This window comes from Chelonoidis abingdonii, chromosome 2 (genome assembly GCF_003597395.2).
Source record: "Chelonoidis abingdonii isolate Lonesome George chromosome 2, CheloAbing_2.0, whole genome shotgun sequence".
Taxonomy (NCBI): domain Eukaryota; kingdom Metazoa; phylum Chordata; order Testudines; family Testudinidae; genus Chelonoidis; species Chelonoidis abingdonii.
Window position 1 is genome coordinate 153,553,673 of NC_133770.1, and position 58,906 is coordinate 153,612,578.

A 58,906-nucleotide genomic window follows, 5' to 3' on the forward strand; every position below is an offset into this window, starting at 1 on the left:
TTTTAAGGTCAGGCTTGACAAAGCCCTGGCTGGGATGATTTAGTTGGGGATTGGTCCTGCTTTGAGCAGGGGGTTGGACTAGATGACCTCCTGAGGTCCCTTCCAACTCTGATATTCTATGATTCTATAATTCTATTATTTGTTTTAGTAGAAAACAGTAACTTCTGTTTTGCCTGTACTACCTGAAATTTCAGCCTCAGTACTCTTCCTTGGTATTCTGCTTGTAACTGACATGGTCCGAGTGGTATTCTGATTGTGCCCACTATCCAATTTTAATTTAGCTTTGCTCGGTGGCGGTTTCACTATCTTCTCTCACATAATGTTGAGGAAGCCCTTGTAACCTGGCACGTTCCCTGATAACCCATCGCCTATTTGGCATTCAATTTCCTGTTTGTTTGTGTGCTGCCTCCTTGTCTTTGCTAGTCAGAGCATTTAAGCCTTGGGTTTTTGCTATTTTGCTCCTGCATCTTTCATCCCGACTCCTAATCTGCCATGAGTTAGGTTCATCTTTTAATAATCACTTGAGTCAGCCATTTTGCATAGTGTAAATTGTTTTTCCAAATTCTGAATGACACTAGTTGAAAAGATCTTGTTCATATCAGACATGTTTTGTGGGCTGAAAACGTGTTGGGCGCACATCTAGGATTTTACATGGGTTGTCCAGCTCTGCTGCTGCCATGCCCAGATGCTGTTGGTGCAGGTTGCTGCCTTTGTCCATTACAGCTAATAGCCTGGCTGCTCTTATGTTGTTTTCTTTTTTAGCCAGACCTGTTGCAATTTCACAGCTTTCCCGCTGTGATCTAAGAAATGCCCAATTGCTAAACACATCCCGTTCATGTCCATCTGCTTGGGAACAGAAATCTGCTATAGCGCTAGGATGATGCTTTTCTCTTCGATTTCACGATATTCTTGGTGTCTGATTTCACGTCCCCACAGAGCAGACTCACTTCTGACACCATGTGTCAGCATCCAGAGGCAGAGTCAAGAGAATGCAACATTCAGGCTGTATTCATCCCTCCATGTGTACTGTCATCTCTCAACTAACAGGTCATGAAAGTACAGTTCTCTACACTCTTAGACATGCTCAGGCTACAAACTCGTGCTTTGGGCTATGAAGGCCCCGGATCCCTCCCCGGTGGGGGTGTCACACACAGGCACGGGGTTCTGAGTAGGACCTAGGGGCAGAGCCTGGTGCAGTGGGTGTGTCCAGAGCAGCTTCACTGAAGGATTTGGATCCCAGGGGCTGGTGGAATCTGGGCAGGGGGTTCCCCTGGGGATGCTCTGGAATATTGGGGCCACTGGGAAGCATTTCCAGCCCAGCCAACTCAAGCTCCCTCTCTCTCCTGGGGAGACTTGAGATTTTGCCGGCCACTCATTGGGAACCTCCATCTCCCAGGGAAACTGAGTCAAACAGGAAGTGGGGTTGAGACACTCTGTTCACAATCATGTCTCATCTCTATGGTCATAGCAGGGCAAAGTTCAATATATGGCCAAGCTTGTCCACTTGAGAAATCTCACTGACAATCTACAGAATAATTCCGCCAGATGTTGCCTCCAGAAGATGCTTTCACATCTGTTCAACACTCGCTTAAGGGTTTCATTTTAACAGCTACAAGTGAAGACAGGAGCTTTTTAGCTGTACTGTCATGTCCATGGGGACACCTTACAAATTATCCTCTTTCAAAATCATTTGCTCTGCAGGTCAGATCCTCACCTAGTATAAATCCCATTAGGGCTGTTGACTTCAGGGGAGTGGTGCTGATTTACACCTGCTGAGGATTTGGCCCGATAGAGTCAAAATGGTGTTAAACTGGAGTAAAGCAGTGGTGAATCAAGCCAAATAACTCCAATTTTGGAGTAACTCCACTGAATGACCAATCTTGGTTGGGGCCTCTAGGAGCTACAGTAATACAGTTAGGAAATTATCATCATAATTAATCGGCCAAGCAAAGCGAGGGCTTATGCTCAGTTGAGTGACATTTCAGTTTGTCCATCTGTCTGCAACCCAAAAACTTGAAAACTGCATCTCAGCAATTCCAAAATTTTAAGGCCTGCGCTTGGTCTCAATGGGCCAAACCCTGTTGATTTTGGTGAAAATCAAAGATGCAGGAAGGCCTGATTTCCACTAATCTAAGTGTTATGATTATAAGTCTCTGGATGCAGGGATCAGGCAATGATCTCAGTCTTAGGTCTAGGTTAGGGTTAGGGGTTGGGGATTTGAGTTTGGGTGGCAAGAGCTTCCTCTGCCCACAGCACCAAATGGGCATGATATGGGCCTGATTTTAATGGAAATGAGGCTGCTGGAAGCATCTCACATCTTTTCTGGCCAGCCCCCCAGACAGGACCCATGTCCTCACTCTACCTACCCCCCAACCTCATCCCTGGGGGAGGGTGTTGGCCACAGTGGGTGTAATGGGTCTGGCTGAGTGTACAGCTCAGTCTATGTAAGCAACAAAGTATGCAACTCCCTATTAATATTAAAAATAATTAATGATAGGAAAGTCTTTTATTCTGTCAGTGTCCAATGAGTCACTACTGTGACAAATGTGGTGCTACTTGTAATAATTTATTAATACTAATGTTCTCTATATTTATCTGACTGTCGTAAGGGGAGGTTTACTGTATCTTGCCCAGGATTAGTGGGATGTCTAGTATATTCATATATGGAGGGAATTCAATAGCAGGATGGTCAGGCAATGCACCCAGGAAGGGTGGGAGGTGGAATGAGACAGACACTAAAGACCAGCCCTCGAGGACAGGGGCAGAGAGAGCTAAGGGGAACAGACTGAGATCCTGGGGTAAGTTAGGCCTGTCTGGAACCCTAGATAGACATGCGTGTAAACTTGATGTTGTTTTAAAAATTCTTTTCCCTTATGCTATGCTTTCTTCCTGCTGTTAAGATTAAACAATCCTTTATTTTAAGAAGGCAGCCCGGTCACTATATTCACTGCTGGCCAGAAGCTCGTAAAAGTAAGAACTGCAGTTATCCAAATCCTGCAGGGTAAGCCTGGTTGATAAACAGGGTCCTGTACTGTAGGACCTAAGAGAGGGAAAATCGTGGGATTCCACCTGTAGAGGGGTGAAGGCCCAGGGGGCAACACCTGCAGGGGCGGCTCTAGGAATTTTGCCACACCAAACACAGCAGGCAGGGAGGTCCTCCAAAGATGCGGGACCAGCGGACCCTCCACAGGCAAGCCGTGGAGGGCAGCCTGCCTGCCGCCCTCGTGGCGCCGGGAGAGCGCCCCCTGCGGCTTGCCGCCCAAGCACGCACTTGGCGTGCTGGGGCCTGGAGCTGACCCTGGACACCTGAGGAGGACACGCTCTGGATACATTTACACTGCAGCTGGGGTGCATTTGCTTTAATCTCGTGAGCTCGCTAAAAATAGCAGGGAGGACGCAGCAGAGCAGGCTGCAGACCGCCTGATCCCCCTGGGCGGGCAATCGCTTGCACAGCCCTGACCGCTGCAGCCTCATGTCTGTTTTTAGGGTACAGCTGACGTGTGTACATCTACACAAGCTGCCATTCGCACTGCCCAGCTGCAGTGTAGGTGGATGGACCCACAGAGAGACCAAGAAAGGGGACAATGGTCCAGCTGGCTCTATAACCATGACAGCTACATTTTAAATGTCCGGCAGTTAAACTGAGTGGCTGTATAACAACTGTTAGAAGCCAAATGATCATGCAACTTTGTAGTTGGAGAAGCAGAAAAAATACAGCAGCATTATGGAATCAATCCCATGCTCTTTACTTAGCAGAAATCCCACTGGACGGGATTCTGATCTCGCTCAGCTTTTATATCAGTGCAGCCGCACTGAGTTCTTCCAGTGGGCTTATTTCTCTCTCATTTACACTGGTGCAAATCACGAGAAACTGAAAAATAAAGGCAATGTCAGGGAGATCAGAATCAGGCCCTTGGTCAGTTTTAATTTGGTGCAAGGCAAGGTGGTGTCTGGAAACTGATGAGCTTTGCAAATGAGCTTTGCATCTCTGTGTCAGGGTGAATTCCTGCACCATCTGAGTCAATTGGGGTCTTGGTATTGATTTCGGGGGGTGGGGGGGGAGGGTCACTCTCTTAACACTTGGTGGTCTTATTCTTCTCTCCCCAACATAGGTGTAAATCAAGAGTATCCCCACTTAAGTCAATAGTTACATTGGTGTAAAACTTAGTGGAAATGAGAAGAGAATCAGGGGCTTGAATGTTTAAACAGTGGCCTAGGCACCGCTTTATTTCTATCAGGAGAGCTTCCATAGAACTAAAGTGGAGCCTGGGCCTTGGGCTGACTCTTTGCACAGAGGTGGATTCACCCATAAGGTGCCCATGAATTATGTGGGGCAGACCCGTGTTTAAAATGTGTCTGAAAATGTGAAATTTCCGTCTGACTGAACTGTAGACAGAGAAATAAGAATGACCTAGAATTTTAATACAGGACTATGAATAAATAGAAATATACACTGCAAAGAAATGGCTTCCAGCTCACGGAATAGATCAGGACGCTACAGACACCCAAACTCCATGGCTATGGCCGTATCTTCTGCTCTCCCTATAGAGAATTCAAGGCCAAGATGAGAGTAGGCAACAACTGAGGAGGGGTCTGGTCAGTATGGCTAGCAGAAGAGGAAATTGCAGCATTATATACAGAGGTCAAATGTAGCCAAATTCCTCTGCTATTGTCAGGTCTCTCTCTCTTTCCACAAAAAATTGTCTCTTCCCCAGGGCCGTGTACTGGGCAGCGAGCTCCCTCTCCTTCTGTGCTCTCCTCTTCATCGCATCCCGCTCTCCTCTCTGCTCCGGGGGGATGGGCAGCGACACTTCCAGCTCCTGGAGGGGCCGGCTCTTCAGAGTGGCAGGAGTGGGCTGGGATCCCCCTCCAGGACGCCAAGTGGGCGTGGAGGTGAGAGAAGGAAGCGGAGTGCGCTCGTGGGGCGGAGGCAGGTCCTTCCCAAAGGAGGGCTTGGTGGGAGGGGCTCGGCTGCTGCCCTGCTTCAGAGTGACAAGTCTAGGTGATGCTAAAGCAATTGGCCTTGTATTTCCTGGGACACGACAGAGTTTGCCAGTGACTTCCCATTGTCCATCCCTCCTACCACCACAGGTTGATTTTGGGTCCTCAGGAGGCCCCGGGGCTCTCTTGAGACCCAGCAGTGGCTTTGGCCAGGCACTGGAAGAGCTTCCTTCAGCCTTGTTGGACTGCAGAGCTGGAGCTCCTCGAGCAGGGCCCAGTGGAATCAGTTTCTTTCCCAACGGGTGGAAAACCTGGATAGACTCCAGCATGTGTAGCCCCAGGTGGCTCCGGAGCATTTTAAAAGGCTCTCGTTCTGGCTGGAAGATTTTCCCACCCTCTTGACTTCCAGGTTGTTTATCCTCCGGTTTTAATTTTCCCCTTCCTTGATTTGTACTTTTCCCCTTATCATTCCCTGAGCTGCTTAGTCTTTTGTGCTGCCGCTCTTCAGTCTTAGAAACATCTGCCTGGTCCACCGGTTTCCTCGGAGGCTGCCTATTGAGGTCAGTTGTCCTCTGTTTTGAGTCAGCGCATGGACTCTCTCGCCCGTCCCCTAAGGCGGTTACACTTATGGTGTCAATGGTGTTCTCAGCAGGGTGACGGTTCTCCAGATTCCCTTCCCACGGATCTTCAGAGAGATGATCCCCTGACGCTGTCTCCTTCTCATCTCCGAGCCTCTTTGTGCCCGTTGTTTGGTCCTCTTCAGAGGGCTGGGCTGATTCAGTAGCTGTTGGCATCTCAGAACGATTTGCTCCTAATTTCTGGGGATCAGCGAGTCTGAGTCCACGCTCAGCAGAAGGCTTGTCAGACCCCACTGGGGGTGCAGTGGCAGGAAGTTCTACCTGCTTTGAAGCTTTCCTGGGAGATTTGCCCTTCCCAGGTGCGGGACACGAAGCTCCATCCTGGGATTCAGTGGCGAGTGGAGGTTTGATGATATTCTTTTCCCCAACACTCTCCTGAGAAATGTGTTTCCCTAGAGGCATCTGTTGGAGGGAATCACCTCCTGTCATCTGCCTGGGACCAATGAGCCTGTCGCTGTGTGACAAGGAGTTGGTTGCCTGAACAGATTCAATGCAGGCCATTAGTTGGTTAATATCAGGGATTTCTAAGGGGAACAGTGGTGGCCCTTGTGATCCCTGAGGCATTTGAGACCCATCCAGGGCCTCAGGAAGCATTTCTGGGCTGATTGTTTTCACTCCGCCTCCTTGAGGAGCTGAGCCTGATTGTAGGCAGAAGGTCCTGGGCTCATGCAGCATTCCAGGCAAGGGATCTGCCCCTGAAAGGAAAGAATCAGGAAAAGTCAGTGACACATGAAGCAGAAGCTGTTGTGTCTGGGCCCGGCAGGGTGACAACAGCGTCCAACACACTGTACTAAGGGTGAAATTCCACCCTGTGCAGAGGGGCAGCATAAGGTTTGTGGGCCACTAAAGTCTCACTATGGGGCTTCAGTTAGATTCAAGCGCTGGATCAACCTATAGGTTCATTGTTGTGTTATTGTATTTGGTTTCAGAGTCATACTTTGTTATAATATCAATAGTCTGGGGGAGTCAAGCTCAGTAAAGAGTGGCTCTACAATAGTGAACTCTGTGGCAGAATTAGCATATCCATAATAACAAGATCCAGCTATCTGTTGCCCATTACTGAATACGTATTAGCAAACTGGAATGTTGCTACACCTCCGTTACTACAGTTTAGTGCTTGATGATGAAAGCTGTCCGAATTCGCAATTTTTTTTCCAGTTCATTGGCCGAACCAAAAACCATGGAAAAAACATTTTTTTCATTTCTGATTTTTTTTTCAACCCATTTTTTTCATCCAAAAATGAAGGCGATTTTGAGATGAAATGTCATTTGGAAGAGAAAAACTGAAATGTTTCCAAAACTTCAAAATTGTTCATTTTGAAACAATTCAGCAAATTGGACATGAATTCATTAGTTATTTTGGTTGCCCTAAATTTGCATTTTTGTCCAAAAATTTTCAACCAAAAAAATTTCACCTGGCTTGATTTATGACAGTATTACAATGAGCTGGCTAGTGCCCTCTGGTGGATATACTCAGAACGGCTGAAATGTGTGTCATAGGCCCCCATACCGCTCACGGCTAGTAGAAATTTGCTCTAGCAGTGGAGCTCCATAAGAGCAGGAGGATCTGAGTTCTGTCTCCAATGTTGTCAGCAACTATGTACTTGGTCAGGAAGCAGAAGGGTTTCTCTTCCTGCCATTATAAACTCCCTTTACGCACTGTCAGCTCAGGGCATTTGAGCCTGATTCATTTCAAACAAAGCGTGAGTGAAGCCAAACTATATGTAGAAACCATTTTCAAGTCCAATTGCCTGAGACATCCTCAGCTTCGGAAGAGTCTGGCCCCATATCCCTTGTCCAGCTAAGCTATCTTTCCAGCCTGAATTATCCTTAATCATTTTAAAACCAGGCTTAAAAATTATTCAGGGAAAACAGTTCCCTGCCCCATGTGAATGGATCCTTCGTCTTCACCTCTAATCACTCAGGACCTGATCCAAAGCCCAAGGAAGTCAATGGAAAATCTCCCAGTAAATTCAACAATCTTTAGTTCAGGTCTCAAGACAATCGAGCAATTGAGGCATGAAAGATTCACCACCCAGCAACAGGGGCTGGGGGCATCATCCCAGAATGAGGAAGTATGTTATATTAGCAGAAAGGGTCCCCCATTACAAGTACTCCCAAAGAACCTCTTAGCTTGACTATTAATACTCTGCCCATGGATTCATTAATGGCCTAATCCAAAGCCTTTCTGAGCCCATGGAAAGATTCTCCTTGACTTCAGTATGCTTTAGATTAGACCCTCCCTTAATTACTTCATCATGAGTCCTACTAGCAAATGGTCCATTCTCCCTACACCTTAGATGAAGGTTTTAACCCCACTCACCTGCTGTGCTTAGATACTTTGATAAGTAATGTGCATTGTGCATATACCAAAGACAGGGACATAGACAGAATGGGCAACTGAATATTCCTTTACTCAGCTCACTGCTTACCTTTGAACCCTGGATCGATGGCCTGGGAATCCTTGGGCTGGGATGAAACTGGATAGTACAAACTGGCCGAAGAGGAAGGGCGGGTGCCCATTGGCTGGATGGCTTTCAAGACAAGAACCATTTCACTCTGGGTGTTGGCTGGCACTTTAATGACCCTGCCTCTTTGCACGATGGAGCCCATCTCTCCTGACTCCTGATCCCTCATGTCACGGTTGTAAAGGTAGGTTCCTCTCCAGTCCTGCAAAGGAGCTTGCTGGCCATGGCTTTGGCTTTGATGAGCCTGCACTGGCGTGGTCGGGGGCTGAATCTGCATGAGGCGGGCATTTGCAGAAGGCTGAATACGCCCGTACAGGTGGCCCATGGGGTTGACTCTGCTGGCGTTGTTAAACGGAGGTGGTGCAGAGGGAGCAGGGCTGGGCACTTCCTGGGCTAAGAGCGTTACAGGGAAGTGTGCAGAGATTGCTGCAGCTCCATAGGAATGACTCTTCACTCCCCATTCATAGAAGGTGGGGTACGGAGCAGCTGAACTGGAGATCTGTATCTGTGCCCCAGTGCCACATACCTCTGGCCATAGGCCTGTTTCTGAAGGCTGATATGTAAAAGCATTGGTGTTTCCTGGATTAGCTTGAATGGGCTGGCTTGAGCCAGAAGGTGCAAGCCAAGCTGAGCCAGCAGCTGGTACAGATGGCCTGGAGAAATTATGAAGTCCTCCTCCCATTGAAAGACTGTCAGTCACTTCAGGGAAGCTCAGATGATCAGGGTCTGGGTCTTCTGAGGATAGAGAGTTGTAGTTGTCTGCACAGAAAAACAAACAGATGAGCCTAACATCTCCCAGGCTCCCATAGCAACCACCAGCCTTAGATAAAGGACTGGAAAACGACCCCAAACTCTGCCTTGAGAACTGGAGACTCAGCAGTAGCTACCGCAAACCTACAGCCCAACCTGCTATTAAATCCCGGGGATGGGAAGCTTTTTCGGCCCATCCATCCACTCACCAGACTAGCCTGGGGCTTCTCTCTCTCACCAAAGTCAGTGAAGTCACCGCGGATTTACACGGGTGTAACTGAGAGCTGAATTGGGCTCCCACTGCTGTCATAAAAGGGTTTGTCAAGATTTTTATAACTCAGGAGAGAATTTTGTGTCCATGTTGCAGTTTCCCTGCACAGTCAGTTAAGGGTCCCCTAGTGTTGTCTGTATGGGTCTCTTGTGCCGCAATAGAGGAGAGAAAAACAATTATAAACAGGAAACTGAGATTGCCTCTGCTTTCACAATGCCAGAGTGACTCTGGAGCAGGGACATAAGAACATAAGAACGGCCACACTGGGTCAGACCAAAGGTCCGTCTAGCCCAGTATCCTGTCTTCTAACAGTGGCCAATGCCAGGTGCCCCAGAGGGAATGAACAGAACAGGGAATCATCAAGTGATCCATCCCCTGTTGCCCATTCCAAGCTTCTGGTAAACAGAGGCTGGGGACACCATCCCTGCCCCTCCTGGCTAATAGCCATTGATGGACCTATCCTCCATAAATTTATCCAGTTCTTTTTTGAACCCTGTTATAGTCTTGGCCTTCACAACATCCTCTGGCAGGAAGTTCCACAGGTTGACTGTGCATTGTGTGAAGAAGAACTTCCTTTTGTTTGCTGGAACTATGGTTAGTGCCTTCGTTTTTAAATGAAGACCTTTCAAGTTTTCTGTGTCTCTTACGCTTGAGACCGACAACCCATTCCTGGTAAGTGGCTGCCCCCCACCAGCCCCACTCCCCACACCCATCTCTTTTGTAAGCCGATGACACGAAAACTCTAAGTAACCATATCCTGTATCTTTGGTACCCCAGGTGCTCCCTTCTCCTCATCCCCACCATCTATTGCTATCACTTGTCCAGAACCCCCAGCGTGTCACAAGTTCCCCAACATGGTCTTCCTACCTCCATGCATAGCTTGACCTGTCCAGCTTGGAGAAGGGAGAGTGGTACTGCTGTGGAAGCAACTTGGCCTTTCCACATGGGCATGAGGAAACTGTGCTTACAAATACTTCCCTCTACCTATGAATCATGGGGACCCAATCTGGCCCTCTGGACAATAGCTATCCCCTACCTGCCATGACTGAGGGGAAATGATTAGCTCTGTATCTATTTCAATGTTCCTTGGAGGGACCAACCCTCCCCCGCCAGTCAACCAGAGCACCCTTCCAGTACAGAATGCTCTGTTACATTGTGAGGATACAAATTTGTTTAGTGGTAAGCCCCACGGTAACCCTGAAGATTCTAACATGTCATTGAAGATTGTGAGGGGAGGGGAAGGGCAGAGAATCTTATGATGAAAGATGAGGTCATAACATGGGGGAGGTTTATTGGGGAAAGGGTGTCGGCGTTATCACCAAGAAGGCAAGAGTGAATTAGCAAAGAAGGAAAATGATCCAGCCATGGGGTAAAGCATCAGTGAGACCACAGGTGGGATAACTCAACCTCATCACACTATACAAACATCAATGAATGACTCCTCACAGCTGTCCTTGGCATTGGGTGACACTATCCCCCATGTACAGTTGGGAAAACTGAGGTAGAGAGGATGAGGCCCAAATTTTCAAAAGTCAGCCCTGATTTTGAGGATACCTCTACACTGAAATCAGGAGGCATAGTTGCAGCGTGTGTAGCTAGATTTGATCAAGGTCTGCTTATCCGGGATCCTGAGTCCACATTTGAGTGGCCACCCTCCATGCTGCCATGGCTTCACTGCTCTTGTTATCCAAGATAGCTTTGCTCTAGCTCAATCAAAACTGGCTCGGGTATGTCTACACAGGACGCAATCACGCCTCCCAACTGCAGTGTAGACGTACCCATAGTATCAATTTCAAGCAGTATTGCCAACCTGAAGCATCCAAAAATCATGAATCAGCCCCCCCCCACCAAAAATCACTGGACTGGCTTAAAAATCAGGAGATTTAGCAAATAATACAGTTGGAATTAAATCCTGGTCCCATTCCCATTGTCTTCAATTGAGAGTCTTTTTCATTTACCATCCGGCTTTTGAACCATTTGGTTTCATGGTTTTAAGCTTTCCCCTGTAACCACGAGGACTAGAATCTTACTTTTCTTATCAAACCAAAGCTGAGATTCTGTTTTATTCACACCAGATTCTATTGCTTTAAAAAATACACCACAATATTGCAAGACTCATAATCAAACTGAAAGACTCCGGGCCACCCTGACTGAATGCCCAGTGATTTCAATGGTTGCTGGGAATTCTCAGCTAATGAGAACATTGGACAGGCTCTCTTCAGGTGCCTAACTTGAGGCTTCTGAATTTGAACCCGTTGGCCAATACCTCATCTGCCTTCTCCCATTCAAATTTTTCATCAATGATCTGGAAGTGAATATAAAATCCCGACTGAAAAAATGAGCAGATGATTGGCTGAGTGGTGAACAATGATGAAAACAAGGCAGGGCAGTCAGACAGAGTGATTGTACCGCTTGGTAAGCTGATCCCATTCACCAAAATGTGTTTTAATGCATGCAGGCGGCAGCCAAATGCAAAGTTATCATCTAAGCACAAGGAAGGCAGGCTGTACCTACAGAATTGGGGGAGGACAGGGGATGGGACACTGTGTCCTGGAAAGCAGTGACTCTGACAAGGATTTAAGAGTAACAGTGGACCAGCAACTTCACATGAGCTTTCAGTGCGATGCTTTGGCAAAAAGGGCTAATGCGATCCTTGAATGTATAAACAGGGGAATAGGCAGAAGGAGTAGGAAGGTGGTTTTACCTCTGTATATGGCATTGGGGATACTGATACTGGAAAGCTGCTACAGTTCTGGTGTCCACATATTTTAAAAGGATGTGGAAAAGCTAGAGAGGGTGCAGAAGTGATCTGAAAGATGGAGAAAATACCTGAGAGTGAGAGACTTAAAATGTTTATCAAGATGAAGAGTGAGAGGTGACTTGCTTACAGTATATAAACACCTTCATGGGAAGAAAAGAGCAGGTAATAAAGAGCTCTTTAATTTAGCAGAGAAAGGCAGAACAAGACCCAATGCTGGAATTTGAAGTCAGACAAATTCAAAGGTGAAATAAAGCACAATTTTTTAACAGTGAGGATGGTTAATCACTGGAATAAACTACACAGGGAAGTGGTGGATTCTCCACCTCCTGATGTCTTCAGATGGATGCCCTTCTGTATTAGCCAAACAGAAGTTATTAGGCTCAGTACAGGGGTAACTGGGTGAAACCGAATGGGCTGTGTGGTACAGTAGGTCAGACCCAATGATCTAAGGACCCTTCTGGCTTTTAACTCCATGAATGTATGAATATACCAGGGACATTTCCTGAGCCAAGCCTAACATCTACATGGAGGTACTGTCCTCCTGTGCAATTTGACTGACAAAGGCTGCAATGTTATCTAGCTCATTTGACCTGTGGAAGGGATTTGCAATGAGGCTCTAAAGCCTTTCTTTGTTTCCCTTTAACACTGAAGCAGAGGACCTTATTGTGATACCCCAGGGCAAATCTAGAGCAGCAACATTTGTGTTAGTCATGCTTACAGGACCCAACCGAGATCAGAGCTCCATTGTGCTAGGTGCTGTACATATATTACTCATGGTGGACACCAGGGTGAGAGCAGAATCGGGCCTGTACAGCTCACCTCTATACCCCAATCTTCCCAAAATTCAGGGCTGCTCCAATCCGGGATTTTGGTTTGGCTCAGATGGGACAGATGTGAGGATTGGACCTAGAATTGAATTCTCCTGTAGATAAGAGGTGTTTTGGACCAGCCCCCATCTCTTATGTGTACCCTTGTTTCTTACCGTGACTGGGGTGAGCTGAGCTTCCCCATACCTCCTGCCACCCCTTGTCGCCTTTTCTGGAAGGTAAATCCCTTCTCTCTGTCTGCCAAGAGGCGTGGTGCCTGGAGGACTGGACTCTTTGTCTCCTTCTCTGCCTCTCCTGCACTCTCTCCTTCCTCTTGTCTTCTCCTCTCTCCTGGTGATCTCCAAACCCATATGGTCGCTTCCCTCCTCTCCTCATCCTGGCTATCTCCCCTCTCTCTACCCCATTGTCCCATTGGCTCTCTCCCTTCCATTTCTCTGGCACCCAGTACATCACACTACTTTTACCTCCCTATCCCCTCCGTTAATGCTCTGTCTAATCCACCCATTTCCCCTGGACAGTCCCTTGCTACAGGGCAGGAATCAGTGGCCCAGATTAAATGCACTAGCAGCACCAGGTTGGGAGCTAGGTCATAGAGGAGTTCTTGAATTTTCATCCGTTGCCAAACTCTTGCCCTCTCTGCATGTAGCAGAGCAAGAAGCATCTCCTTCCTTTGTATTACACACCCTGGTATGGAATGTAGCTTTAAAGCTGCAATCCACTAGCTCTGTCTATACCTGATTGTCACAACATGCCCAGACACCAGGTTTATTAGGTTTCTTTTCCAAAACCAATCCTGCTTTCCCTCTGCACTAATCCCTCAGTCCCTATTCTGTCCAGTAAGCCATTACTGCTGGGTATATCCCTTTTCTCTAGCTGTCTCTATGGGGGAGCAGGTGAAGTCCCCGTCTCTTTCACCCACTCATCCCCATTTCCTTTAGGCCAGGCACTCACCAGGGCATTTAGGCCCCCGCAATCACTGCTATAATGTCAGCTCTCGTTTCTTTCTCACACTTGGCAAACAATATGGGAATCCTTTCTCCTGCCCCCCAGATTCTGCCTGAGGCACCCCACCCCACCCCCCCCCATCCGCTGTTCCTCTCTATCCCTTTGAATGCAACTGCTGTTTCCCAACTGCCATGGAACAGTCCATTGTCCCTTCAACAGGACATTATTCGGCTACTGTTGTCACCCGGTCTGGCTCCAGTAAAGGACATCGCTCCTTGCAGAGGGACACATCATTCCTCTTTGTTGCACTGGAATGTGTGCACACATTTGGGAGTAGGAGGGGTTTATGCTGCTTGACACTTGGGATGAGTGGGAACACTGTGCAGGAATCATCCTGCTGGATCAGGCGGACATAGCTCATTAGATGATCAATTTCCTGCGAGAGACAAGGTAAGTGAGGTAATATATTTTATTGGACCAACTTCTGTTGGTGAGAGAGACAAGCTTGGAAGTGTGTCTCTCTCAACAATAGAAGTCGGCCTGTTGTGGGCAGATAGACTGCTGAGGCAAACAACAGTGGTAGCAGTCCGTTGTCCGGAGTGCTTCAGCTCCAATAAACACACCGAGTGGGAGAAAACAAGTAAGGTTTATTTGAGATCTCAAAGTGGTGCTGGGAGACTTGTCCTGCCTCAAATCCAGCACACCTAAAACAAGCAGTCTTGTTTATATCCATGAGAACTTTTCTTGCTGACTAGCAAGCCCCCGTTTCCCCTCCCTCTTCTGTCCGGCTGCAGTATCTTTTCTCACACACTTCTTTGTCTTTCTTCCCCCTCCCTCTCCCCCTTGTAGAGTTACATTGAACAGTTGATTAAAGCTGGCGTGAATTACGACCTTGTCTTTGTAAACCATTATCTCCTATCCCTTGACCAAAAGTAAGCAGGCTTCATTATTTTTGCTCAATACCAGTTTGAGCAGCCTTACAACTGATAAGGCTCCGGACACCTGGCCTTTTGTTTATTTATTGGCCTGCTAGGTCAATTAGAGTTTAACATGGATGGACTTTTGCTCATGAGAAGGCCTAAGGGAAAACTCCATATTCTTATAGCCTTTACCTTTTAAAATTACTTAGAATAATGCTTAGTGACACTTAGTGGCCTCAACAGGCCCAATAAAAGATATTACCTCCCCTACCTTGTCTACCTAATATCCTGGGACCAACATGGCTACAACACACCTCAGAAAGACAGACAAAACTGGCCCTCAGAGACTCTCAAAGGACTTAACAGATACCCTACGGGGTCGAGAGTCTGAGACATGCTGAGTCCCCTCCACTCCGATTGACTTGACAACACCCCTAGTGCCTTTTCTAAAGATGAGTACAACATTTAGTACCCTCCAGTCATCCAGTATAGCAGCTTTTTAAAAAATGCTGCAGCCCAACCTCTGGGATCCTCCCACTTTGCAGGGTCTACAGCCAAGGATCCAGCCCAAGCCCCAAAAGTCTACACCGCATTTAAACAGCCTCTTAAACCCAACCCAAACAGCCTGAATCAGCAGCAGGAATCTAACTGCAGTGTAGAGGAGACCTACCCTTAGAAGGTACTGCTAGAGTTAGGTAGGAATCTGGGAATCAGTGTAAGAGAGATTGGGGTGCTGGGGTTGGGCAGGGCCCGAGGGGATTGTGGGTAACAGAGAACAGGACATTGGCGCTCAGCCTGGAGGATTCTGGGTAACAGACAAGAGGGGGGTAGGCTGGGTCAAGGGGATTGTGGGTAACAGAGAAGGGGGTGCCAGGGCTGGGCCCCATGGGGATTGTGGGTAAAGGCTGGGCCAGCCACTGATGTGCAGGGTTGAGGCAGCACTGGCACTAGGGGTTTTAGCACCGTAGGTGCACGGCAATTTCACTGGCCCACGTGCGGCTCCGGTGGAGCTGCTGCAGCGGTGCCTGAGGGCGTCCACCGGAGCAGCGCGAGCAGCCGACCATCCACAGGCACGACTGCAGCAGCTCCACCGGAGCCGCCCCCTGCGGCAAAACGGCGCCCACCAATAATCCTGGCGCCCTAGGCGATTGCCTAGGCCGCCTAAATGAAAGCGCCAGCGACGACTAGCGGCTCCGGGTGCCGCAATCCGCTGCTTTCCTAAGGGGCAGGGCTAGCTGAATGGGCGGGGCCAAGGGGTCAAAAGGCGGGAGGGGGCGGCGGGGCCGGCCGTGATGTCAGAATGGGCGGGGCACGCTGGTGGCGGCGGCCGTGCGCGTGGCGGGGCCACGTCCCCTGCGTGAGGTCGTGGGAACCGGAAGCGCCGAGCGCCGGCTGGGTTCCGCGGGGCCCAGAGCTGGGAGCGTCTCTGGCGGCGCGCCGCGGCCTGGGTATCGGGTGGCCTCGCTGGGGGAGCCAGAGCGGAGCCGGAGCCATGCCGGGGAACGGCAGGACCCGCCTGCCGGACAGGTGAGACCAACTCCCCCAGCCGGGGCCCTTCTCCTCTGCGCCGGCGTGAGACTCCTGCGGGCCCCGGGGCCTGGCGCGCGGGGGGTCAGTGTTACCTGGAGCCCCTCCCCCGCCTCTTTCCAAATGCTGCTAAGTTGAAAGCAACCGCTCCGCTGACCAGGGAGCTCTTGGTGCGCCCTTCCCCCTCAGCTACTGGCCAGCTGGCGCCTCGCTTTCCGGGGGAGATCAGGGACTTGAAATCCCCCGTTCCCGAATTCACTGAGCCGAGAGCTTCTGGGATCCTGCCCTATCCGAGGTGGGGCGGCGGCTGAGACCTTCAGGTTCATCCCCCGTGCTATCCAGAGTGTCTGGGGCTGCGTGTAGCGGGCTGGACACAATAGTAGCGGAGCCTTTGGCCGTATGTTTCCTTTAGGAGGGTCCCTATGAATTGTATGAAATCATTGGCAGACTGCTATGAAATCAGGACACCAATAAGTTTTACTCTGACGTTTATCACATGTAACCCTGTGTTGAGTGCAAAACGCTGCCTGAACTGTGGCTAGTGATTTGCGTTTCTGATGACTATTTTACTACTGGTACATGTGCCCAATAGAATGTGGGGAAGTGGGGTTGAAATAAGTGTGACTTGACCTGTTCTAGCTTTTTCCCTTGACAATAAACTGATTTTGCAATATACAGCAAGGGGTTGTAGCACTAATTTCAATAGCTGGGCCTTAATTATTTTTTAAAGGGCTCCATCAGTGATGCTAACTGATCTGGATTAGTTGACACAGAGAAATTGGGATTTGGTAATACATCTGTATTAGTTTGTAAGAATCTTTGCCTGCAGGAAGGAAATAAAGCCTAGTAAGAGGGAGGTATGAAATGAAGACAATGTAAAAGGCAAGATTTTGTCTACACCACATAGCTTTTAGAATAGTCAACGTGCGTAAACACTCTTTGTCAGTACTTTGTCGGCATGACAAATACTTCCAGCCCTGCGAGCGGCGTTAGCTTTGTCAGCAGGAGAGCACTCCTGCCGACAAAACTGCGTTCACACTGCCATTTTCATAAGCAAAACTTTTGTTTTTTGTGGAGGGGCTTTTTAAGTACCTGAGAGATACAAGTTTTGTCAACAACTTCGCAGTGTAGACATTCCCCAAGATTCCAGCTATGGGAAGTTGTGGCATTAATCATCACATCTCTCTTCTAGATGGACAGACTATCTCCCACTTGGACAAAGAATGCCGGGTACTAGGTTCATCGCTTTCAAAGTTCCTTTAAAAAAGGTAAGTGAAAGATGATTGAGCTTGGGCTCTTTTGGGGTTGTTTCGGATCTGCGGTTTTTAACTGTAACAGAAAACATGGACTTAGTGATCTCAAAGCAGGGATTTTTCAAAGATATTCGGGTTGGATGTGTTGAGGGGAGAATTTTATTCCAGTGTTTGCACTGCTTGAGAGGAATTTATCTGAACATCCAGGTAATTCACACCAGGTCTATGCCACAGTATTCTTTCAGGGAATCACATCTCTTCACACCCCATCACCAAGAACTGGCCAACAGAAGTCTTTAGTGTAGACGCAATTATACCAACTGCACTTCTATTGGTATAGCTTGTTTCACTTGTGTGATGCAGTTTTATGATATCATTATAAAGCACAGCTTTTCCAGTATAACTGCATCCGCACAAGGAGTGGTTTGCCCATATGGTGTACTGTTATTCCCATACTGGTAAAGTACTCCTGGTGTAGACGTGGCCTAAATTTGATTTATGCTAAATGAAAACATAAAGGAAAATTTGGAGATTATAACTTTTTGGGATAGAAAATAAAAGCCTGATGGGACCATCACCCTTTAAAGCTTTAGAAGAAGTAAACTGAGTTAAAGCTACTACAGTGTCCTTTATATTGCTACCATTGTGCCTTAAGTAACAGCTCAAGGAGATTTCTCACCAAGCTTGTTGAACATGAGTGGCCAAATGTTTAGAGATGGTAGTCACCCATGGCTCTGAAAACTTGAGCCATAGGTGATTTTATGTGGCATCTCTAGGCACAGTGGGGCTGGGTTTTTTTGGAATCCTTCTGCTATTAAGTATTGTGGGATAGTGAGTTCCACATATGGAGCATCATAGCATGGGAACTCTCATTCAAATGAATTTCGTGCATCATTTTGATAGGCATCAGAGAGCTTCTTATAAAAAAAAAAAAAATCTGACAAAAATGTGGTGATCTGCATGCAAGCAAATTGTGCCATCATCACTTCAGCTGGAGCTTGGAAATTAAAAATAGATCATGACGTATTTGCTTTGTGTTAAATTTAGCCGTTTGTGACAGTAATGTTGTTGAAAGATCTTTTTCCACTATAACGATACCTGTCTAATCACTCCTTTAAATATGCAGAACTGACTTGGTCTGTAATCTAGTACATTTGATTCAGCAGTCTGTCTCCCTTGATCTTTCTATACTAGTCCCAATACGTTCAAATTAATAGCCAGTGAATTATGTGAAGGCTACTGCTGCTGGCCCACCTCATTCACCTGGAATACCCAGCTACTAAGGTGTTTATCCTTTTTATCAATATAAGTAGTAGCTGTTATTCCTTTATCAGAAATATCTAGATGATTCTTCTTTTAAGCCCCTTGTTGCCTCCTTGTGTTAATATTTCAGTTGCTATGCTGAGATTTTCATCTGTTTATTTCTTTACCATGCTTGCGTATTTAAAAATGCATAGGATGGTAAGCTTGTGAATACTAACAGATGGCCATATGATTGGCACCAGCAGCAATGTTCGAAGGTGAACCTCCACCTCTTTAGATGCATTTCTCTGCCATTTGTGTACGCTCTTGGATTACTGTCAGATGTCTACATGTAGAGAGCTCCAGTCACTATAGTATGTGGGATTCTTGGAACACAGCTGAGCAATCTGATGCACTAACATCAGGGAGAAGATGCTCTCAAGAGATCAATATCAAGGCACTTCAGTATTTAATGTATCTGCTTATGCCCGAGACCTCTTCCTGTTTGGTACCTAGATTCTGACAAACCTACCTTATTGGGCTGTGGGTTGGTGGGTGATTTAAATCTTAACTATTGTGGTCCCTAGGGTGCATGGGAACTCTCCCTCCCAAAGCTATTGTGAGGTGTTATATTTGTAAAGTGCCTTGAGATTCTTGGATAGGGTGCTGCAATTGTGCACAAGATACTATTAAATATTAATATTTCTCGCCAGAGTTTTGAATGGAGACTTGCCCCAAAAGACAGATTTTCTCCTTTTGACCTCATTAAGAAAATTAGAGAACAGAAAGAAGAACTTGGCATGATCATTGATCTAACATACACAGCGCGCTATTATGGACCGGAGGTAAGTTAGGGTGCAACAACTATCCTAGGCCCCAATACTTCTGCTCCCTGACAGATTTTTTTGTGGGACACTGAGCATGTCAGTTAGCCTCTCTGTGCCTCAGTTTCCCATCTCAGAGGCATTGGGAGGATTAATCCATTGAAAATTGTGAGACTCACATACTATAGTAACGGGGGTTAGGGGAAGATTGTTCCTATGTGGATCCGAAAGCAGGATCAGGACTAAAAATCCCCTCATTTTGCCCAAGTGAATGAAGTGGACTTCAATTTTTCTATGAATGTGGTGGACTCTGTAAGTGACTACATGTTACCATGTTCTGTTGTTTCACTCTCACAGCAGCGCTAAATGAAGGCTTCCGAATTCCAGTTCAAACTGTTATTTATTGGTGGCATTAATTACACAGAAACAATTGTTTAAAATACTCCCCTAGCCCTTCTGCTACATGCACTTTGTGTTTGTAAAAGACAGATGGGAAGGAAACCCGGGACAAATAAACAATAGCAAAGAAACATATTGGTCAAAAATATTTTTGTTGGTACCTCAGTTGTCACTAGGAGGACCAAGTATCAGAGGGGTAGCCGTGTTAGTCTGGATCTGTAAAAAGCGGCAAAGTCCTGTGGCACCTTATAGACTAGCAAACTCTTTGTTGCTAGGAGGACTAAGTGGGCTATCAGATCTTGCATCATGGTAGTCACTTGTGAATCATTGTTACTAAATATGGGCTGCAAAGTCTCCATAATAGTCTAGTGTAAAACTACTCTAGTTCAGAACTCTTTATGGTGTGTGTTTTATTAGAGCCTTCACATCAGTTCTGGTTCACTGTAAGAATTGTTTCAGGCAAATTTCACTCCACATGTTTATACATAATTGTATTTAAGCGCTTCTGGGAGATGCATGGTATATCTGACAATATGGTGCTGTTGTAACTTACCTGAGTTATTGCGGAGGATGTCACTTACCAGACTAAAATCTCACAGGTGCCCTTTCAGGTTTAGTTTTTAAACTATAGAAGGATTTGCTTTCTATAAAGCATGTGGACCCTTTCAGTGATAGAAATGTTTGGTTTTATGGTCCATACAAAAATGTGTTGGATTCCTCTTTTTTTTGTAGGAGCTACCAGAGACACTGTGCTACTCCAAGATCTTGACAGTTGGACATGAAATACCAGATAACGAAACAATTTTTAAATTTAAATGTGCTGTGAGAGAGTTTTTACGGCAGAACAGAGATAACGGTGAGCATAGATTGCCTCTAATTCTTATCTGCTTCCCTTGATTAAAAACTCACTGTAATTAAAATGTCTTGAGCTATAATGAACACAATCTCTTGTAGATTTCAGTGTGCTAGGGAAATTCTCGTATAATCTTATGTACAATTAGTTCCCTGCTTTTGGTAACCCATGTTGGTTTTGTCTCATCTTGGCACGTGAAGATCCAAGAGGATGTCAAGGCAACGAGGCCAGTTGCCTTTGGCAGCAGCAGTAACATTGGATTCATGGTTAAGTGAACACTGAGTTCAGAAAAGAACTACATAAGTTTATGGAGGATAGGTCCATCAATGGCTATTAGCCAGGAATGGCAGGCATGATGTCCTTAGCCTCTGTTTGCCAGAAGCTGGGAATGGGCGAGGGGATGGATCACTTGATGCTTCCCTGTTCTGTTCATTCCCTCTGGGACACCTGGCATTGGCCACTGTTGGAAGACAGGATGCTGGGCTAGATGGACCTTTGGTCTAACCCAGTATGGCCATTCTTATGTTCTTATTAGTATAGTCAAGCACTGTGAGGTTTCGTCTAGCACTAAATGAATTTTTGAACAAATTTATTTGACAAAAAGTGCAGTTTCGGTCAACTTATAACTGTTTGTGAATAAGGCTAAGATTTAGTCTTGGGTATTTTTGGTAAGTCATGGACAGGTCATGGACAATAAATAAAAATTCATGGCCTGTGACCTGTCCGTGACTTTAACCAAAAATATTTGTGGCTAAATCTTTACTTCTGGGGCTCTGCTGCTCCAGGACTGGAGATTGACTGCGCCCGAGCCACTGCTCCCAGGGCCTGCTCTCTGGACAGACTCTAAGTGCCCCTGGGACTGCTGTTCCAGCACCCCTTCTTTCCCCCTAGACTGCTGGTGCTTAGGCAGTCCCCATGTACTCCCAGGACCGCTGTTTGGGTGCTCTCTGGAGCCAGCTGCCCAGGGCTGTCCAAGCAGCAGCTGGTGCAGCTGGCTCCAGAGCACTCCCCAGGACCACTGCACAGGTGGTTTGTGAGACCAGTCTCACCAGCTGCTGCACAGGTGGTCCCCAGAGCCAGCTGCCTCCCAAGCAGCGGCTGGTACAGCTGGTCTTGTGGACCCTTGGGCTAGCTGCCTGAGCAGCCCTGAAGTCAGCTGTACCAGCCTCCGCAGAGGCTGCAGAAAGTCCTGGAATCTGTGATTTCTGTGACCTCCATTAAAGAATCACAGACTTATTTGTGAATTTCACACCAGTAGTTTTGTCCATTTGTAAAATGGTTGGAGGGAGGAGGTGGTGGAGCTGCTGCTGCTTCTAGCCCCTTAAACCTTTAACTACTGTGCTAGGGCACTTACCTGGGTTGTGGGTGACCCTGGTTTGAATCCTGGCTGTTAAACAGTCCGTTGCAGGTCTGAGGTTCACCAAAAAAAATCTGGTAGAGATGTTAATTTGTTTACACTGACGTAATCAGTGAATGACTAACAAATGTAATCAGATTTGCTTCCTTCTCCTTTCTGATGCTCACTGCCTGCCTGAAAATGAGCACTCTATTAAAAAGCATAACTTGAATTTCCTCTCTCATAGATAAACTCATTGGAGTTCACTGCACTCATGGCTTAAATAGAACTGGTTACCTTGTTTGTAGGTGAGATATCTTAAACTCTTGTAACTGAGCTGTGCTAGATGGGTATTTCTCTAGCAGCACAAGGGATGGGAAAATTACTTATCCAATGTCTGCCCCGCTATAGCTAATCTTGGACTCTAATGTAAAGTGCACTGGTCAAGGGCCCAGTGATCATATAAAATCTTGGCTTTCATGAACAGACCGGGATTAGAAGTTCTCTGAGCAGATAAGTACAGATGCTCCCAGGGCATGTAAGTTTTTTGTGAATGAGCCTTGGTATAGCAATCAGAAATTTACCTCTGCTGTAAAAGCTGTAAGTACTTCGATAGCCCATCATGGCCTGTAAATACATAATCTAAAAAAAGCATCCAGAGAGATAAAGGTTTGTCTTTCATTCTTCAGCATTATTCCCGTAATTAGAGCTCATGTATTATGTTGCTCTGTTCAGGTACCTAATTGACGTTGAAGGCATGGAACCGAATGTTGCTATAGAGTGTAAGTATAAGGAGATCACTGTTTTTCCTATTTCTTTTATGGGGCAAAACACTGGCTTAATAGCTTGCATTCAAAAGGTTCTAGGCTCTAGGATAGCTAGGAGGTTGGCTGTAGGAGAAGAGCACAGAGGGAGAACTTGTAAGATCAGTTTTGCACTGTAGGAGAATGTAAGATCGGAAGAGTGGATGGATAATAGAAAATGGGAGGGCAAAGAGGAAGAGGTTTATTGTGACGATGGATTGATTTTTTGCAAGAGTGCCCTTGGAATCCATCTTAAGCCAGACTGATGTCAATGAATCCCTGGATTTGAAACCCAGGTGACGTATGAGTAGGAGTGTAAATTATTGAGCAACGTGCCACTCCGTTGCCAGACCATCTCATTGCGTCTCTTATGGCAGAACCTCAGAGTTACGAACCCCTCGGGAATGGAGGTTGTTCATAACTCTCAACAAAACGTTTTGGTGGTTCTTTCAAAAGTTTACAGCTGAACATTGACTTGATACAGCTTTGAAACTCTACTATGCAGAAGAAAAATGCTGCTTTTAACCATGTTAATTTAAATGAAACAAGCACAGTTTCCTTGCCTTGTCAAATCTTTCTTAAACTTTCCCTTTATTATTTTAGTAGCTTATGGTTAACACTGTACTGTATTTGCGATCTTGGGGGGTGGGAGGGTCTTTGCTGCTGCCTGATTGCGTACTTCTGGTTCCAAGTGAGGTATGTGGTTGACTGATCAGTTCATAACTCTGGTGTTCGTAACTCTGTGGTTCTTCCTTATAAACAAGAGAAGACCTGCTCCGCCCAATGGGTCATTCATGCAACCATGAGGTGTCATCAAAGGGGCATTATGTAGAAATGGAGTTGCACCTTGATGTTTTAAATGGCATCCCTTCATTCCAGCCTGCATTTCTCTTCTGTACCTTAAAGGACATCTACCTAATATCCAACCTTCCAATACCTATATGCTTAACCTGTGCTCATGTGACCCTAAATGAATTACTAGTAATAAGTTGGGTTGTGCTCAGTGTCAAAACCAAGGGGTTAAAATCACTGAGTTCTTTATTACTGCTAATACGGGGTTGTCATAAATAGATTTATGGGTTAATTAACATTAAAAGGGTTAATGTTTCTTTTACCTGTAAAGGGTTAACAAAGGGAACCAAACACCTGACCAGAGGACTAATCAGGAAACTGGATTTTTCAAAGCTCAGGGGAGGGAATTTTTTTGGTCTTTGTCTTTGTCTGGCTCTCAGCTATGAGAGGGGATCTTTTTCTATCTGTAAGCTTCTCATCTTCAGTTTCCCAGTTGTAAGTACAAAGGTAGCAAAACAATAGGCTTTTATATGTTTTGGTATTTACAAATGTGTGTGGTGCTGGAAATAAAGTTTAAATTTGTTCTCTTTTGAATAAAGGCTGTTATTCAATTTTTTCCTTTAGTCATTGACTCTGTAAATTGTCACTGGATACGAGAAGGGATATTTTTATTCTTTTTTCTTTCTTTTAATAAAGCTTTTCTTTATTAAACTGCTTGTAGTTTTCTTCTGGTTAAGGCCTAAGGAACGAGGGAGGGGGGAATTCTCTTGCAGTTAAGCTTGACTAGGTTTGACATGCATAGAGCCTCAGGGAAAGGTAAATTGCCACTCTCTGTTTGCATACAAGGAGTTGAAGTACAGTACGCCCGAGATTACCCAGGGAGGCGGAGCTGGGGAAAGCTAAAGAGGAGACAAGCAGGGAGAGAGCTTGTTTCCCTTTAGGCGTGATGAGACTTCAAGGCAGGGTTCTGGATCTTGGTCCCTAGAGAGGTTTGGGAGACAAGAAGGGATCAGCGCCTGGAAATTCCTGGCAGGTGGCAGCGAGATCAGAATTCCAAGCTGGTAATAAGCTGGGGGAGGTTTCATACAGCCCCGCAGAGGACGGCTAAGGTCCAGATTTGGGAAAGATGCTTATGATAGGGGTGTGGCTTCAGTGCTTTGCCAACACATGATCTACCCCCTGTCCTGAGTAGCCTAGTGCAAAATAGCTATGTATAATGGTGTTTTGTAACTTAACTCTTCCCTCCTCGTAGTGTTCAACAGGTCGCGAGGGCATTCTATAGAGAGGAAGAACTATATTGAGGACCTTCAGAAGGGCCCCATGAGAATGTAAGTCCCTGTTTCGATATCTGTTTCTGTCTGGGTGCTAGAATGAAGAATAGTTAGCTCGTGTCAGCTATTTAATGGATCTGAGTTTAGGTTTTTCGCTTCTGTTAGCTGATGAAGAAGCAGGGATCAGTGGATAGGGAAAAGAACTGGAAGCCAGGAGAATATGGGCTTTGTTCCACGTTCTGCTGGTGACCTTGGACAAGTCACTCTTTCTTCCAGTACCTCAGTTTCCCCATCTTTAAAATGGGAATCATGCCCATCTCTTAAAGTAGTTTGAGGTGCAATTATCACTGAGACTGTAAAGAGAATAAAAACTTCCCTGCAACTTCATTGAGTGATTCTGTAGATTTGGGCTGAGCTAATAGAACATTTTTGTCTCAGGAACCATGCTGCAGATGGACTAGGATTTGATTTAATCAAAGGACAAAGCAGCATGGCACCAAATTTGGATTTCCAATTAGCTGGATCTCATCCGTATTCACAGCAGCTCCCGCTGGCAGACAGCAGGTTGGTATTTAGTTTTCATCTCTAACGTTCGGTCTGGTAGAGTGGATTGGATCAAGGGAAAAGGTATATTTGTGAAAGTGACAAAGGTAAACAGGAGCGCAAGATTGCAAGCCAGACACTCAAGTTTGAATCTTGGTCCCAAAACTCACTTTGTCTAGGAACTGAGTTTAAATTCAGTTGCTAAGACTGTTTCAACCATAGTCTGGACGAGATCTATTGATTTGGTTGCTTCTGTGGCAATTATTTACGTTTTGCACTGTGCCTAGGTACATTGTGGGAGGTGCATAATAAATTAATGTAGAGATAATGAAATAGTTTTATTACTCTAGGATACTTTAGCACAAAGAAGGGCCCTACCCTATGATTCAGACTTCAGTGACTCTTGTGCAGAATTGGCTTTGTCATAATAAGGCTGTAACTCTTCTTCTCCTGCTCTTAGGCTCTCCCCTTCTTGGCGAGGAAAGAGAGGAAAAAGAGAACAAAGGTAAATGGCTTTCTCTTTACTCCTGGGATGTAGGCATTTGCACTTCCTTCTGTCAAGTGTCATGATATGATACCATATCTGCAGTTCCCACCTCTTAAGTAACCCTCTCTGGTCCTTGCTTCATGGATGTGTGGGTGAACTTCCTCTTCCCAAATCTTAGTAGATTATTGGGCTGAATTTAATTCTTCCATAGTTCACGATGGGGGTTACAGACATATCCGGTTGGCTTTTGTAAGTTGAAAGAGATAAAAGTACAAGAACGCTCTTTCAGAGTTAATCTGTTACATAATACAGAACTGAACCTTCCAATGTATGATTGACAATCAAACAAAAGTGGCCAGGGGAATGTTTCATAACCTTTTATTACTACTTCTGGGCCAAAATATGGGGGGCAGGAGGGGTTATTCCTCCTGTTAGGACAAACTGGATGGGGTGGGAGGCAAGAGAATACTTCTGTGAAGACTTCTTGTGCTGCAGTTGACTTGCATACAAGAGGTAGACAGTAGCACGACTTGACCACCACTTTAGGGTACTGTAAAGCTTCATGTTTGTAAAAGATCTTAGCATTTTTCCCTCTGAGGATCTATGTAAATGCAAAGTATTAAGAGACTGAGAGTCTTAACATGATTATAAGGCCTGTCACAGTATAACTGATGCCTCGCTAGTGCAGTTGATCTCTGGTGTAGCTTAGGAGTTTCAAGAGTTGAGCTCTCATGAACAGCTCGGCCATCCAGGTAAATGACCTTGATCTTTCTCTTTCAGAGCCCTGTACCCTGTCAGGAATTTCCACGGGGTTTACGACAATGGGAGATCTGCTTATTACAAGGAATGTGTCCCTACAGCCAACCTGGCCCAGCAGACACCCCCTTACAACTTGGGACCTGTCAACTACCCTGTTCCCCTACCTTATAACAAACAGCATAGTGGTTACAATGGACCGTACTTTCCAGTGCAAAATCCTCATTATATACAACGGGAAACATATAAAACGAAAATGTTCAGCAGACCCAAAAGGAATCACTATACATATTAATGTGAGGAGCTCATCTGGTGGAAGAACTTGATAGTGTGGTATATGGAGTCCCCTCTGTGCAGTTTTTTTAATCTAGACACTTTATTCGAGAATGAGTCTTCTATTCATTCTAATACCTTTGCTGTGGTGCCCATTGCTGGCCAATTGCCAGTCAGGAAACACAAAGGAAGGAATCATTAATTTTAACATTGAGACTGTTTTTAAGTTTTATTTTTCTTAACCATCTCCACAACAAACCCTTACCTTTTTACTGTATTGAAATATTGTGACATCCATGTTAAAATGACTTATCAAGCTCTAAATGGACACCCAAGATAAATATGGACCCAAATTGACTAGGTGGTTTCCATGAGAAGTGTCATGTGCATTGTTTAAACTCTAAGGAAATTGTGTTTTGAACGAATGCCTTCCCCTGTAGTTGTTTATAACCAAAGCATAGCATGGCAATACCTGGAAAGGTAACCAAAGTGAAATTGAATAGTAGAGCAAGCCAGAGATCAGCCTTTCCATCCTGTGAAAAAATCTCAAATTTTTGAGAACTTTCACCCAAATGATCAAATTAAAAAAGCTTCATGGGAAGGATAGACTGAAAAAATCCCACTTGATTGATTTTTCCCACAGAATTCTTTGGCTTGCTGCCCAGCTCCCTATGAAGTCTGATTTCTGGTTGCCTGTTTTCCATCAAAGATCTGTCTAAATTGATAGGTTTCTACAGAATGTTTCAATTTTGATGATTGGCATTTTGCTGAAGAAAAACCTTCAGCTGGAAAACTTTGGACCAGTTCTATTTAATAGCCTAACTTTTCCATTCTTCAAGAGGAGCAAAATCTAGTGTCATCATTTTCATTTTATGTTGTTTTAAACATGTTTTTAACCTTAATATTCTCCTAAATGTAACAGGTGAGGGACTGGGTGGCTCTAGGAAGCCTAAAGGTTGGTTATTCAGATTGAAATTGAATGTCAGCAAGGTCATTGCTCCTTATCCACTACTTGTGAGAGAGGTGATTGATAACCATGGTGGTCTGCAACAGTCTATGTGGCAGTCTCACAGAGGCTGAGGATGGAAGCAGAGACTACCTCCTTACTGCAGAGCTCAGCATGGAGACATGTTGTCATTTATGTCCAGGAGACTTGTATTAACTGTTCCTGCTCTGTGGGGAAACGGAAACTGATCTCCAGGGCTTTCAGCCTGGCACTTCATTTTACCAGCAGTACATTGACAAGGATGTTCAAAGCAAGTTGCTTGTGCCCATTTAGTGAGGCTAACATCGTGGTCCTAGTTCTGTGAGAACATGGAAAGGATAGTGTCACTCAAGCTTTGTCTTCACTGCTTAAAAAGGGGATTTCTTTGCAGCAAGATGAAAAATGCAGGGAAGTTCTTACTGTAATATCCTAAGTGGAGAAAAGGCACTTGTGTTTTCTGTAAGGTAGCCTGGCAAGGTCTGCACCGTACTTCTACCTGGAATTGACCACATCGAGTTTCTCACAGTAAAACTGAAGCGCCTTGTTTTTTGCAGCAGAATATGTAATCCATGTTATCCTATGAGAGAAGCAACTGTGTGTCAGTGAAGACAAACCCTGAGCATGGGTTTGCTCTGTGAATTAATAGCCAACGTGTCCTCTACCAGGAACAGGATTCTGAACCTGACATGATTGGTTCTTGATTAGGATAACTTTGCTGATGCACACTGAAAACTACTCTAAATTAAAGTGTGTTCATTACAGGGCCATAGTCCTTGAATAAGAGAAATCAAGTCTTCTCCCTAACCTGAGAGCTTCAGGTGGACAGGATTGCATGTGCCTTGGCATCATGATTTCATTCCTTGTTCAGTTGCTGGTTGGCTTATGCAGTAAAGCTCCTCACACTTAGGCAATCTGAGAGCAAGAACTGACCAGTGGTTTGGAAGGTAAGTCAACAGTCTGCAGCTTCCTCAGGAATATCAATTCTTGTATTTAAGTTATTCACATCTCTGTGGAGGTATTGTTTGCTGCAGTCAGTGAAAGTTTATTTTAAATTGGAAGTAAAGTTTAAGCTTAAACTGTATTAATGAGCTTTTGCTCCTGAAGTGCTTCATAAACTTCTTGTGCATTTTATAAATGACTCTAGCTAGCTATCCTTTGCTTGCCTTTTAGGTGCAGCAGGTTGTAATAATAAAACGTGGTTTGATTTAGGAGGTCGATATCTTTCCTCACTGATGTGGTTTCTATTCCTGGCTCTTTCTGATTTGCTGTTTGACTTTATGCTTAACTTGCCTGTGCCTCATTTTCCTCATCTGTAACATTGGTTTATTTCCCCACACCCATCTTTGTAACATTATTTTAAGATCATTGAATGGAAGGAGTTAAGCAGCTTGCTCAGGCCTCGTGGTTTTTGTGCAAGATGTTGGTATTTGGAGTTTATGGTGCAGGACAAATGGGATTGTTGTGAGAGTATGATACATTTAAAAAAAAAACAAAACACCTTTTGCAAGGAAAACAGAGGGCTCATGAGCTTTAACCCATTGCGACAGATACTGCCCGCTCAAGCAAAGAATGGCGCTTATGGTACAACTCAAGTATGCATTTGCAGGTCTCTTATGTATGATGTTTTGCAGACCTATAAGACAATGTCCTTTTATGTACTGACTATGGTGTCAACAGGTCCTCTTTCAACATGTGTCATGCAGCCTGGAAAGCCTGGTTTGGCACAGGGTTTAGCCCTTCCCCTTGTACATGGCCATGGGGGGCTGGAATTGAACTCCAGGTCTTTAGCACCAGCCCCTGCTGCTCCTTGAGCCCTCTGGGGAGCCCTAGGCCTGTGAGGTTTTTGTAGTCAAGGGCCCAACAACGAGGGCAGCCCCTGTCCAGGCAGGACTAAGCCCCTACTACACCCCCACCTTATTCCTCTGATAGGCCACGGCCCCTTTAAGAGGCTACTCCCTTTTCTTCTCTCTCCCCCCCCCCCCTCCGCTCTCATAACAGGCATAATTTCATTTCCTGTCTCAATGCCTATACCAAGATGGCCGCTTCCCAAGACTTCCGGCCGCCGCCGTGTCCTTTCCTTTCCCTCCCACTTGTCCCCGGACCGGCCAATAAAGTTTGTCGAGAGGCTAAGAGGCAAGAGAGGCCAGACCGGATATCGGCGGTTCCGTGAGAAGACCCGAATGCGAAGGAGCCGTCTGGTTGGCTGTTGAGAGCGAGGCTGGGCCGCCCCCCCGCACTAGGTCAGAATAGAGCTCATTCAGACGGGGCGTGGCCCGTAGCCCAGACCGAGGCTCAGGGAAGCCCAGCCACCCGGAAGCGGGGCTGGCTCTGGCTGCTGGCGCCGCCCCCCCCCCCCTTTGGGCTGAGGGGACCCGCGGCGCATCGAGGTGCAGGTCAGGCCCTGCTCGCGGCGGGGGCTGCGAGGCGCCCGGGGGGGGGTGCTGAGCAGACCCCGGCCCCGCCCGTCTCTGCGCTGTGGGAGGTGTGAGACCCCCTCGCCCTGTCCCCACTGCCCAGGAGATGGGACCGGCCACCTTGCGACGGGCGGGGCCTTTGCTGAGTCCTCAGAGCCCCTGCCCCCCGAATCGTGCTGACAGCTGACTTGCAGGGGAGGGGGGCGTGGCCCCCACCGCGGTCAAGGGTGTGGGCGAGTCTGAGAGCGGCTGGGCCCCCAAACAGGCCTGCCACCAAAAGACAACACTGGGGTAGCCTGAGTGATCCATAGTCGGCCACGCTGGCCGGCAGGCGGTGTGTGCTGAGCACCCTTTCGGGTTTCCCAGGGCGGCTGCCTCAAAAAAGGGGTGATTCTGGGACAACCAGGACAGATAGCGACTCTGCCCCCAAAACGTGGGTGCTTGTCCTGAAGGCTGTCCCTGCCCAGCGTCTTATGCCTGTAGTGAGCAAGCTGTGTCTTATTGGGCTACCTTAACACCACGCTCTGTGTTAGTGGTGGCTTGCTGAATGGCTCCAGAGTTGTAGTTAAGTAGAGGGGAAGGTGGTATGTTATGTACTGGCAAGTATACAAGTGCTTGCTGCTGTAAAGGCGTATTCGTCTATACGGGGGATTGGGCTTCTAGTGAACTGAAACTCCTTTTATAGCAAAGTTGGATGAAAGCCCTGAATGATCAGTGAGTTGCAAGGTGCAGGTTGGAATTTGACCGCCAGGGCAGATATATGAGAGAAATGATTTCACTATAAACCTGGTTCTGCAGGCGCTGAGCAGGGGCGGGAGTTCAACTCTGCTTCTAAACAGTGGTTTCCCTTGTTCTTGTGTGATGGAGCTCAGTATTGTGAAGCCTTAGGTCATGAAAGTGGATTCCACTGTCTTATGTTTATAAGATGAACAGAATATAAGATGTTTATTAAAGGTCAAATCCTGCAGCCCTTGTTTAGGAAAAATTCCCGTTGAGTTCACCAGGCGTAATGGCAGAACGAGAATGAAGAACTGCAGGATCTGAGGCCTTCAAAAGGGGCTCTTGCATGAAAGTAAACCTGGAAATGATATTTCTTTTGCCTGTAGCCATTCACATCACCAGGTCCCTGTTGGTGTCTCTAATGAAGACCTTTCCCCTTGGTTAGTGGGAGGATGCAAGAAATCATAATGCAGTGATGGTTGGTAGCAGTCATGTGGCTGAGGGATTTATAGGATGTTACAGTTCCAGCACTGTGATTTCACCGAAGACTTAACCCATAAACTGTCTAGTTCCCAGTAGGTGATACTTGGAAACTCTCTGCTTTTAGGAGTTCAGGTGGCTAGCACCCATCGGGTAGCAGAGAGGGCAGTCTCCATCAACAGGGCGGTGACACAGGTAAGGATTCTTGTGTGAAAGCGTTCCATTCTGTGGTGCTTCTTGAACCCTTTGCAGTGCTTTCTGCCTGCAGCCTGCCTCAGGCTCTTGAAATTAACATTGAGAACCAGAAAGGAGGTGAATGGTCACTCAGGAACGTGTTTGAAGGGGCCCTGAAGGGAGGCGAGGGTGGAATCTGACATTGCTAGGGTGAAGAGGGTATTTGCAGGAGTCAGGTGGGATCAGGAGCAGGGCAGGTTGGATGGGGTACTGTGCTTTCTGGTTGTTAAAGGGAGATTTTGCGGATTCTTGCTGTTATTTAAGTATCCTATATTCTGTGGCACCGATTGCCATGGAATCAGAACACTGTATGAGAATGTATCACTTACCCATAGTTAGGGTGACCAGACAGCAAATGTGAAAAATGAGGACAGGGGGTAAGGGGTAATAGGAGCCTATATATGAAAAAGACCCAAATATCAGAACTGTCCCTATAAAATCGGGACATCTGGTCACCTTACCTGTAGCAGACACGCCATAACCTAGTTTCTTACAGTGAGTGGGGATAGGCGACTGATTCTTCCTCAATTGTCTTGAGACACGATTGTTTACAGGGAAATGCTTGTTTAAAGAGGTCTTACAAAACACCCAGTGGTGGACACTGGTGAGAGTCAGGCTCAGTCTGCTCTCCCCTGAAAACCCGAATCTGGGTAATTGGGGCTCAGGTAATCCCGAATGAATTTCTGCCCCCAAATAAAAAATCCATATATCTGAAAAGCCAAACGCTGAAGAGAGCTTGGCTGCTCCTAGGGTTCCTCCCGCAGGATTGCTCAGCCCACACACTATATCCCCTTTCCTAGAAAAGCCGCTCCCACTTCCCTTGTGTCCCGATGAGGATATGTCCCTGATAAATTTGGTTATAGAGAATATGCTGGGATAATGTCTATTTCCATACATTATGTTCATTCTCTCTCTAGCCTGTTGGCCCTCATGCCTGACCACACGGATGTCAGCCTCCTCCCGGAGGAGCGAGTCAGGAGGCTGATCCAGATGGGGAGCTCCATTGAGGTGAATGAGGATGTCCCGCCACGGCGGTATTACCGCTCTGGGCTCGAAATCATCCGTATGGCAACGATTTATTCTGAGGAAGGCAACATTGAGCGCGCCTTCATACTGTACAACAAGTATATCACGTAAGGGCTCTTTTGCCTTTCATGGGGATAACTTGGGGCTGTTGTCTTGTCTTGGATGTCATGCACCATACGTTACAAGCCAGGAGAGACTAGGAGTCAAGAGAGTTGGGGTCTGTTCCAGGCTCTGCTGCTTGCTCCCTGTGTGACCTTGGGCAAGTCACGTCCCTGCTCTGTGCCTCAGTTTCCCCGTCTGTAAAATGGGGATGATGACTCTTACCCGCCTCTTCACAATGAATGAAAAGCACTGCGTAGGTGCCAAGTATTTCTACCATTGAATGGCTAGACCAAGGGGTCAGCTTTAAAGTCCAACATCCCCCAAACCGTCCAGGCCAGAAACATTCTCTCTACCACGGGGAAGCTTAAGTTAACCCTTAAAGAACTAAACAAGTATATGGTCGCTTTATCTCTTGTCCTCTTTGCCACTCCCAGCTGCTTCCTCCTCTTCACGCAATGCCAGGCCCCTGTCTCTGACAAGACCCCCTTACCCTAGAGCAGTTCTCTCCTGCTGCCATGCCCAGCTTAATGTTTTTCTCATCCTTCTTGGGTGTGCATTCTCATCTGACCTGGCATTTACTGGCCAATGAGTAGAAACCAGCAACAGATCTTGTGTTCTGGGCTTTGGGACAGGGTTGGATGTTGGGGCTTCCTTTGTTGGACTGCAGGGTGAATAGCACTCAGGATTTTAACTTGCCTTTTCTCTCTGACTGCTGGCATAGCTCTCCCTGGTGCACCAGCACAACCTTAGCTGTGATGGGAGCCAAGATGTATTGCTGTCCCAGGCAAACTGGGAAATGCCCTCTCCTCATCACTCAATCACTAAATGTTCTGCTGCTGAGGCCCCTGCCCAGCTGGTACTTTCAGCCTTTGCTCCTCCTGCTGCCAGGCGACTGCAGCATTTTGTAAGGGTCTGGGAGCAGGGGCCTTTCCCAATCTGTTCGGAAACAGTCCACTCATGGCGAACAGTCAGTTTATCACTTCCTGGGGTTTGCTTTTGTTGGCAAAGAAATTAACAATCAGTTTGGCTTAAGCAACTTCCCTGTCTTGCCTGCAGCTCCAGTTCCTCCTTCAGGACTGCTCAGCCCGCATGCAAGATCCCTTCTCCCTATATTGAGGTGGGGATCATGAGTCCTCTGCCTCAGTGAATTCATTTCTCCCTTTCAACGCCTGCTAATAAGGCAGAGCATGTCTGGCAAAGTCTGTGAGCCTGTTACAGGGTTAAAATGTAAAATGCTCCCTTTAAAGTCACAGGTTAGACTTATTCATAAATTCTAGGACTGGAAGGGGCCTCGAGAGGTCATCGAGTCCAGTCCCCTGCCCTCATGGCAGGACCAAATACTGTCTAAACCATCCCGAATAGACATTTATCTAACCTACTCTTAAATATCTCCAGAGATGGAGATTCCACAACCTCCCTAGGCAATTTATTCCAGTGTTTAACCACCCTGACAGTTAGGAACTTTTTCCTAATGTCTAACCTAAATCTCTCTTGCTGCAGTTTAAGCCCATTGCTTCTTGTTCTATCATTAGAGGCTAAGGTGAACAAGTTTTCTCCCTCCTCCTGATGACACCCTTTTAGAGATACTGTGAAATACTGCTATTCATGTCCCCATCTCATCTTCTCTTTTCCAAACTAACAAACCCAAGTCTTTCAGCCTCCTTCTAGGTCATGTTCTCTGGACGTTAATCATTTTGTTGCTTCTTCTCTGCACCCTTCCAATTTCTCCACATCTTCTTGAAATGTGGTGCCCAGAACTGGACACAATTCCAGTTGAGGCCTGACCCAGCGCAGAGTAGAGCGGAAGGATGATTCTTCGTGTCTTGCTCACAAACACACCTGTTAATGCATCCCAGACATATGTTTGCTTTTTTTTTTTTTTTTTGCAACAGCATCGCACTGTTGACTCCTGTTTAGCTTGTGGTCCACTGTAAGCCCTAGATTTCTTCTTCCTATTCCGTCTAGACAGTCTCTTCCAGTCTGTATGTGGAAACTGATTGTCTCTTCCTAAGTGGAGCACTTTTTCATTTGTCTTTGTTAATCTGTTTACCTCAGACCATTTCTCCAATTAGTCCAGATCATTTGAATTTGACCTGTCCTCCAAAGCAGTTGCAATCCCTCCCAGTTTGGAATCATCTGCAAATTTAATAAGCGTACTTCTATGCCAACATCTAAGTTGTTGATGAAGATATTGAACAGAGTCTGTGCCCAAAACAGACCCCCTAGAACCCCACTTGTTATACCTTTCCAGGATTGGGAACCATTAATAACCACTCTCTGAGTACGGATATCCAGCCAGTTATGCACCACTTATGTAGCCGCATCTAAATTGTATTTGCCTGTTTATTGATAGATATTCATGTGAGACTGTATGAAATGCCTTACTAAAGTCTTGGTATACCGCATCCACCACTTCTCCCTTATCCACAAGATCATTATCTATCAAAGAAAGTGATCAGATTGGTTTGACACGATTTGTTCTTACAATCCATGCTGGCTATTCCCTATCACCTTACACCTTCCAAGTGTTTGCAGAATTTCCTTAATTACTTGCTCCATTATCATTCCTGGCTCGGAAGTTAAACTAACTGGTCTGTAGTTTCCTGGTTGTTTTTATTTCCCTTTTATAGATGGCACTATATTGCCCTTTCCAGTCTTCTGGAATCTCTCCTGTCTCCCATGATTTTCCAAAGATAATAGCTTGAGCTCAGATACTCCCTCTATTAACCTCTCGAGTATTCTTAGATGCATTCATCAGGCCCTGGTGACTTGCAGCATCTACTTTTCTAAGTGATTTTTTACTTGCTCTTTTTTTATTTTCTCTTCTAAACCTACCCTCCATTAGCATTCACTATGTTAGAATTCCTACAGACTTCTCGGTGAAGACTGAAACAAAGAGAGTCGAGCGTTAATGCTCTCTGCATTTTCAAGTTCTCTGTTATGTAATTCGACCTCTCATGTAGCGCTGGGCCTACCCCTGTCCTTGGTCTTCCTCTTTGCTTCTATGTATGATAATTAAGTCATTCTTGTTTTCCCTTTATTTTCGTAGCCAAGTTTTGAGCTCATTTTGATTTCCTTTGCCTTATCGAATCGTTTGCCCCTGCATTCACTGTGCTGTTGCCGTATAATCATCCTTTGTATCTGTCCTATTTTCCATTTTGAATGAAAACTCCCTTTTTATTTTTTAGATCATGCAAGGATCTCGTGGGTTGAAGCCAAGGTTGGTCTTTTGACATTTTCTTCTTTCTACTGTCGTCAGCTTCACTACTCAGATTTGCCTATAAAGCGTCATAACATGTGACAGCTGCACCTCTGAAACCTCTAAGCCTTAACTACCATGCTTTTTAGATCTGACTATCTGCTCCGACGCGGCCAGGGAATTTCCAGGGCTGCACTTTCCTCGGGTCTCCCCAACACGATTCCCTGGTACCCCAGACTCAAGTATGCCCTAGTCTTACACTAGACATACCCTACCTTACCTCCCCTGTCCTCTCTCACCCCGTCCAGGATCTTCCCCTGGAGATACAGCCTTCAAGTTCCTTGAAACACAAGCGGACAGAGAGATTAAGCTATCTCTCTCCTCCCCCCTCCTTGCTTCCACCTTGAGGCTTAATCAATCCCCTCTGGTCAGGTGGTTTGGGTGCTTTGTTAACCCTTTACAGGTAAAAGAAACATTAACCCTTAGCTATCTGTTTATGACAGAGGGGCTATGAGGAAGCTAAGTACCTTACAAGATCTCATCCTTGAATTCCAGATTTCCTGGCAGTGATATCTGCCCGGCTGTTACATAAATCTCCCCAACTGGGAAACAAAAGATTAGAAGCTTGAAAATACAAAGATCCCTCTCATAGCCGAGAGACAGACAAAAGACACAAACCCAAATATTCCCTCCAAGCTTTGAAAAATCCGGTTTCCTGATTGGTCCTCTGGCCAGGTGTTTGGTTCCCTTTGTTAACCCTTTACAGGTGAAAGAAACATTAACCCCTAGCTATCTGTTTATGACGCCTACCCATCGGAATAGCTTGCTTTTGGGCCCTTAATAATATCCCTTTGAAAAACTGCCAGCTCTCCTCAGTTGTTTTTCCCCTCAGTCTTGATTCCCATGGGACCTTACCTGTCAGCTCTCCAAGCTTACCAAAATCCTCCTTCCTGAAATCCGTTGTCTCTATTTTGCTGTATACCATTCTACCCTTCCTTGATTATGCCTTTGACCTATAAAGACTGTCCTCTGCACTGCAGCTGTATGGTATGAAGCCCAACAGTGTCTCCTCAGGGTGGTCTTTGCAACCCTGTTTTGAGTCTGATGCATTGTGATCCTTATTCTCTGCTCTGGATTGGCAGGGAGAGGCTCTTCCTTGTCACCAGCTCCTCTCTTGCTGCCCGGCTGTACATAGGGGTAATGCTCATATCTCTATAGAGTATCATGCCATGGAGGTTTCCAAATGTAACTATGTTGGGTGATTGCTTTGCCCAGCACTGAAATGCACCCACCCCTGGGGTGAAACCTGACAGCTGCTTAGCCCCAGGCTGTGAATAATACCTTCTGGGAGTGCCTGGGATTTTTACTAAGGGTCAAAGGCTCATTTGAAAGGCTGCTCTGAGGACACTGGTTCAGTATGGGAGTGTGTTAAGTGCTTGATCCTGAGAGGCCATTACTGATGCCTACCCATCTTCATGGGTGCTCAGCACCATCTGGAACCTAGCTGTGAATTGCCCTCACCTACTCCCGCAGATCTGTGGCTTCTTTGAGATCTCCCATCTAATTGCTAACCCAGCCAGGCCCTGCTTAGCTTTTGCATTCTGTCAGGCTGGGATCTCAAGCTGTAAAAGGTTGAACTGTGTAGGCTGCTCTCTCTTTAATGCATTAACGTTGGAATTCTCACAGATGCCTGAGTCCCAATGACCATCACACTCCCTTAGGCTCATTTGCAAACTCCAGCTTCAATATATTTTATGCACTTTCCCTGAATCTAATCAGAAACTTAAAAAAAGAGGGCCCACTCCCCAAAGTATGATGGTTACCCACAATGCCATTCAGCGTCCTGCTGGCACTTGCTTTTCCAGGGCGTCTGTACAGTTTTCCTCACCCGACCTTGTTAAATTCAATACATTTTTCTCTGATTAGCTTGGACTGCAGCCTCTCTTCCCCCCTGCCACTTCCTGGGCTTTTATGGACATTGCTCTGGGCTCTGTGGGAGGCTGGTAAGTGTAAAACCAAGTGGAATCTTTCAGCTCCTTTCCTCGCACGCTGCTGCGTAAACCTCCTTTAGTTAAACAAATGTTCTAATCGCTTCTCCACGATAATGGTAACAGATGGTGGTGAGCTCCCTCTCCAGGAGCCATGGCATGTACGTTTCCCTGGAACCTATGTGGTCTGGGCAGGGAGACCTGGGTCCCGGCACTTTGCTGGTAAATTGAAATTAGCCTTTCATTCTACCTAGATTTGATTTACTCGGCAGGATGCTTTATTTAGTTCCTCTGGTCCAGAATTGGTGTCGCCTACTTCAGCGCTAATCTGAAGTGGCTCCATTGACTTTAGTGGAGTTACTCTGGACTTGTGTCACTGTAAAGGAGGCCCAAATCTAGCCCTCTGCATTTGCTCCTCTGTCGTCTAATCCAGCAGACAAAGGCAGAACGAGATCCAGGTTGGAGGCTGAAGCTGGACACATTCAGACTAACAATAAGGTGCATGTTTGTAACTGTCAGAGTAATTAGCCACTGGAACAATGTACCTAGTTGTGGTGGATTTGCCATTGCTCAGAGGTTTAGGACAAGACTGTGAAAAGATCTGTTCTAGCCCAAGCAGGCATTGTGGGCTTGATGGAACAGTCACAAGGTGACGTTCTCTGGCCTGTGTAATGCACAGAGTAAAGGATCATAATGGTCCCTTCTGGCCTTGTACCCTATGAATCTTCCCTGCTCGCCCCTTTCCAGCTATAGGGCCAGACTCCCGTGTTCCATCAGTGTAATGCCAAAGGCATGTCAGTTGTCGTTACCCTGAATTGGCTTGGTTGGGCGATCAAGAGTTTGTCCCATAACAAACAGGGTGTGGGTGGGTGTGGCTACGTGATGTAGCCAGGTTCCGCACAGCAGTGTGTTATGCATCGGCTGGACTTGTTTTCTCTAATTACACAAGTACATTTCTGGCCCCAAACTGCCCTCAGCCCTCCTTAGGCAGCTGGACAAAGCTCGCTCCAGCGTACGTGATGCCTCCGGTGGGGCACACAGCCGTGACGCTCCCTGCAGCTGGGGATGTGTTTGTGAGAAAGCAGCATGGGCTGATATCTTGGGTCCCAGCAAGTCCCTGGCTGCCTTTGGCAAGAGCAGAGTTTTTCTGTCTTGTTAGGGGACTGCCCCAGCACAGAGCAGTCTCAAAATCAGGCACTTCAAGCCACTTCCCCTCTCCACAGCCAGGGATCAGGGCTGTAAACAGCCTGACCATGAAATATCCAATATTTTCAGGGCTACTTTGTTCCCTTAGCAGGCATGGCACACTGCCATGGGGGTGGGGTGTGCAGACTTGCTGTCTTGCATGCTCTCCCCAAGCATTGGGCTGTAACGAGATCTGCTGCAGCATTGAGTCTGTTCCATTCTCCGCAGATCTGCAGCATCCAGCCTTCTCCCAGGTCTGGTTTTGCATGGTAGGGAGGAGTCCTTCATCCCACTGAGCTTAAGTAGAATTGAGGGAGAGGGGCTTGTGATTGGCTCCCCACAGAAGTGGGTTTCAGCTGTAGGAGCTTTAACTCTTGATTGTCCTAACTTTGATTTTTAATTGTGTGTAACTCGTGCTAACACAGTGGAGCTATTTATCCACCCCCAGTGGCTGGATGACAGGCTGCTGCTGCGGCTATGCTAATAGGCCAGGTTTGGTAGCTCAGGCAGTGGTGGCTCATACTTTTATTTCCAGAGTTCATCTAGCCCCTAGAGGGAGACAGCCAATGCTAACAGGTGCAGCTCTGTGTTCGTGTCTGATACAGAGTCTTGCAGTTAGAATCCACAAGTTCTATGGAGCATTAAGTCCCTGATCCTACATTGGGATCCATGCACTAGCTTCAGAGGAGCTTTGCCTGGCATAGATCTGCTCAGTTGGATCCAGATAAGGGCCTGCTGCCACCTTGTCACTATGTCTGGTGCTCCCAGCCCAGCTGGCTGGAGGGGCATGGGGCTGACTGGGCCCCCTGATCTCAAGCAGAGTTGTCTCTTCCTTGGTACATTCAGTTCTTGGCCTCTCTGCTGAGACTGCCAATGCAAGAAGCCAATTGGGGAGTGACTTATGTTCTTGGGGCACCTGTCGGCTGGCTGATGGACTGAGGTCACCAGTTTCACACAAGCCAGTGAAAAGCCATGAGATGATCAGGAATTTTGAGTCCCGGTTGGCCTGGCTTGGATTCTCGCTGATGAGTGAGAGGGAGGGGAAACCCTCTGTGTCCCATTGCAATGCCTCTGGACCTATTGCTCCAGATTTGTGCATCTGCAAAGGTCACCCGGGAGCCAAGTGGTGGTGTCACTCTTTTGGGGCAAAGTGGTTGTTGAAAGCTGATCCCGCAGCACTCGCCCACCCATGCCCGTAGCCCCATCAGGTACGCCTACGCAGCAAAAAGTCACCCCCCACCTTCCCCGCAATAGTGAGTTTCAGAGCCTGTCTTTCCAGACTCAGGCTTACGCCACAGCACTGAAAGTAGCTTTGTAGATGTTCCTGGGTGGCTGGACCTTGGGGTCTGGGTTTCAGAGCCCCTGCTGGAACGTCTACATGGCTAATTTTAGCACTGAAGTGCAAGCCTCTGCAGACCAACGCTGTGAGACTCGCTGGCCACCGGTATTTCTGCGAGGTAGAGGTGCCCTTTACCCCTACAAGTAAGGAGTTACTTCTGTGGGTAAGGGGTACGTAAACAGAGACTTGTAATACACGGGTGAGTTTATTTCATGTCTCTGTTCTCTGACCTGATTGATTTCATGGTACCTGGGTTTTCTCTCTTTCCTTAATGATCATGTCGGTTCTGCCACATGGCTTTTCCTCGTCTGCGGAATCCCCCTTTGGAACATGTGCTGAAACCCAGCATTCTCCCCACACCCCAGATGTGCAGCTCCTGTTCCTGCCCCATCTGAATGACTCTTCCCTCCTCTCCAGCTTTGAAAGTGGTTTGCAATGATCCAAGGCTCGTGTTGCCTGCTTCACAGCTGTGTGCAGGGAGCAGTAGGCCAGCCAGGAACGCCAATGGGCATGAGGAGTGTTTTTCATGCTATTTAATAGGTTGCTGGCCGATTGGGCCATTCTCGCTCTGGTCTTTGGGGACTGGTGTATGCACTCACCATAGAGGTGAGGAGCAGTCTAGGCTCCGGAAAGCCAGGGCCATTCTCAAGGGCCTGCAGCTCTAATTCAGCTTAGGTTTAGCGCACATGTGCGCTCTCCAGTATAAACTCCGTGGTCATAGACTCTGAGGATTAGAAGGAACCGTAAGGGTCAGGTAGTTTAACCCCCTGCCAAGATGCAGGATTTGTTGTCTAAATCATCCAGCCTCCTTTGGAATACTCCAGTGAAGAAGTTACTGCAGCCTCCCTAGGCAGTCTGTTCCATTGTCGTCCTGTTCTTACAGTTAGGAAGTCTTTTCCTGAGATTTAATCTAAATTTGCTGTGCTAAAGTTTGAACCTGTCGCCTCTTGTCCTGCCTTGTGTGGCAAGAGAACAACTTTTCTCCGTCTTTTCTATGGCAGCCTTTCAAGTGTGTGAAGACCTCTCTCATATCCCCCCTTAATCTCCTCTTTTCCAAACTAAACATTATTCCCTCGGCCTTTGCGTGCGCTCCATCCCTTTGCTCATCTTTGTGATCACCGTGCCGGCTCTAACTCTTACTGGGTCAGGTATGGTCTGATTGTTTCCTTGTACCACTCTTCCTAAGGACTGCTTAGACCTTTCTGTCCGTCTTCCCTCCAGTGGGTATCTGCCAGTCACTGTTGCTGCTCCTAGCTGGTTAGCTGGGAGGGTGGCTGAAGGTCCAGTTCAGACACCGGAGCAGATGCCACGCCGTGAGATGGTGACACAGCCAAAAGTGCCTTGTAGCAGATACATCATAGTTGGCATTTATAGCTGCTTTAGCCTGAAGTCTAGACATGTGAGTAAGTACCTTGCTGGAGCAGGACTGTCATGAATAGTCCTCTGGATCCTCTGACTATTTTTGGCTCCAGTTTTAACTTCTATATAGCGCTTCTCCTCTACATGCCCTGTAAGCATTAATATGCCCTGTGAGTAGGTGCTCTTCTCCCGCTGGGATAAGAGAGAAGGTCCTCTCATGAGCCAGTAACTAGTTAAAAGAGAGGCAACAAAGGGCAGGAATAAATGGTCAGGTTCCACAATTGAGAGAGGTAAATAGCAGGGTCCCTCTAGGCATTAGGGGACTGGGACCAGTGCTGTTCGACATATTCATGAATGATCTGGAAAGGAGGTGAGATGGCAAAGTTTGCAAATGATGCAAAATTACTCAAGATAGTTTCAGACCAAATCTGACTGCAAGGAGCTATAAAGGGATTGCACAAAACTGGGTGACTGGGTAACAAAATGGCCGATGAAATTCAATATTGATAAATACAGAGTAATGCGCATTGGAAAACATAATCCCAACTACACATACTCAGCGATGGGGTCTAAATTGACTGTTATGACTCAAAAAAGAGATCTTGGAGAACTATCCATGATGACTCCGAAAACATCTGCTCTGTGTGCAGTGCCAGTTAAAAATGCTAAGTGTTAGGAACCGTTAGGAAAAGGATAGATAATAAGACAGAAAATATTTAATGTTGATATATAAATCCATGGCACGCCCACCTCTGCATCCAGTTCTGGTTACCCCATCTCCAGAAATGGGAAAGGTACAGAAAAGAGCAACAGAAATTATTAGCAGGATGGAAACGCTTCCATATGAGGAGAAATTAAAAAGATGAAGATTGTTCAGCTTGGAAAAGAGATGACAAGAGAAGGGCGGGCGGAAATATGATTGAGGTCTATAAAATCATGACTAGTGTGGAGAGAGTAAATGGGGGGGGGTGTTATTTACTCCTTCACATAACACAAGAACCAAGTGTCACTGAATGAAATCAATAGACAGCAGGTTTAAAACTAGTACTTCACACAACACACAGTCAACCCCGGGGCCTCTTTGCCAGGGGATGTCATGAAGCCCAAAAGTATAACTGGATTCAAAAAAGAATAAGATAAGTTCATGGAGGATAGGTTCATCCATGGCTATTAGCCAAGATGGTCAGGGATACAATCCCTTGCTATGGGTGTCCTAAGCCTCTGACTGCTAGAAGCTTGGACTGGACAGCAGAGGATGGATCAGTCAATAATTATCCTGTTCTGTTCATTCCCTCTGTCTCTTCCTGGTTCTCAATTCACTTTTATTTAAGTCATATGAATGGGGGAAATTAGCTGATTCCCCAGCTGCTGCGTAAATGGTTTCATTTCCCTTCTGCAGGCCCTGAGTTAGTGAGATTTTGAGGTATGTGAGTAACCTTGCTGACTTTAATGGAACAACTGTCATGCTTCAACTGTTGTGCTTAGGTATCGCACTGAATTGGGGCCGTCATGAATAGTCTGCCGTATTCTGGGTCTATTCAATTTTACTCCAGTTTGAATTTGTTTTAATGGAAGTTGTTGTTGTTGTTATCCATTATCATCATTTAATGGAAATTGTTACTGTGGAATGACTAAGAGTGTTTGTACATCATCAGGAACAGTGGCGTCCTGGTCCATGACTGGAACTCTTGGACAGTTCGATATTACACATAATTAAGTGTTCCAGGTGCTGTGCAAAAACCATCTCTATCCCAAAGAGCCTGGGAGGAAGTTAATCTTTGGAAGTTGCTATTGATGAGGAACACACAAGCACAGCATAGTAGTGGACGTAAGCATTGGGCACTGCAAGTGGGAATACAGAGCACATCTGTGCTGGGGTGCAAGAAACCCAGCTTTTAGAATGACTTGTCTTCCATCTCTTCCTGCGTCTTGCAGCCGCCGTTTGGAAATGCAATCTTTCTGCTCTGCGTTTGCAGGTTGTTTATAGAGAAGCTGCCGAAGCATCGCGATTACAGAACTGCCGTCCTCCCTGAGAAGAAAGACACGGTGAAGGTAAGTTGTTGCAGCTCGCAATGGTGTTACCAAGAGTCTCTTTCTCGCTCAATAATTTCTGTTACACAAGATTCAAATAATAGATGTTGATGCTAGAAAAGGACCTGGTGTGTCGCATGGTCTGTCATCCTGCCATTGCTGGGTTGTTCTCTATTGGAGCTGGTCAGGAAAATGGGGAGGGGGTTCTTGTGGAAAATTGTTGTTCTTTTGGTCAAAAACTTGAATATAGAAAAGCAAAAAACTGAAATTCCAATTTGGAAATGCTGCTGCGGTGCCTCATGGTGGTTCATGTTCCTCTTCCTCCCGTTCTCCTCTATCGGCCAGGCTTCCAGCCCTGTTCCTATTGCTACACTGTCTGTGGTATTGTCCTATCTACTACTCGCTCTCTAAAGTAATGGGGCTTCCACCCTGTCCCATGGGAGATCATTCCCAGTTCCTCTGGTCTTGTTAGAAAGCATCTTTCCCTAATACTCAGCCTAGGTCTTCCAGTGTTTTGGTCCTTGGATTGCTATCATCTCCTCTCGTTGGTATTCATTGGCCCAAACTCTTACGTCAGTACGTGAAATGCATCGTTCACACAGGTGTGTCAGGCCAACCTGCATGTTCACCTCCGTATCCTGCATGTGGGCATTGGGGGTGTTGTGGACACAGGCTTCAGAACAGCCAAGCTTGGCTCGCTGAGTCATGAGCACGGATGTTCCAAAGGTTTGGCTCTGGGGTGGAGGGGAAGGGGCAGCTGAGTTGGTTGTCATTGTCTGCTGCCCCTGCTGAATTCAGAGCACCTAGCACCTCTCAAAATAGCGCCCCAAGTGACAAGTCTTCATGATGGCCAGGGATTAGGACACGGGACTTTCTGAGTGCCAGTCTTGTGCTCAGGTTGTGGCGCATCTGGGTAGAGCCCCTCTAATTGTGAACCTGTTTTTCCCTCCCAACCTTGGGCAGCTCTTCAGGGCTGCAGATGTGCATGTCTGGGTAGATGCGTGAGCGCATCACTGCTCTCGCAGTGTCCATTGGTGCCAGGCAACATGGAACACCATCTCCCTGCCCAGCAGCCAGGGAGGGAGTGGGAAATGAGGACCTTACACCCTTGATACGTCAGTATGTAATCAATGTGTCTCACTGGTGCCACGTGCGGATGCACCAGCAGGATGCTGCAGCACCATTTATTTGTTTCTCTCTGAGTTGAGTGCTCCTTTCTCTGACTCCTGCTTCTCTGCTGTAGCCTTTCGTATCCTAGCCCCCTGCCGGTTTGTGGCTTAACCTCTCCTAATACCTATAACTGCAGTAAGTGTGGGAGCTGAGTTTACTTTGTCTCGGTGCCGTGGCCTTGATTACCCTAGATTCCCATCTGGTCTTGCTGTCCTGACATCGTACTTATTCCCTCTCCCTCCAGAAACTCAAGGAAGTTGCATTTCCCAGAGCCGAGGAGCTGAAGAAGGAGCTGCTAAAGCGATACACCAAAGAGTATGTGGAATACAGTGAGCGAAAAGTGAGTAATGGTGCGCGATGAAACATCAGCCTCACAAATAAAACCTGCAGCTGCAAAGGAAACTGATATCCAGGGTCTTTGAATCTGCAAACTGGATAGCTGGATTCTGCAATGTAGCATTGCAGCCTCATATTGCACAGTGCTGGGAGCTAACTTCCTGAGCATGTCGTTGCTGCCTTGTCCCACACGGGTCTCCTGTTTCTTCCCAAATCACTTTTGTGCGTTCCTCCCTGCATAAGGGCCAGGCAGGGAGGAAAGACTCCCAGTTTGAGTCCATAAAGCCAGTCACCTTCTTGTCCTGCAGGTCATTCCTCAAACCTCCCCTCTGCTGTGATGCAGACAGAAAACTGCCAGCTGAGGACAGGTGGCACGACATGACAGCTATTAAGAATTGCACGCATCCTATTTTTGTTACCCCGTCTGTTCCACCCTGGCCTCCTTGTTAGTCTGATCCGCAGACTCAGACCTAAACCACTCAGTTAAGACATGCTCCAGACAAAGGGGGTTTGAACAAGCTTGGAGCTGTATGGGGGAGCCTGCTGGGGTTCATGGGCCAAAGCTGCAGTGGTCTTCCACTTGTTTAACATGTGAGCTGGTTGGTTGCCCCTTCCTGTGTGGGGATGTGTTTTGGCAGGTCACGTCAAAGGGAAGCTCATCTGCAGAGGATTCCTGCTGGGGAAGGGATAGTCTAAGGGATTGAGAATGCCTAGGCTTGTTCCCTGCTCAGTTAACCCGTTTGTACCACAAGACCCAGTGACATCTTCTCTGTTGTCCCTACATGTTTCCCATTGCAGAAGAAGGAAGAGGAGGAGTTTGCACGTAATCTGGCTCTGCAACAGCAGCTGGAGGAGGAGAGGCAAAGGGTAGCCCAGATGAAGCAGCAACAGGCGGAGCAGGAGCAATTTAATGCCTTTGAGGAGCTGATCCGGCGCAAGGAGCTGGAGAAAGAGCGTCTAAGAATCCTGCAGGAATTCGGGAAGCCAGAGCTAGGTCCTGAGTCTCAGGGGGGACCCCTGATACCAGGCGTGGAAAAGCCCCCAACTGACTTAAGCCCAAAGCTTCCTGCATCTCCTGTACCACCTGCAAGCCCAGTGGTAGGGACAGTGCTGCCAAAACTGCCTGTCGTGGACAGATCTCTGAAACCTGGAGCTTCGGGGAGTCCAGAAAACAGTTAGTACCTTTTGGAATTAACCCGTTAGTGACACTGGTGCCTGAACCCAGGCTGGACACTAATAGAGAGGCCACAGATAGTGTCAGTCTCAAGTGTCCTATGCGAAAACGCGCACACATAATGTATTAGAAACCCTTCAGCTTTATTTCTAGTCTCCTCATCCCTGCAGGGAGAACGGCTTCCACTCTAACTGTGTGGGTGATGAGTGCTTGCGCTGACTGAGAGTGTGTCTCTGGAGTATCTGGAAATAGCTCCTTCCCCTTTAAGAGGAGTAGGCATTTGAACCTGAAGGTTGCTGAGCGCTCTGGTCCTGATCTAACCCCGTTCTTCAATAGGACTGTTCTCCTGCTTAAAGCTAAGCACGTGCTTACGTGCCTTGCAGGATGGGGATCAGTTTTTAGCTCCTTGCAGGCTTCAGTCCCTAGTCAGACTCAGATCCAGGGCTGGATTCTCCTCTTACATACGCACCGGAGTGACTAATCAGAGATCAAAATTTGGAGCTAAGTCAGTGCTGATTTGCCATTTGATTGTCTCTCTCTAGCCTTTCCCTCTACATGTGCCCTAAAAATCTCAATACCCATCTGAAGGCATTTCTGGTCTCTAAAGGGATGCTGTCAAGATTGGGGAGGGGGGGAATATTAACGAGCCTGTTTTTGACCACTGGGAGGAATTTCACTGAAATCAATGGAGTCCTGCTTGTGTGAGACCTTTCCTGATGCACATTGCAGGAAATCTTGCCTTGTATTCACATCTACCCTTCCTGTCTTCACAGATGTAATGACAGAGGGCCTTCGCCATGTCATCATCCCCAAGGGGCTCTGCCATAAGTTTCTCCAGGTAGCAGATGCTAACACTGTCCGGGGCGTGGAGACATGTGGAATCCTCTGTGGGAAACTGGTGAGGTGACATTCTGGATAAAGCCAGTCAATATCTTTACCTTAGGTTCCCTTTTGGCCCCTTGATCTCCTAAAAAAAAAAAAAAAAAAAACTTTGTTGCGATGTCCTGCATTGACTCTGACTCTGTGGGATCCTACATTCCCTTTAAATTGTCATTGCGTGTGACCTTAAGTTGGCCCTGTTGACTCTTTAAAGACGTGAACAGTGTGGGCCATGGCTTTATGTTCATTCCACCTTCATGAGCCTTGTCTTGATGGGTATTTGTGCTCCGCTGCTCGCCTTCCACAATTGTATCGTGGGCCCTGATCCTGCAATCGGATCCACGCAGAATGGGACTGCATGCGGACAGGTATCCCTGAAATCGACGAGGGCTCCATCTGCTGGGCTCTGATTGCAGGATTGGGCACCTTGTTTGGTTGGTGATTGGGTCCCTCCTTTGAAGCTCTGTTGGGTGTTTAAATTCTGTCCATCTTGATAGCCGTCCTTCCCCACGGCTAAACATCTACCAGCTTCTTTCCCCTAAAAGGCTTCCTAATTATAGCAGCTTCTCTCCAGTGCTCACAGCTTCCCCGCCCCCAGTGATAAATTCTTCCTATCAAAGTGCTGTGTAAGAGTGAAGTATTTAATCATTATTAATCATTGGTAGCTGGGGGTGGTTTGTTTAATTATTTATAGTATGAGAGCACCCAGGAGCCCCAGACATGGCCCAGGACCCCATTGTGCTAGGTGCTGTACTAACACTGACCAAAACGATGGTCCCTGCCCCAAGGAGCTTACAATCAAAGTAGTGAAATGGGCAGTTTTCCACTGGGGACTCAGACCCACCTAGTACGTCACTGAGCTGCTGTCAGAGGGTAGTAACATCCAGTCATGACTTCTGTGGGTTAGAGTCAAATTGCTAACCTCATCATTACAGGATTTCCTGGGGACCTAGTTGTGGCAGGGACTTCTTGGGTCATTGGGTCCAGCCCTTTGTTGATCCCATTTCATCGTCTGGTTCATGACTTCGGCCAGCTTAATGTAGAAGTGTTCTGTTGGTATACGCTTTTTTTTTTAAATAATGTACATCCCAAAGCTTTCTGGTTGTCTAGCATCCTGTGGTAAAAGGACACCTTGGCCTCAGTTCTGGGCTCAGGACTGGGGCCTTGTGTAGTCAGTGCAGCGTGTACAGCCGCACTAAAACTTGCTAATGCTCTAATGCGTTGCTCTGTCCACCATAGACTGCCTTGTGGGATCAGACAATGTTGGGCTGGAAGGGATCTTGAGAGGCTGTCTAGACCAGCCCCTTGCGCTGAGGCAGGACCAAGTCAACCTAGACCATCCCTGACAGTGATTTGTCCAATCTGTTTTCCAAAAACTCCAGTGATGGAGATTCCACAGCCTCCCTTGGAAGCCTGTTCCAGAGCTCTTAGAGTTAGACGGTTTTTCCTGATATCTAACCTAAATCTCTCTCACTGCAGATTAAGCCCATTACTTCTTGTCCTGCCTTCTGTGGACATGGAGAACAATTGATCACTGTCCTCTTTGTAACCACCCTCTCCCTGCCATCTTCCAGCTGAGGAACGAGTTCACGATAACGCATGTCATTGTCCCCAAACAACACGGAGGCCCCGATTATTGCAACACGGAGAATGAGGAGGAGCTCTTCCTGATTCAGGATCAGGACAGCCTCATCACTCTGGGCTGGATCCACGTAAGTGCTTCTCTGAGCTGCAGGCCCAACCTTAAACTCCTAGCAAATACCCTGGAAAGCTGGTTTAAGGAGACAGGTAAAGTGTCCTCCATGGGATTTCTTCTTCTGATGCAGCTGGTGCTGGCCACTGCTGGAGGTGAAATCCTGGGCTAGGTAGTCTGATCCAGTGTGGCAAAACCTCTTTGTTAGGTCATTATAATGCAATGATCATTGTGTGCAGAGCTTCCAAAACTGGCTGTGCATAGAAACAAAATCTTGGACAAGTTCTTTCCCTTTTCTTCCCGCCCTGCAGCAAATGCCAGCGCTGCTCTCTGCTCTGATGGAGGTGGCACTTAAGACCAAACCGAAGTTATAGAGCAGTGTTTCTCAAACTGGGGTTGCTGCTTGTTCAGGGAAAGCCCATGGCGGGCCGGTTTGTTTACCTGCCGCATCTACAGGTCTTGCCAATCACGGCTCCCACTGGTCGCAGTTTGCTGCTCCAGGCCAATAGGAGCTGCAGGAAGGGCGCCCAGCACGTCCCTTGGCTCATGCCGCTTCCCGCAGCTCCCATTGGCCTGGAGCAGCGAACTGTGGCCAGTGGGAGCTGCGATTGGCCAGACCTGCAGACGCAGCAGGTAAACAAACCGGCCCGGCCTACCAGGGGCTTTTCCTGAACAAGCGGCTACCCCAGTTGGAGAAACACTGCTCTATAACTTCGGTTTGGTCTTAAGTGCCACCTCCATCAGAGCAGAGATCAGCGCTGGCATTTGCTGCAGGGAGCTCCAGTCATCGTCAACCTAGGAAAGCTGACCTGTTCAATACGGGGCTTTGGGAGATGAAGAAGGGTCTTGTGACCCCATTCTCCCAGCCCCCTGCCCTGGGAGCGCTCAGGAGGAAAAGTGTATCACTTATGCAACTTGAGAGCTACACAGACATCTCTGGTATTTTGCCTCAACGGATCCATTGTCCCAGATGCTAACGCCCCTTCTGAAGCTCCAGCTCTGAGCCAGGTGTCTCTGCTTAACCCCCCAGTGGTTCCCTGGAATGGTGCTTTCCTCAGCTCCTCTTCCAGATGCCCCACCACATGGCAAGCCAGCTCCAGATTCCTCTGCTGCCTCCAGAGCTGACCTTGTTCCCAGCCCAGACTCAGCCTTCAGAGTGATGCCAAACGCCAAGCAAAACATTTGGAAACTGCGTTCCGCAGCATGAATGTGGCAGCTGCCTTGCAGACACTGGCAACTGCAAGATACTGGCCAGGTTGTCCCCCTAGGCATTAGCTTCCCCTATCAAAGAGCCAAGGGACCAGCAGAAAGAGACCTTGCTTTTTCCTGTAGGGGCGGGTGAAGGGCTCTGAGAGATTTGTTCTCATCTGAAGGGATTTAACCCCATTAAATCCATCTGATGCCAATTAATCTTCATTATTTTAGATGTTACAGCTAAGGAGGCCGGGATTTGACACAAAACCAAAGGTCCCAACAGACCCCAGGACCATTTTCATAAGAGTTGGAGGGGGTTTAAATCCAGGATTCTGGCCAAATTCTAACCGACCAATTGCTTTGTGCCACTCTAAAATCCCCAGCAGTGTTGACTGGATTCTAGAATCTTCTTACCTCCTGCCCTGTTTGGTGTGGCTGCCCTGTGTTAAACAGCTAACATGTTCCACCCCAGAAGGGGCTGCATTTCGTTAGTGTGTGAAGGGACTCCTACGTGGGGGTGCATATAATGTAGCTTATAACTGTACTTAAGCATGCTTTGAGATGCAAGATTACATCCTTTTCTGTGTCTTTCTCGGTCTAGTTTAAAACAAAGAGGGGAATCTTAATTTGAAATAGCTGTTTTGGGAGTGGGAGGCGTGTTTGGACTGTCAAATACAGTCAAGGTTTAGCATGCTACTGCTCTGTTCATCAGTGTCATTGAATAAAAAAAGCGATACTCTTTGTGACCACTTTTTCAGTGGTTTCTGCTGTTTCGGTCGCCTTGATCTCTGAGTCAGGCTTCTTAACTCTTTCCTTTCCTTTGTATGTATCCATGTTTAGACTCACCCTACGCAAACAGCTTTTCTTTCCAGCGTGGATCTGCACACCCACTGCTCTTATCAGATGATGCTGGCTGAGTCCATTGCCATTGTGTGTGCACCCAAATACCAGGAGTAAGTAGGAGAGTGTTTGCTTCCCAAGCATGTCATTCCTGGGCAGATGGGATTTTCAAAAGTGGTGTTTATTAGGTGTATTACAGTAGTGCCTCAAAGCCACACGCATGGAGCGGGATCCCATTGCGCTAGGGACTGTACAAAGATGGTCTGTGCCTTCCAGAACTGACTGTCTTGTCAGCTTAGGCCTTGTCTACACACGCAAGCTCTGCTGCTTTAGCTATCCTGCTGTAGTTAAAATAACACAGCCCTCTGTGTGGATGCAGTTATAGGAACCTTCATATTAGTCTGTGTCTACACTAGGTGCTGCTATAACTGTATCAGTCAAATCTCATGGGGCCCCCAACCCGACAATTCTACCAGTACAAACCCTGTGTGGCATTTGTACAGCAGGCCTTAGGCGCACGTGTCCCCTGGACTCTTGCTCTAAAGTTGCTTTGACACTTCTGAACAGCCCATCCCAAGCTCTCGCTAGAACTAGTTGGAAACTATTGTAGAATCATCGTGTGGACTTGAGGGGTTGGCTTGGGGTTAGGGCGCATTATGAGATTCCAGAGATCTAGGTTCCGTTCCCAGCTCTGCTACGCGTGTCCTGTTGGACCTGCCCCCCTATGGCTGGCCCTTTGTTCTGCATCTGTAAAATGCAGAGAATTCCTCCTTTGTCTGTGCAGACAGTAAGTTCTTTGGGGCAGGGATGGTTCTGTCTCCTGGCAGCACCGCTGGGCCCTCTAGGGGTCTGCACTGCATTTGTAAACCTGGGTCTGTGGGACCCAAGCTTGTGGACTCGGTGTTTCCAAGCCTACTCTTCAGCGTCTACACTGCGCTGTAAACCTGGGCGTACAGTTGCTGGACCCGTTGTTCTGCAGCAGTGCTGAATGTGTCCATACTGCACTAGGCCAACCTTCTGACTTGGGTCTGTGGCTTGAGCTGCGTACACACTGCAAAAGGAGGGGTTGGACCTGAATCTAAGCAGCACTGAGGTCCCCAGTGCTTGCTGACCAGAATCAGGGAGGTTGATGTGGGGATGGGATGGGAGGTTGAGTTCCGAGCTGAGTCTGGGTTTACAATGCAATGTAGACATACCCTTGGTGACTAGGAGGTGGTGTTGGTGAGGATTGCATTGTTTAGATGACATCAGAAGGAAAATGAGAAACCAAAACAGGTCTGACCTAAAGGGATTTGCTCTGCTGATCTTTTTAAGAGGCCTGGGTTGTTCAAAGCATCTTATCTTTGTAGGACGGGATTCTTCAAGCTGACAGACCATGGCCTGGAGGAGATCTCTTCCTGTCGGCAGAAGGGCTTTCATCCACACAGCAAAGATCCACCTCTCTTCACCGTAAGTACCTGAAGAGAAGGGACACTGAGAACTGCAGCTCATTCAGCTTGTTCAATCAATCACCGAAGTCGTAGCTATACTGCAAGGCTGGGTTGTAATCCAGGGAAGGAAGGGGATGTTACCACCCCCATGGAAAGTATGAGAGCCTGGTCTGGGGTAATCAGTGCAGGGCTAGGGGGCCGGACTCCTGTGTTCTGTTTCTCACACTGACTCGCACTGTGACCTCTGGCAAGTAGCTTCCCCACCCTGTGCCTCAGCGTCCCCACCTGCAGAATGGGGTGAAATTCCTACTGAGGGCATTGTGAGAGGGGACTTGGAATGTCTTGCTAACGGGGCAGAGTCATCATGTTCATTCATGGAACAAATTTATCCGTAGGACGTGTTCCTGTTTCTAAAATTGTCTTGCCTCTCCCTAATGGAGGTGTCATGATTCAGTGGACAGAGAATAGGACTGGGGGCATCTGGGCTTTACTCTCAGCTCTGCCAACGACTTGTTGTTTGACCTTGGGCGAGTCACTTTGCCCTCTCTGTATCTCAGTTCTCCAGCTAGAAAATGAAGGGGCTAATGCTTCCTCAGATTTTGTAAATACTTCAGTATCTACTGATGACTAATGCTTTAAGTGCAAAGTATAACTTATTCCTGGCAGAAGGGATGGTTTAACAGGTAGGATGCTGGATTTGGACTAGAGAGTCCTGGGTTCAGGCCCTGGTTCAGCCACAGACTCCCTGTGAGACCTTGGGCAAGTCACTTAATGTACCCTGTGTCTTAATTCCCGATTTGTACAATGGGGGGGTGTAAGAATAAAATCCGCTGACTGAGAGTTGCTCGAGGCCACAGCGAGGGCCATTTAAGTAGGGTCAATAGAATGTAAGGGAGGAAGATATTTAAATAACCTTCCCATTTCTCCTCTTTCTTTCAGAGCTGCACTCATGTGTCAGTAGCTGAAGGAGACGTGGTGCTGATGGATCTTCGATAAGCCCATTGCCTTAACCTACTTCTTTACCAGAAAAGATCTAACTTGTAGGCCTAGGGAAGCTTTTTCTCCCATAGCAAATGATTCCCACCGTACAGGGTGATTTTCAGTAATGACAGTGAGGTTGGTAATCTCCACTTGGAGCGCACGAGATCTCTGAGGCCTCTCTCTGGTCTCGGGAGATGTTGAGATTCCGAGGGGTGAATGGGAATATTAATGTGGATTTAAAAAAACTAAAAAGCTAACACTATGAGGATTATTTAACTCCCTAATAATCAGTCACTCAGCAATCTTTCCAGAAGGACTCATGGCAATAACGGTGCTCCTAAGGCTTGGAATTTGTATTAGACTGACTGGAGAGCCTTTGAAAGGAAGCTCTTTCCAAACTCAGATCCTCCAAATTTAGCCCATCTTTTTTTACCCCTCATGTCTGATCCAGAGCCTGTTGAACAGTCATAAGTCTTTCCGTTGACTTCAGTGGGCTGTTGATCGGGACTTTTGTAAAGCTCCAATGGGTCTGAGACTCACTCACTTCCCCTGTAATGGGGTCTTTGTGTAAGTGACATCTTCACCCGCATTTCGACCTCCTGTGTGCCGAGAACAATGTGAAATGAGCCATCCTTTTCCCCCTCCCCCAGACCAGTGGTTCAGTTACTTTACTTTAGAGTAGTAGGGGGGCGGAAACTGGTGCCAACAGCTCCACCACTAACGAGCAGCCCTACAATAAATGAGTAGCGTGAGCACAATGGAAGGAATAGATGCTAGACAGGAAACTGGTTTCAGTTGCACAGTTGCCATAAATAGTTGGTTACGTTTTTGTCATTTTAAACAGATTTAACGGGGGGTGGGAGGAGAGAGAAATAGGATCCTTTATTTTATTATTGTTCCTAAATGGGAAATAACTTGGGTCTTTGTTCTGCTTCTTTAATAGTGCAATATGGATGGAACAGGGTCATTTCTTATGGATTACTCTAACAGCGTAGCAGCAGGAAAGTCTATGTGATAGAACATTGAAGGTGTGTTAACAGCTGGCTGGAGAGAGGTGAACTAATGTTGTCGTGGTTCTAACACTGCGTTCCCTTGATAGGGTAATTCCTGCGGAGGAATGAAAAGTGTTATGTGGTCTAACCAAGCTAGAGGCACTTCACATGGGCCTTTTTAGCAAGGTCCAGCGGATTGTGCATTGGGCTGTGAGTCAGGAGACCAGGGTTCTTCCTGGGTTAGCTGCTTCCCTTTTCTAGGTCTGTTTCCCAGTCTGTAGAATGGGGATGAAACTGATCTTTTTTCTGTCATGTGCATTGAGATCTACAGATGAAAAGCATCCTGGAAGAACTATGCTTTAATAGCAGCAGTGCAGTTCTCAGGCATTTGGGGCAGGGTACCCTGGAGACTCTTGTTCACACTGGTCAGGGAAACTGTTAGAAGCATGCCAGAATTAACTGTATTCAGAGAGTCCTGGATTTGAACTTCTCACCAGGCCTGAGGTCCAGAATGAGTCGGTCCTCATTCTCTGGGTCAGCCATCCCTGATGATTGGCAAAGTTGGGATCTAAATGCCTCCCTATTAGTATTCAAGTCATGTGATGAAGAATCCTCTATTCATCTCAGTAACCCCTTGCTACTGCTTGAGTTCTCCCCTAGGAAGCCAAAGTCATAGAAAGTTTCTCTCCTTGCCAAAGTTCACACTCCCATGAAATCCTGAGATGATCTGTTTTTGAGAGCCTGTTGTGTAGAATCACTGAATGTCGTAGACAAATGTAGTACGTGGTTCATTTCAGATGCCAAACACTGACTCTTCCCCCCCGCCCCCCGTTGCATCTGTCTGTCTTCGTGTCTGTTAGTCTCGGGAGAAGAAATGGAGATATCCACGTGTTAGAAACTGTCCCACTTTATAATACGCTTCGTACATTCTAACTCTGTGATGTGTTAGATTGTCAATGAGCATTAAATGTTAACGAGCTGGACTTTTGGCTCAGCGTAACGTGAAAGATTTTAGGTTTTCATTCTGGAGCAGCTGATGGTAGTATATGAGATGCTACATTTGGAGCCTCTATTTATCAACACATGCACAGTTGGCTTTTTGTCTGGAATATAATATGTGCCCTTACTGACCTGTTTTGCTTATAATATTTGGCAAACAAAATTCTTTGGTGTACAGTTTAATACAAATCGATATTATCTTGGATGGGTTTGTTTGATCGTTATTTGTACAGCAGTAATAGTTTGCACTGATTTAACCCTTTTCATCTCAGGATACAAAAGGAGGGAGAGATCCCTGTTTTATGGGCCGGGGGGTAACTTGTCCTGCAACCAGGAGAGACCGTGGTTTACTACCTCCTGAGTTCGTGCTCTAACCTTGAGGTCACAATTGGAAATAGATTGATCCTAGCAACAAGAAAGGAGCAGAGCAGATAATACTATTAGGGGCTTGCTGTTACAGATCTCATTTATTTGGGAACTGTTTAGACTTTCAGGGGTTCTCAACCTTTTTCCTTCTGAGACACCCCCGCACCATATCCTATAAAAACTCCATGGCCCACCTGTGCCACAGCAAATGTTTTCCTGCATATCCAGCAGATGAAAAGCCATATTAAACTGAGTTGTACAGTTAAACACACACACACACATTCTCTCTCTCCCCCTCCCTCCCTCCCCTACCTACCTACCTACCTGTACTATACAAAAGAAAAGCATAAGATAGGTACAAAAATAAAAATCCTGAATATTAGTTTTGCTTTACTTTGTATGAAACTTGTTGCTGGTGAGGACCTGCACGCTGGGTGGCCTGTTGAGGCAAGTCAGAATGGAGGCGGCGCTCCTTCCCTGAGCCCTGCCACCTGGGTCTGAAGCTGGGTTTATTTTGGTGGAGCTCCTGAAACTTACTCATGGACACCCATGGGTCACAGACCCCTGGCTGAGAACCACTGGTTTTAAGCCTGATTCTATTACTCTTACTTTGTTTAGTAGCCCTAGACTCCATGAGTGGTCCCACTCACCTCAGTAGACCAGCTGGCGGAGTAAGGAACTATCCAACGGGAGTAAGGAGCTCAGAATCTGACCCTTCGGTCCTAGTGATGACCCCATTCCGAAGTTGGCTAGGATGACATTAAAGATGTATCATCTACAAGGTGGAGGCCATTGGTCCTAGAGAATGGAGAATTGATCCTTCCCTTTTGGATTGGATTTTATACAAAGTGTTGCAGAGAATTTCATCACCTTGCCTGTGGCTGTCAACGACAATGACTCCTTTGAAATTCAGCTTTAAAATCTTCAGTCCAGGCATTTGCCAACTGATTCACAGTGTGGCTCATGGTTCTGTGGCGATGTTACCTCATAGGTACCTCCCCACCTCTTCGCTGCCCCCAACAGCAACTACTGCAGCTGCTGCCATGGGAAAGTAACTTCGATGATCTTTTCAATATCTCTCCAAAGAGGGGAAGGGAGATCAGCCGGGGATGGAGGGGCCCTATCTTTGCTTCTGTCTGAGCCTTGTGGGTTTCCTTTCAGGTTTACACACCCACAGCTGAGATAAGTCTACAGTGCTGCTGCCCTCACTGGCTGAAAACGACTTGAATGCCTGAGATAAACTTAATCTGGCTGTGGAGCGATGTAGACTAAGGGACCATTATGGTGTTCTGGTCTGACCTCTTATAGTATCTGAGTTTTGGAGACTTAACTGCTATAACCTGTCCTTTCCCCCTATCCCTAAGTGCTAGGCTAAAGCTTTCCTTCCACTCCTACACAGCCACATTAGAGCAGGGCAGGACTGTAACAGGGCACTGCCCTCACATCCGTCAGGGTGCATCTACACTGCAAAAGAGCCTGTTCTTAACTCGGGGTACAACAGCAGTGAAGACATGGTGACTCAATTTAGCTTTTCACTTTAGTTAGCAGCCTGGGTTAAAGGCTACAGGGCAACCTGGGGTTGAACTCGGGCTGCTAACTTGAGTTAAAAGCCGAGTTGTCGCGTCTTCGCTGCTATTGTAACCGTAGAGAGCTCACGCAAGTTAAACGCAGCTGTTTTGCAGTGTAGATGTACCTTCACAGGGGCATAGAATGTTACTGGGAGTTTAGTCTCCAGACAGGTCATGTGATAGTGTGGTCAGCTGACCACACTGTGACTACTTTGGAGAGTACATAAAGGAATGCTCCTGGCTCAGTCTTTGGAAGGGGAAGGTTGAGGAAAGACCTGGTGGGGCAGTCCCACAAGAGGAGATGTCCTCTTTCATATCAAGTATCAGAGGGGTAGCCGTGTTAGTCTGGATCTGTAAAAGCAGCAAAGAGTCCTGTGGCACCTTATAGACTAACAGACGTATTGGAGTACGAGCTTTCGTGGGTGAATACCCAGTTCGTCGGATGCATGTAGTGGAAATTTTCAGGGGCAGATATAAATATGCAAGCAAGAAGCAGGCTAGAGATAACTAGGTTAGTTCAATCAGGGAGGATGAGGCCCTCTTCTAGCAGTTGAAGTGTGAACACCAAGGGAAGAGAAACTGCTTTTGTAGTTGGCAAGCCATTGACAGTCTGTTTTAATCTTGAGCTGATAATGTCAAATTTGCAGATGAACTGACGCTCAGCAGTTTCTCTTTGAAGTCTGGTCCTGAAGTTTTTTTGCTACAGGATGGCTACCTTTTAAATCTGCTATTGTGTGGCCAGCGAGATTGAAGTGTTCTCCTCCAGGTTTTTGCATATTGCCATTCCTAATATCTGATTTGTGTCCATTTATCCTTTTCCATAGGGACTGTCCAGTTTGGCCGATGTACATAGCAGAGGGGCATTGCTGTCATATGATGGCGTATATTACATTGGTGGACATGCAGGTGAATGAACCAGTGATGGTGTGGCTGATTGGTTAGGTCCTGTGATGTTGTCGCTGGTGTAGCTATGTGGGCAGAGTTGGCATCGAGGTTTTGTTGCATGGATTGGTTCCTGAGTTAGAGTTACTATGGTGCAGTGTGCAGTTACTGGTGAGAATATGCTTCAAGTTGGCAGGTTGTCTGTGGGCGACGACTGGCTTCACCCAAGGCCTGTGAAAGTGAGGGATCATTGTCCAGGATGGTTGTAGATCCCTGATGATGCGTTGGAGGGGTTTTAACTGGGGACTGTACGTGATGGCCAGTGGAGTTCTGCCAACTCTGCCCACATATCAACACCAGCGCCACCATTACAGGATCAGCAAAAGCAGTTTCTCCCTTTGGTTTTTCACACCTCATGCTAGAAGAGGGCCTCATCCTCCTGATTGAAACTAACCTAGTT

The 58,906-nt window shown here is 46.9% G+C and overlaps 2 protein-coding genes across 9 annotated transcripts; both read left to right on the forward strand.

The window, feature by feature from the left end:
* Positions 1 to 15,824: 15,824 nt before the first annotated feature.
* DUSP11 (dual specificity phosphatase 11) lies at positions 15,825 to 29,080 on the forward strand. The gene is made up of 10 exons (XM_032774193.2): positions 15,825 to 16,048; positions 17,241 to 17,316; positions 19,257 to 19,388; positions 20,499 to 20,622; positions 22,203 to 22,263; positions 22,691 to 22,737; positions 24,803 to 24,878; positions 25,260 to 25,385; positions 25,825 to 25,869; positions 26,632 to 29,080. The coding sequence occupies exons 1-10, from the start codon at positions 16,014 to 16,016 to the stop codon at positions 26,900 to 26,902; spliced, it is 993 nt and encodes a 330-aa protein (XP_032630084.1). The 5' UTR covers positions 15,825 to 16,013; the 3' UTR covers positions 26,903 to 29,080.
* An 816-nt stretch (positions 29,081 to 29,896) lies between these two features.
* On the forward strand, positions 29,897 to 55,835 carry STAMBP (STAM binding protein). Of its 8 annotated transcripts, none has more exons than XM_075062726.1 (11): positions 29,899 to 30,258; positions 31,445 to 31,674; positions 32,631 to 32,846; positions 43,888 to 43,963; positions 45,357 to 45,452; positions 46,247 to 46,622; positions 47,396 to 47,520; positions 49,076 to 49,213; positions 51,229 to 51,341; positions 52,578 to 52,677; positions 53,598 to 55,835. In XM_075062726.1, the coding sequence occupies exons 3-11, from the start codon at positions 32,644 to 32,646 to the stop codon at positions 53,652 to 53,654; spliced, it is 1,284 nt and encodes a 427-aa protein (XP_074918827.1). In that variant the 5' UTR covers positions 29,899 to 30,258; positions 31,445 to 31,674; positions 32,631 to 32,643; the 3' UTR covers positions 53,655 to 55,835. The 8 variants fall into 8 exon arrangements, 6 of the variants coding, with proteins under 6 accessions (XP_074918828.1, XP_032630082.1, XP_074918827.1 ...); XM_032774188.2 differs by having other exon boundaries at positions 31,607 to 31,674; XM_032774190.2 differs by having other exon boundaries at positions 30,234 to 30,252; positions 31,607 to 31,674.
* The last annotated feature ends 3,071 nt before the right edge of the window (positions 55,836 to 58,906 follow it).

Coding starts and splice junctions, on each gene's coding strand:
- DUSP11 (XM_032774193.2), top strand. CDS start 16,014: ATGCCGGGGAACGGCAGGACCCGCCTGCCGGACAG. Junction 19,389..20,498: donor CGCGCTATTATGGACCGGAG/GTAAGTTAGGGT, acceptor TTTTTTTTGTAG/GAGCTACCAGAGACACTGTG. Junction 24,879..25,259: donor CAGAAGGGCCCCATGAGAAT/GTAAGTCCCTGT, acceptor TTTTTGTCTCAG/GAACCATGCTGCAGATGGAC.
- STAMBP (XM_075062726.1), top strand. CDS start 32,644: ATGCCTGACCACACGGATGTCAGCCTCCTCCCGGAGGAGCGAGTCAGG. Junction 51,342..52,577: donor TGTGCACCCAAATACCAGGA/GTAAGTAGGAGA, acceptor TTATCTTTGTAG/GACGGGATTCTTCAAGCTGA. Junction 52,678..53,597: donor AAGATCCACCTCTCTTCACC/GTAAGTACCTGA, acceptor TCTTTCTTTCAG/AGCTGCACTCATGTGTCAGT.